The sequence below is a fragment of the Mustela nigripes genome, chromosome 13, assembly GCF_022355385.1.
Source record: "Mustela nigripes isolate SB6536 chromosome 13, MUSNIG.SB6536, whole genome shotgun sequence".
NCBI classification, from domain to species: domain Eukaryota; kingdom Metazoa; phylum Chordata; class Mammalia; order Carnivora; family Mustelidae; genus Mustela; species Mustela nigripes.
Window position 1 is genome coordinate 74,765,774 of NC_081569.1, and position 72,089 is coordinate 74,837,862.

The following is a 72,089-nucleotide window of genomic DNA, read 5'->3' on the forward strand; positions in this document are numbered from 1 at the left end:
GGGGAAAAGTTCTCAGTTTTTCCTCATTGAGAATGATACTTGCTCTGGGTTTTTCATAGATGGCTTTTATGATATTGAGGTATGTACCCTTGATGCCTACACTGTGAAGAGTTTTGATCAAGAAAGGATGCTATACTTTGTCAAATGCTTTTTCTGCATCTATTGAGAGCATCATATGGTTCTTGTTATTTCTTTTATTAATGTATTATATCATATTGATTAGTTTGTGGATGTTGAACCAACCCTGCAGCCCAGGAATAAATCCCATTTGGTCATGCCAAATAATCCTTTTAATGTGTTGTTGGAACCTATTAGCTAGTATTTTGGTGAGAATATTTGCATCCAAATTTATCAAGGATATTGGTCTGTAATTCTCCTTTTTGATGGGGTCTTTGTCTGGTTTTGGAATCAAGATAATGAGTTTGGAAGTTTTCCTTCCGTTTCTATTTTTTTGGAACAGTTTCAGAAGAATAGGTATTAATTCTTCTTTAAGTGTTTGGTAGAATTCCCTGGGAAGCCATCTGGCGCTGGGCTCTTGTTTGCTGGGAGACTTTTGATGACTACTTCAATCTCTTACTGGTTAAAGGTCTGTTCAGGTTTTTCAGTTCTTCCAGGTTCAATTTTGGTCATTTATATGTCTCTAGGAATGCATCCATTTCTTCCAGATTGTCAAATTTGCTGGTTGTATAGTTACTTATAATATGTTCTTATAATTCTTTGTATTTCTTTGGTGTTGGTTGTGATCTCTCCTCTTTCATTCATGAGTTTATTAGTTTGGGTCCTTTCTCTTTTGGAGAAGTCTGGGCAGGGGTTTATCAATCTTATTAATTCTTTCAAAGAACCAGCTTCTGGTTTCGTTGATTTTTTTCTACTATTCTTTTGGTTTCCTGCTCTAATCTTTATTATTTCTCTTCTGCTGCTGGGTTTAGGCTTTCTTTGCTGTTCTTTCTCCAGATCCTTTAGGTATAGGGTTAGATTGTGTAGTTGAGACCTTTCTTGTTTCTTGAGAAAGGCTTGTATCATTGTATAATTTCCTTTCAGGACTGCCTTTGCTCTATCCTGTATATTTTGAACAGTTGTGTTTCCATTTTCATTTGTTTCCATGAACTTTTTCAATTCTTTAATTTCCTGGTTGACCCAGTCATTCTTTAGAAGGATGCTTTTTAGCCTCCATGTATTTGAGTTCTTTCCAACTTTCTTCTTGTGATTGAGTTCTAGTTTGAGAGCATTGTGATCTGAAAATATGCAAGGAATAATCCCAGTCTTTGGTACCAGTCGAGACCTGATTTGTGACCCAGGATGTGATCTATTCTGGAGAATGTTCCATGTGCACTAGAGAAGACTGTGTATTCTGTTGCTTTGGGATGGAATGTTCTGAATATAAATGGTGCAGTGTGTCATTTAAAGCTTTTATTTCCTTGTTAATCTTTCGCTTAAATGATCTGCCCATTTCAGTGAGGGGGGTGTTAAAATCCCCTACTATTATTGTATTGTTGTTGATGTGTTTCTTTGATTTTGTTATTAATTCGTTGATATAATTGGTTGCTCCCATGTTAGGGGCATAGATATTTAAAATTGTTAGATCTTCTTGCTGGACAGACCCTTTGAGTATGATATAGTGTCCTTCCTCATCTCTTATTGTAGTCTTTGGCTTAAAATCTAATTTATCTGATATAAGGACTGCCACCCCAGTTTTCTTATGATGTCCATTAGCATGGTAAATTGTTTTCCACCCCCTCACTGCAAATCTGGAGGTGCCTTTGGGTCTAAGATGAGTTTCTTGTAGATAGTATATCAATGGGTCTTGGTTTTTTGTCCATTCTGATACCCTGTGTCTTTTGATTGGGACATTTAGCCCATTTACATTCAGGATAACTATTGAAAGATATGAATTTAGTGCCACTGTATTGCCTGTAGCGTGGCTGTTACTGTATATTGTCTGTTCCTTTGTGGTCTATTACTTTTAGGCTCTCTCTTTGCTTAGAGGACCCTTTCAATATTTCCTATAGGGTTGGTTTGTTGTTTGCAAATTCTTTTAATTTTTGTTTGTCCTGGAAGCTTTTCATCTTTCCTTCTGTTTTCAATGAGAGCCTAGCTTGATATAGTATTCTTGGCTGCATGTTTTTCTCATTTAGTGCTCTGAATATATATATCATGCCAGTCCTTCCTGGCCTGCCAGGTCTCTGCATATAAGTGTGCTGTCAGTCTAATATTTTGGCCATTGTATGTTATGAACATGTTGTCCTGAGCTGCTTTCAGGATTTTCTCTTTGTCACTGAGACCTGTAAATTTTACTATTAGATGATGGGGTGTGGACCTATTTTTATTGATTTTGATGGGGTTTCTCTGTGCCTCCTGGATTTTGATGCTTGTGCCCTTTGCCATACTAGGGAAATTCTCTATTATAATTTGCTCCAATATACTTTCTGCCCCTCTCTCTTTTTATTCTTCTTCTGGGATCCCAATTATTCTAATATTGTTTCATCTTAGTCTGTCACTTATCTCTCAAATTCTTCCCTTGTGGTCTAGTAGTTGTTTATTTTTTTTCTTTCTTTTGCTTGGCTTCTTTATTCTCTGTCATCTGGTCTTCTATATCACTAATTCTCTCTTCTACCTCATTTATTCTAGCAGTAGGAGCCTCCATTTTTTATTGTACCACATTAATAGCTTTTTTGATTTCAACTTGGTTAGATTTTAATTCTTTTAATTCTTTTATATCTCTAGAAAAGGATTCTCTAGTATATTCCATGCTTTTTTTGTATATACACACACACACACACATGCACATGACTATATAACTATATATGTATATATGACTATATAGTCATATATATGACTATATGAATATGTGTGTGTGTATGTATATATATATGAGAAAGAGAGAGAGAGAGAGACTGGTAAATAGACCAGAGTCCCCACTTGATATTGGGTGTATTCTGTCTCTTAGAAGAAACTATCTCCCAAAATTTTAAAGAAAGAAAAACTTATATATGTACGAAAATAAGGGTAAACACAAAGAAGTGATGGGATATGACTGTTAAGATGAAAAATAAAAGATTCTGAAAAAGGAATTGATGGTTGGAAAAAAAAGGAAAAAAAAGGAGAGAATGTGATCAGGCTGGAGCTAGATTTAGACTCTATTTTTATCTATTAGAAGAAATTATATCCCAATTTTAAAGAAAAAAATCTATATACATACAAAAATAATGTTAAATACAATGAAGGGATAAAATATGACTGTAACAATGAAGATTAAAAATTTTAAAAAGGTATTGATAAAATAGTTAAAAATGTTAAAATAGGAATGAGGAAAATTAAAAAATAGAATAAGAAAAAATAATATAAAAATATTTAATTTTGCAAGACTAAAGGATCACAGGGAAAAGGTCATGAATTCTGTGCTGCTTTCCCCTAACTTTGGAGTTCTACAGTTCTCATTGATCAGTGAACTTGGTCTTGGCTGGATGTTCTTGCTGATCATCTGGGGGAGGGGCCTGTTGCAGTGATTCTCAAATGTCTTTGCCCAAGGTGCAATTGTACCACCCTTGCCAGGGGCAAGGCTAAGTTACCTCCTTGGGTTTGCTCTCCGTGGCTCTTATTCCCTGAACACTTTCTGTAGAGCCTTGGAGTATGGGAATGAAGATGGTGGCCTCCCAGTCTCTGGCCAGGAGTAGCTGAGAGCTCAGGGCCCCACTCCTCAGTGTGCCCTCAGAGAAAAGAAGTCAGTCCCTCCCATCTCCCTGGTCTCCGGGTGCACTCTGTGCTCACATGTCTTGTGACTGAACATTTCTATCTCTGGTCACGGCCCCTTTTGGACTCTCCAAACCCAGCAGATTCCTGCCACATGCTTCTTCACTACTCCTCCCAGAGGAGGAAGTTCTGTCTCCCCAGATCTGCCACCTGTGGGATACCTGCTTGAAGAGCAGTGGCTTGACTTTGCCTTGGATCATGGTTAAGGTAACCCTGAGCTGAGAGCCCACTGCTCAGCTCCCTCTCTGTAGCTGGCTTCCCCACTCCGATACCTGTTAGCTCTGCTGCACTCAGACAGCCCTGGTCTTTCTGTGACCCACGGGTCCTGAGACCACACTGTCCCCACAAGGGCTCCACCCCAGGATTGGCATCTGGAGCAATGTCCCTCAGTGGAGCAGACTTCTGAAAGTTCTGATTTTATCCTTTGCTGCTTTCTTACTTGCTGAGAGCCGGTCCCTCCCCCTGTGGTCTATCTTCCTGTTGCTTCAGATTCACTTCTCCACAGGTCCTACCTTCCCAAAAGTCATTAATTTCCTGTCCCTAGAATTGCTTCTCTTCTTCTCTTCTATCACCTGTTGAGTTTATAGGTGTTCAGAATGGTTTGATAACTATCTAGCTGAACTCCTGGGACCTAATGCTATTTCAGTTTCCTAGTCCTCTGCCATCTTGCTTCCTCCTAGTGTCTTCTATATGTAGTATCATGTCATCTGCAAATAGTGACAGTGTTACTTCTTCCTTTCCAATTTGGATTTTTTTTCTCTTTTTTTCTTACCTTCTTGCTATAGCTAAGATTTCCAATATATTTAGAATAAAAGTGGTTAGAGTGGGCAATCTTGCCTTGTTCCTGACCTTAGAAAGCTTCAGAGTTTTAGCAGTGAGTATGATGTTGTGGATATGTCATATATGACCTTTATTATGTTGAGGTACATTCCTTCTCTACTCACTTTGTTGAGAGTTTTTTTTTTAATCATAAATAGATATTGACTTTTTTTGTCAAATGCTTTTTCTGTATCTATTAAAATGATCATATAATTTTTATCTTTGGTTTTGTAAATGTGCTTTGGTTTGTAGATGTTGAATTTTTCTTACTTGATCATAGTGACCCTTTTAATATATTTTTGAATTTGGCTTGCTAATATATTGAGGATTTTTATATCTATGTTCTTCAGGAATATTGGCCTATAATTTTCTTTTTTATAGTGTATTTATAGTGTACTTTTCTGGTTTTGGTATTAAGGTAATGCTGGCCTCATAAAATGGGTTTGGAAGCGTTCCTTTCTCTTCAATGTTTTGGAATAATTTGAGAAGAGTGGGTACTATATCTTTAAATGTTTGGTAGAATTCACCTGTGAAGCTGTCAGTCCTAGACTTTAGTATTAGGAGTTTTTAAATTACTGATTCAATTTCATTACTTGTAATCTGCCTATTCACATTTTCAATTTCTTTGATTCAGCCTTGGAATGTTGTGTCTCCCTAGAAATTTATCCCTTCTAGGTTTTTTGGTGTATAATTATTTATAGTAGTCTCTTTGATCCATTTTATATCTGTGTTGTCAGTTATAACTTTTCCTCTTTCATTTCTGATTTTATTTATTTGGACTCTCTCTTTGATGATTTGACTATAGGTTCACTGACTTTTATAAAAAAATCTTTTCAAATGAATCAGCTCTTAGTTTTATTGATATATATATATATACTTTTTTTTCCTATTTTATATAACTCCATTTTCATCCTGATTATTTCCTTCCTTATACTAACTCTGGACTTTATTTGTTCTTTTTCTAGTTCTTTAAGGTATAAAGTTAGATTGCTTATATGGGATTTATCTTGTTTCTTGAAGTTGGCCTGTATTGCTATGAACTTCTCTCTTAGAATGGCTTGCTGTATCCCATAGAATTTGAAGTGTTGTGTTTCCATTTCATTTACCTCAATTTATTTTTTAATTTCCTCTTTCATTTCTTTGTTGAATTATTGATTGTTCATTGGCATTAGGTACTATTATTTTGGGTACTTAAATATTTATTTATTTATTCATTTATTCCATTAAAAAATATTTTTAGAAAGGGAGGAGAGGGAGGGGCAGAGAGAATCCCAAGCAGGTTCCATGGCCAACATAGAGCCCTAATGCTCTGTGCTTCCTGGACCTGGATATCTGTTTTCTTCCCCAGATTGGGAAAGTTTTCAGCCATTGTATCTTCAAATAAGTTTTCTGACGCTCTTTATCTCTTCTTCTTGGGCCCCTGTAGTGGGAAGTTAGTATGCTTAATGTCCTAGAGGTCCTTTAAACTATCCTCATGTTTTAAATTCTGTTGTTCTAATTGGGTGATTTACACCATTCTGTGCTCCAGATTGCTGGTCCATTCTTGTCATCTAATGCTTGTATTCCCTGGTGTGTATTTTTCATTTTAGTTATTGTATTCTTTAACTCTGATGTGTTCTTTCATATATATTCTAACTCTTTGCTGAAGTTATCACTGTCTTTCTTTAGTCTTTTGAATTCAGTAAGCATCTTGATGACTATTACTTTGAATCTTTATTAGGCAAATTTCTTACCTCAATTTCATTAGTTTTATTTATTTATTTTTCTTAGTGGGGTTTTAGCTTGTGTTTCTTTTGGAACACGTTCCTCTGTTTCATTTTGTTTGACTGTCTCTGTATGTTTCTATGAATTACCTCTGCTGGGCTTAATGGCGTAGCCTTGTGTACAAGTGTCCTCTGTGTAGACAGTGTGCCTGGAAGCTTTGCTAGGTGCCTGGCTGCAGCTGGAGAGGGCACAGATGTGGGGGGAGCATGCTAGATTTATTGTTTTGGGGCCAAACTTTGTCTGGGACTAGAGTGGACAAGGTCTCGGGAGTTCTGCAATACATTAAATGTGATCACCTTGACAGGATAGCTAGAGCTGAAGCACGTGTAGGCCAGGCATTTCTGGGGTATGTTTCATCAGGAATGTCTTAGTAGGACAGTAAGAGCTAGTGAATGTGATATCCCAGGGTTCTGGGGTATGCTGCATTGAAGACACATTGTAGGACAGTTGGAGCTAAAGCGAGCATGGGCAGAGTTCCCTAAGCACTCTGCACTGAGGCCACTCAGTGGGACAGCTGGCATTGAAATGGGCATGGGCTGGGGTGTCCTATGGTTCTTCACATTGAGCCCATCCGGGTGGGATCGCCAGAGCTATGGCCAGGGGTTTCCCAGGGCCACGTTGGAGTCAACTCTGCTCTTTTATGTTTTATCCTTTGCACAGAAAGTGTGGCAAATCTATTTTTAAAATTCTTTGCCCTAAGGTTTCTAGCTTAGATTCCACCATGTAAGTGTCCTGTGATACTTTGAGGATAGATGGTGCAGAAGCTTTTTACTACTCTGGAGATGAGGGTGGTGTGGGACTTTGGCAGATAACAGAAGTGATAAAGGGAAAAGATTTATATCTGGGAAAATGCCTCTGTTTGCCTACTAGATTACTGGTTTAATATAAAGGATTTAAGTTGGGAATAGGCAGATTAAAGAGATGCACAAAGCACTGTAAATGGGAAAATAGTAGCTCATATGAGGTTCTTATTATGTAGACTCAATAGATCAAATCATTTGGCCCTTGGTGATCAAACTCCATCTTCAGACCCTCTCCCCTTCCTACAGGTCAGAAGCAGGGCAGAAGTTTGCAACCCTCTAATCACATGGTTTGTTCCTCTGGCTTATGGGCTTTCCAAAGTTCATCTCTATAACATAAATTCAGATGTGGTTGGGAGTGGCTTGTTACTACTAATAGAAGATACCTTTATTACTCTTATTAGAAAATTCCAAGGGTTTTAGGAACTCTGTGCCAGGAAGTATAAAAGTATAATGAAGACCAAATGTATATTTCTTCTTATATTACCATTACATGCACCTGGTTCTCCTGTGAATCATCCATCTCAAGGACACAGGAAGATGAAACTATCATGACAGTTTTCAGTCATCCTTACAATGCCCAGATTTCTTAAAAACTTGCAGTGATTGCCTTTGACATTTGATCTCTTGGGACTCCTAATTGTGTTTTGAAGGTAACTAATTTCCTGTATTAGATTACTTCCTGCTTAGTGTTTCTAGAAATTAGTAAGAGAAGTACCTTTTCCCCTAACTGATCCAGGAAAGGGACTCCTTCAGTAATTTACTTTCCCTGAAATTCGCATTTTATGATTTACATATATATAAAACTGCAAATAATGATTTGACAACATATCCTTTTTTTTCTCAAGTACATATGCATTGTTTATGGAAACTGAACAGATAGGTCTGAAAGAAAATCTCCAAAATATCAGAGAGATAATACCTTATATCCGCTCTGTGACCACAATGCAACTAGGTTAGAAATTGATAGTAAAAATATTTGAAAAAAGATTTTAGCTACATATTTAAAATCTCTTTCCAAATAAATATGGGTCCAAGAGAAAAACCATAATAGAAATTAGAAAGTAATCAGTGGTGATGAATAAGCTATATATCAAAGTATGTAAGATGAAGTTAAAGCATTACCGTGTTGGGGGTCACCAAGATGACCTTCTGTTTCAATAATTAGAAGGATTCACAAGACTCAGCATATAGTTGTACTTACAGCTATGATTTATTATAACAGAGTTGTACCAAGTATAATCAGCAAAGTTGGGGCAGGAGAAATCAAGAGCAAGTTTCCAAGTACCTTTTCTTAGAGGAATGACATAGGACATGCTTAATTCACCCAGCAAAGACTTTTGACAATGCATATAAAATGTTGCCCATCAGGGAATCTCATTTGAGACCCAGTGACCAGGGTTTTTGTTATGAACTGGTTATATAGGTAACCCTTGCCTGGCAGGCTTCCAAATAATGAAAGCAAACTGTTCAGCATAAACCATATTGTTGGTACAGTTTAGGCACAGTGAGACACTCTTACCATTTAAAGATGGGAACCCTCCCAAAATACAAGTTCTTATATACCAGCCAAGGCCCAGCCTTTTAAGAGCCATTTCAAAAGATAGCAGACAAGCTTGCTATGGTATATTTTTTCTACATTTACTTTAAATGTGGGAAAATATATCACTTTAAATGCTTCTGTTACAAATCATCCAGAAGAAGAAATCAGAATAGTGGTAGAATTAACCTCAGGAAAATACATAAGTAAAACAATTAAAAAGATAGAGATTAGTAAAATAGCAGAACTATAATAGAACCAACCAAACTAAAACTTGATTCCATGAAAAGAGTATAAGATAAAAATTAATTGGAAAGAATGAAAAAAAGGTGGTGGGGAGAATAAATAAACATTAATAAAAATGAAAGTGTAATGTTACTACAGATAGACTACTTAAAGGATAATAATATTATAAGAGTAATCTTATATGAGTAAATTGTGAGAGAATAAAGATTTCTTGACATTCCTATCAAAAGAGCTGTGTCTGTTGTCCTTAATTCTGGATAGGTTCTCTGATAATTTGACCAACTGAATATGGAGAACCATGCTGTTCTCCTTATATCAGACTCAGAGTTTAGGAGACTGGCAGCTTCCATTTCCTGTTTCTTGGAACTCTCATGTTTGGAGCCAATCCATCTTGCTTTATTGAATCCAGGCAATTCTGTGAGATACCCACATGAAGAATAAGGGAGGCATCAGTCCAACAGTCCCAACTCAGGCCCCAGCAGAGAACTTAGCAGCCATGTGAGTGAGCCATCTTGGAAGTGAACCATTTAGCTTCAGTTAGCCTCCCCAGATAGTGCCATGTGAACAAGCCATCCAACTAAACCCTACCCAAATTGGAGATTAGCAAGCATAATAAATTACTGTGTTGTTTTAATCCACTTGGTTTGGGATGGTTTGTTTCACAGCAGTTATGGAAGACTACATAAAGAACTCAATGAAATTGACAATTACATAGAAAAAATATAATTTTCCAAAATTTACTGAAGAGAAAGTAGAAAGACAGACTAGTCCCAATGTTATTAAATCAGAAGTTAAAATTTTGCCATAAAGAGCAAATAAAATCCTGATAGTTATACAGATGCCCTCCACCAAATAGTAGGCATATGATTCCTATTTTATACAAACTCTCCTAGAGAATAGAATTTTTTGTTACTTATTATAGTAGGTCAGTGTGACTTTGAAACTAAGCCAAACTCACTATGAAAAACAGAAGTTTTTCTGAGTTTGCCTGGGTGACTCAGTGGGTTAAGTGCCTTCCGCTTAGTTTATAATCCCAGGATCCTTGCTCAGCAGGGAGCCTGCTTCTCTGCCTTTCCTTGCCACTCTGGCTGCATGTGCTCGCTAGCTCACTCTTTCTTTCTCTCTCTCTGACAAATAAATAAATAAATAAAATCTTAAAAAGAAGAAAAGGAAAAACAAAAATCGTAGAAAAATGCCTCTCATGATCATAGATATAATATTTCCAAGGAAAATATGTACAAACAACAAAATATATTAAAATGTTAGTAAACCATGACCAAGTTTTATTTATCCCAGAAATGAAAGAATGGTTTAGATAAAATCTAGAAATATCATTTACCGTATTAATATATATTAAAGCGAATGTCAACTTGCTCGATCTCAAGCAAAACAAAAACTTTGAAAATTATTCAGCGTCTATTAAAAAACAACAACAAAAAACAAACAAAAAAGCCCCAGAAAACCAGGGAAAAGAGGATTTCTTTAACCTGAGAAAGGATATTTGTAAGATTTCATGATTTGTCTTAATACTAAAAACTTTACTATACTTATTTAAATATAATTGGTGCATTTGGGATCACAATTATATATTTTTTCTGTCTTGTAATTGCTTTTATGAATAATTTCCTTCACTAATTTGAATTCTTTATCATCTATGAAGTCTCTATAATTTGCATATTTCTCTGGCACTTTCTAAACCTTCAAACTTATTTTTTGTTAACAGCTTAGATGTATCTTAGAAATCTACTTCAAAAATTCTTCATTTTTTTAAAGGAAATTTCCTACAAACTTTAGAATTAGATTGCCCAGTTCAACAAAAATAAAACCACCTTTGTTGTTATTGGGGTCTAAAAGAGGAAAAACTGATACTTTTATGACATTGAGTCCTCCTATCAAAGAATATAGCCTGCTTCTTTATTTCGTTACTTTTTTTTTTCCTCAGAGGCAACGTAAAATTTTCTTCATACAAGCACACCTCATTTTACTATTCTTTACTGCACTTGGCAGCTATTACTTGTTTTCCTCACAAATTGGAGAAATTTGTGGTAACCGTGTGTTGAGCAAGTCTATTGTGCCCTTTTTTCCAACAGCATTGGCTCACTTCCTGTCCCTAAGTCATATTCTGGTAATTCTCTCCATATCTTAAACTTTTTCATTATTATTATTTTTATCATGATGACCTATGATCAGTGATTTTTAATGTTATTATTTTAATTATTTTGGGGGCATCACAAACCATGCCCGTGTAAGACAGCAAACTTGATAAATGTTGTGTGTGTGCTCATTGCTCCAACAATATTGAAATTAGGCCAGTTAATAACCCTGCAATGCCCTCTAGGTGTTCAAGTGAAAGGAGAGTCTCACATCTCTCACTTTAAATCAAACGTTAGAAATGATTAAGTTTAGTGAGGAAGGCATGTCAAAAGCTGAGGTAAGCTGAAAGCTATGCCTCTCGTGCTGAATGGTTACCAAGTTGTGAATGCAAAGGGAAAGATCTTAAAGGAAATTTAAAGTGCTACTCCGGTGAGCACATAAGTAAGACAAACCCCAAAACCAGCTATTGCTGACATGAGGAAAATATTAATGGTCTGAACAGAAGATCAAACCAGCCACAACAATCCCATAAGCCAAAGCCTAAGCTAGGAAAAGGCCCTAACTCTCCTTAATTCTGTGAAGGCTGAAAGAGGTGAGGAAGCTCCAAAAAGAAAAGTCTGAAGCTAGCAGGTGGGTTCATGAGGTCAGAGGAAAGAAGCCATCTCCCTAACATAAATGTGCACAGTGAAGCAGCAAGTACTCATACGGAAACTGCAGCAATTTATCCGGAAGATTTAACCAAGATAATGAATGAAGGTGGCTTCACTAAACCACATAGTTTTTCTTCCTTTTTTTTTTTTTTTTTTAAAGAGTCTATTTATTTATTTGATAAAAACAAAAGAGGGAACACAAGCAGGTGGAGTGGGGAAGAGTGGGAGAGAGAAAAGCAGGCTTCCTGCTGAGAGCCCAATGCGGGGCTCAATCCCAGGACCCCGGAATCATGACCTGAGCTGAAGGCAGACACTTAATGACTGAGATTCCCAGGTGCCCCTAAACCACAGATTTTCAATGTAGACAAAACAGTCTTCTATTCCAAGAAGATAACATCTAGGACTTTCACAGCTAGAGGAGAAAAACCAATGCCTGCTTCAAGCTTCAGGAGACAGACTGACTCTCTTGCTGGGGGCTAATGCAGCTGGTAACTTAAAAATTGAAGCCAGTGCTCATTTACTGTCCCCAGAATCCTAGGGCTCTTAAGAATTATGCTAAATCTGTTCACCTCTGCTGTATAAATGGAACAACAAAGCTGGATGACAGCATATCTATATATCAGGTGGTTTACTGAATATTTTAAGCTCATGGCTGAGACCAATTGCTCAGGAAAAAAAAAAAAAAAAAAAGAGATTCCTTTCAAATATTATCACTAATTGACAGTGTGCCTGGTCACCCAAGAGCTCTGATGGTGGGGTGCCTGGGTGGCTCGGTGGGTTAAAGCCTCTCCATTCGAGCCCCACATGGGTCTCTCTGCTCAGTGGGGAGCCTGCTCCGCCACCCCCACCCCCGCTGCCTGCCTCTCTGCCTACTTGTGATCTCTGTCTGTCAAATAAATAAATAAAATCTTAAAAAAAAAAGCTCTGATGGTGATGTAAAACAAGGTTAATGTTGTTTTCAGTCTCGTTAACACTGTATCTATTCCATGGTTCATGGATCACGGGGTAATTTTGACTTTTAAGTTTTATTATTTAAGAAATACATTTTATAAGGCTATAGCTGCCACAGGCAGCTGGTTCTTTGATCTGGGCAAAGTACATTGAAAACGTTCTGGAAAGGATTCACCATTCTGGATGCCATTAAGAACAGTCGTCATATTTTTTTATTTTTATTTTTTTACATTCAATTTTTTAAAAATTTTTATTTTTCCATTAACATACAATGTGTTATTTGTTTCAGAGGTACAGGTCTGTGAATCATCAGTCTTACACATTTCATAGCACTCATGGTAGCACATACCTTCCTTCATGTCCATCACCCAGCCATGCCATCCCTCCCACCCTCCTCCCCTCCACGAACCCTCAGTTTGTGTCCTGAGATTAAGAGTTTCTTACGGCTTTTCTCCCTTCCTGGTCCCATCTTGTTTCATTCTTCCTTCCCTTACCCCCACAACCCCTCCTCCCTACCTCTCAAGTTCTTCATATCAGAGAGATCATGTGATAATTGTCTTTCTATGATTGGCTTATTTCACCCAGCATAATACCCTGTAGTTCCATCCTTGTTGTTGCAAATGGCAAGATTTCTTTTGATGGCTGCATAGTATTCCACTGTATATGTATATCCACACCTTCTTTATCCATTCATCTGTTGATGGATATCTAGGCTCTTTCCATAGTTTGGCTATTAAGAACATTACTTATGTCAACAAAATATCAACATTAACATGAGTCTAGAAGAAGTCCGTTCCAACCCTCTTGGATGACTTTGAAGGGTTCAGCTTCTGTGGAGGAAGTAACTAAAGATATGGTAGAAGTCGTAAGATAATTAGAGGTGGAGCCTGAAGATGTGGCTCAATGGCTGCAATCTCCTGATAGAACTTGAACAGATGAAGAGTTGCTTTTTCTGGGTGAGCAAAGAAACTGGTTTCTTGAGATGGAATCTACTCCTGATAAAGATGCTGTAAAGATTGCTGGAATGACAACAAAGAATTTAGAATATGACATAAACTTAGTTGATAGGGCAGCACCAGGGTTTGGGAGGATGGAATCCAATTTTGAAAGACATTCTGTGGGTAAAATGCTATCAAACAGCATCACATGCTAGAGAGAAATTGTTTGTGAAAGGAAAAGTCAATTGATGCAGCAAACTTCATTCTTGTCTTATTTTAAGAACTTGATGCAGCCACTGCCCTGATCAGTCAGCAGCCATCAAGACTCCTACCTAGACCCTCCACGAATAAAAAGATTACAATTCATTGAAAGCTCAGAGGAGGACTAGGATTTTTTAACAGTAAAATATTTTGTAATGAAGATATGTACTTTTTTAGATGTCATACTATTGCACACGGAATAGAGTACAGTATAGTATACACATAACTTTTATATGCACTAAGAAACAAAAAAAAAAAATCATTTGACTCACTTTATTGTGGTTTAGAAGCAAACCCACAATGTCTTTTTTTTTTTTTTTAATTTTATTTATTTATTTGTAAGAGAGAGAGAGTGAGAGCGAGCACAGGCAGACAGAGTGGAAGGCAGAGTCAGAGGGAGAAGCAGGCTCCCTGCGGAGCAAGGAGCCCGATGTGGGACTCGATCCCAGGACGCTGGGATCATGACCTGAGCCGAAGGCAGCTGCTTAACCAACTGAGCCACCCAGGCGTCCCGCACAATGTCTTTGAGGTATGCCTGTATATGTAACGCCCTTTGTGAGGGCAAAATTCTCTGATATTCAATCTATTTCCAGTTTTTGTGATCCACTGCACTTAAACTGGTAGAGAAAATGTACAGTTAGGTATAGGTATGTGTCTACAAATAAATATAAACTGGGGCACCTGAATGGGTCAGTCAGTTAAGCATCTGTTTTCAGTTCAGGTCATGATCCCAGGATCCTGGGATCGAGCCCCACATGGGGCTCTTTGCTCATGCTCACTGTCTCTCTGTCAAATAAATAGAGACTTTTAAAAAATAAATAAGTATATACTTAGATTAAACAGAAGATTTGCATAAATCAACACGCTTCTCTCATTTAAACTACATAAATTCATCAATTATTTTTACCTTTACTTTTACATTTTTGAGTGTCATTACGAATGGGTGGCTTTTTCCAAACCCAGCCCATTCCAGCCAATTGGAATCTTCATTTTCCTTTTGATGCTAATGTTGTTCTACTTGGCTGCTGCAGAACCCTTCAGACACTCCTTTGTGTCTTCAGCCCTGGTTCATGCATTTATAAAGCATCCTTGTTTTCTAGCAGCAACATTTTCCTGGCCTATCTTGATCTTTTCCCTGCCCCAAAGAGCAGGGTTGCTTCTAATGAAAGTATTATCAGGATCGAAATCTAAATGCTAGAGGAACAAAGCAGCTTGGTTCACATGGATATTTTGTAAGTGATATAACTCCCTTGGCTGAACACTTAATGAGGAACCATGAAATACCTTTCTTTTTAAAAGTTTTTTTTTTTTTTTTTTTTTTTATTATATAACGATAAATATTTTTTTTTTTAAAATTTTTTTTTTTTTTTTTTTTTTGTAGTCTATAACGATACATAGTTTAGTATTGTTAAATCCTGTTACTTTCAATTCTAATAAAAGAACATTTATATTGCTATTTATATCTTAGGTCCTCATGCAGGTTGGTGTTAGGCTGCCTTCTGTAATGTTGTTCACCAAGACTTTGCATTACATTGACCACAATAAGGCAATAAAGTGAAAGTAAATTTAAATAACTACTACAAAAAAGAGGGATACAGTTATGGTTTATCTTACTGGTAAGACTATATACCTTAAAAAATCTAGTGAAGAAAACTAGTGGATTTAATATGGAAATTTGACAGGGTAGTTAGAAATAAGGTAAATATGCAGAAATTATTAGCTTCATCTTCACTGGCAGTAATAAGCTAGAAACAGAGTTGGAGAAATAATCCATTTCTAATAGAGACAAACTGTGTGATAAAAGATTCCAAGAAAACTATTAAGCTACATTACAGAACATGATTAAAAAAAAAAGATCTGAATAAAATGAAAAGATATGGGATGTAATTATAAATAGTGACTTAAGTTTGTGGGTTGTTTTTCTCATCTTTGGATTGTATGTGATAAAGTTTAAAATGAACATTTATATGAATGTTCCTATGAAAGAATATATAGTTGAGTATAGCTAAATATACACAAAAACGAATAGGTGTGGATTCCTTGCTAGATATTAAGTCCTACTATGCTCATACTGTACTAATTGTATGTTATTGCCCTGATGATATATGACAGCTTAGCCATCAGTGCCTTATAACAACAAGCATTTCTTCTCATTTGTCTGTGGGTTGTCTGGGATGGCTTTACTTCATGCTTTGTAGTGGTGAGACTGGAATCCAGGTTTTAAATTGGTTTCAGCTCTACTCCATATGTCTTCCCATCCCTAGACCCTGTGGGACATGTTCTTCTCATGGTGATTCACAGAAGGACAAAAGGCTTGCCTGAAACTAGCACACTTTGATTTCGGCCCATCTTCTATTAATCAAAGCACATCACACAGCCAGGTCCAACATCAGTGGGACGTAGGAAATGTGCTATACCCACTCCAGTGTGCTATGGGATCACATGGCAAGAGAGTGGAGAATTGAATAAAACATACTGCCTCCGGTCACTATAGTAAAACCAGTATAGTACTAGCTTAGCTTTCCAGTCATCATGCAAACTTAATATACTACAAATTTAGACAATCAGTTTGGTAGGAAGATGATGGTCCAGGGTATAAATGGCTCTGGCCCAAATGGTTAACCATTTGATTAATGGTAATGAATTTAATTAATGTGAAAGAAACACATTTGATTCCCAATTTCACACTATATTCAAAGCAATTTTAGCAACATTATAATATAAATGATAAAAAAATTAAGATTATATTTAAAGAAATTTAGGGAATTGGGGGTAGAACTTGTAAAATAAAAAGTAAACTGCACCATTAAGAGAAATATAGCCATATTTAACTCTATAAAATTTGAATATTTTTCTGTGTAGCAAAAGCCAAATCAGTAAACATTTTGGGAAAATATTTTCAAAGTATATGGCAATAGTTTATGTTAAATATAACATAGACAAAATTCTTAAAATTGATAGTAAATGAAAGATCCAGTAGGAAAATAAACACAAGTCATACATAAACAGGCATTTCAGAAAAGAGCGAATTCAAATCATAAATATATGAAAATAAACCGAGCCCCTCCATACCAAATTTTCAGAAAAATCACAGTAAATTAAAATTGAAAACTTGCTTTATGCTCACCATATGGGCAAAAATTACAAAATGAATGATAACACCTGTTGTCAGATATCATAGAAAAAAACAATTTTCAGATTTTAATGGTAGAAATATGCATTGTTGGGGGCTCTTGTGGAAATCAATTGGGCAGTAGTTATTAAACTTAAAAACTCATCTTCCAACTAGAAATACTGTACAATGAGAATTCTATAGAAATAAAAGCAAAAATACATAAACATGTATGTAAATTGCTATTTTTTAGGGGAGTGTTATTAATAGATAAAAACTGGACATCTGATAAAGGTCAATAAGTAGGAGATTACACGAATCATGGTATATTTTTACAATATTATTGTCGTAGCACAATTGTAAAGAATTATTTTTACACCTATGAGTAATCAAGAATTATATGTACTATGAAGAAGTGGGTGCAGAAGGAGAGAGGACCTGGAAGGGAAGTAAGCAAGCAGACACAGTGGGAATCAGTGGGAGTTTGACTGAGAGTGATCTCATAGTACTTAGGATACAACATACTATTTAAGAGGCATGATATTTTGTAATTTTCCCTGGGTTTATTATAACATGGTAAACTAGTCACCAATAACAGCTGGGAAATTCATTCTGAATCCACTTATGTGACTTTGAACTCTTGGAGCTTTATGTAGTTGCCAACACGCTTGCCATAGGCTTAGTCCTTCTAGGTTCTTTGAGGCCCTGGGACGTGCGGCAGGAGCAGAGATCAAAGAGCTGCCAAGAGTGTGCAGCAGTTTCTCAGTAGTTCAACCAATGCTTGTATCTGGGATTGACAATCTTATTCTCCTTAAAAGTAATGCAAGGAAAATTATAGGATTTAAAACTGAGCGCAGCTGCTTTATTTTACTGAGGAAGCATCTGGAGTCCACAGGTTACATGTAATTTATGTTCACCTCCTTAGTGGCAGATCCTGTCTCTGCTTTGACTCTGTATTTATGATCCTTTGGTCAAATTTTCAACTTTTTTTGTTTTGTTTTGTTTCCCTTATTTTGAACTTCATTTGTTTCTCAGAATTAATTACCTTCTCTTTCAAAGTAGCTACAAATGGTTACAATTTATTGAGTAGCTGTTATATTTCAGATTCTTCCCATATGTTGCCATTAATCCTTGCACCAACACTCTAAATCTGGATAATATTGTAACTTATTGATGAAAATAGCCATAGAAAGATGCATAATTTGCTCAGGATCCCAGAGCTAGGAAATGGCACAGAGGGGATCTGAACTGATGACAAGGCCTTCTGTTCTTTCCACTTGAGCACCCTGCTTTCAACATATTCCCTGCCCCCAGTTCTAGTTCCTTTCTCTTTGGGGTGATGATGCCTGTTTTTTCTTTTAAAGCAGTAATTTTCAGCCTATGTGACGGTGGGGAATATTTCTAACAGCAAACATTTTCTCAGACTAATATCTGATAGTAGCTGTGTTCTAGTATTTATAATTACTGAGAAAATAGCTAATGACAATAAACTTGTATGAATTCAATAAAACAATGTATCTTTTAAATTAATTCATATTTGATTAATCTTATTGTACCTACAGATATTTGCAAAGAGTAGCGAACATAAATATATGCAGGCATATTATCTCATCATTTGAAAATGCCTAGGCTATATATGGATTTGAATATACATGTTTTTAAGATTTTATTTATTTAAACAAAATTTTTTGGAAGATTTTATTTATTTATTTATTTGTCAGCGAGAGAGAGATCATAAGTAGGCAGAGAGGCAGGCAGAGGGAGAATCAGGCAGCCCAATGCAGGACTCGATCCCAGGACCCTAAGATCATGACCCGAGCCGAAGGCGGTGGCTTAACTGACTGAGCCACCCAGGCGTCCCTTTATTTATTTTAGGAAGAGAGCATGCACAGGCAGAAGGCCAGGGGCATAGAGGAGGAGGGGGAGAGATGAGCAGACTCCACTAAGAGCAAAGCCTGACTTGGGGCTCAATCTCTTGATTCTGAGATCATGACCTCAGCCAAAACCAAGAGTGGGTTGCTCAACCGACTGACCCATCCAGGCATCTCTGGATTTGAATACTTCTAACAACAGTTTATGGGCTTCCTGAGAATCCACAATTCTGAGTGGAAGGCTATGCTCTGTAATACGTCAGCATCTGCTTTTTCTACTCTCTAAAGTTATCAGCCTCCACTTTGCACTGGATGGCTCTTATCTTTATTGATCTTTGACTTATTAGTTCAGTTACCAACTTCCTTTTGCATTCAATGCATGATTAGTGGCCTGATAAGATAAGTGGTCCACTCAAGATGTTAAAACAAGGTGATATTGGACCCAGTGTGTTGCTCATAAGCACTTCTTGGTCCTAGAGCAACTAGAGGCTGAGTACAGACTCTCCTTTCTTCTTTACCTCCCAGATTTGAGGCGACATTAAAACTTTCTTCTACCTACCCAGCCTCTTGGCAGTTCATTTCAGAAGTGTCTTCTCCTTGTGTCACTGGTCCCTGACTTGTTCACCTGGTTGATGCTATCTATCTATTTACTATTATCACTCTGACCAGTTCAGTTCTAACATAAAGGGGTCTTTTAATTGCGTAATCTATGATCTACACCAGTGTCTCTTGTTGGTTTAAACAGGTGTCATTTAAGCAGAAGCAGGAAGTGGTAGGGAGTTCTAATCTAGTGTTCATTAATCTTTGATATGGAGCCATACTTCCTGTTTTTCTGATCTATAATTTTAATTCAAGTGATGACTTATTAAATTGATCTACAATTTTTAGACTTTGAGTCACAGAATATTCCTAGAGGGATCCATTCATATAAGAAGACACCATGTCCGGAACTTCTGAACGCAGGTACCACCAACTTTACCACCTGTACCATTATATGTCAGTCTGGTTTAACTCACTGTACTAAAATTCTGTTCTTGGCCTTTTCTAACTGAGTTCCAGAAGCCGACATATTTTACCTCTTTTCTCACTAGCCAACAAACACACATTTTACTTGCCTTGCCTTTTCTAGTCTTCTCTAGGTGCTGGCTTTTAGTGTTCTAACATCTATTCACTTACCAGGAATGTTGTGCTATTTTATATTAAACCTCCATTCTACTTGCCCACACTATGAATGAAATTGGCCATAATCCTAGAAAATTATGTTTAGTATCATAATTGAGATCACAGCTCTGTAGGGCAGAAGTTGTCAACAGTGGGTGAGAGTAAAATTTTTCCCAGCTATAGTTTATATGGGTCAATGGGAGGACACTGATGGATACTGAATTCTTAAGAGACTTGGGTCAGAACTGAGGAACTGACTATGTTATAATTAATAAATCCAGAGTGGGTCAAGAAGAGACAAAGCCAAGTATGAACCAGCAATAAAAATTCAGGTTGTCAGATCCAAGGGGTCAGATAAAGTAAGTGACATTTAGATATAAAATCAGAGTCTAAAGGGAAACCAAGATAGTATATGAATGGAGACTGTAACTGATTAAGCTCATGTGGGAAGAAGGACTTTTTCAGAGCCCAATTAGTAGACAGTATAGCACCTCCAGTGGTCATGGATGGATGTGTATACACAGTACTTAAGAATATACTAGGAAATGCCAGTCTTCCTACCTAGTTTTGTCTGCCCATCATTACCTGCCTACCAACTTAGTGCGTGGATTCAATGCCAGGCACCATAGTAGGCCTTGCTGTGAGTGAACAGCAGTGCTTTCCTGTGAATGTTGAAGTATGTTTTCAATGCCATAATAAGCAATATATTATCTATACCTCATCACACCTCTCTGTGGTAGTGTGTGTGTGTGTATGTATCTATATCTATACCTATATATATAATAAAAGCAAGTTTTCCAAAATAGTACTTAGCATTTTTACAAGAAATTCTTTGATATATCTAATGTTTTTCCTTTTAGAAATTCTGATGGTGATTTAACAAACGGTTTCAATATCTAAAAGTGTGAAACAATCTGTAGTTTAAAAAACACTACTGTAGACAGGATCTATGAAAGAAATAATAAGCTATACTTCCTTGAAATTAAAAGTTTCTCTGTGAAAGATAATATCAAGAGAATTAGAAGATAAGCCACAGTCTTCAATATTTTGAAAATATTTGCAAAAGACATACCGGATAAAGGACTCTTACCCAAAATATATGAAGAACTCAAAAAATTCAACAAGAAAATAAACAACCCAATTAAAAAAAATGGTTTAAAATCTTCAAAAACTCACCCAAGAGCATATGCAGATGGCAAATAAGTAGATGAAAAGACTCTCTACATCCTATATCCTCAGGGAGATGCAAATCAAAACAACGAGACACCACTATACACCCTCTCAAATGGTCAAAATCTGGAATACTGATATCGAATCCTGACATAGATATGCAACAAAAGAAACTCTCAAACATGGCTCATGGAAATGTAGAACAGCACAGCTACTCTGTAAGACAGTTTGGCAGTTTCTTACAAAACCAAACAGACTGTTACCACGCAATCCAGCAGTTGCTTTCCTTGGCATTTACTCAAGGGCGTTGAAAACTTGTGTCCACAGAGGTGGTGGTGGGGGGGGGGACTACAGATAGATGTTTCTAGCAGCTTTATAAATAATTGCCAAAACATGGAAGCAATCATGATGTCCTTCTGTAGATAAATGGGTAATCCATAGTATGTCCATACAATGGAATATTACTCAGTACTAAAAGGAAATGAGCTATCAAGCCACGAAAAGACATGGGAGAACCTTAAGTGTATTTTGTTACGTAAAAACAGCCAGTCTGAGAAGGCTGCTAACTGTATGATTTCAACTTTATGACGTTTTGGAAAAGGAAAAACTAGAGAGAGAACAAGATCAGTGGTTGCTAGGGTGGGATGAGGGAGAGATGAATAGGCAGATCACAGAGGATTTTTTAGGATAGTAAAAATACTCTTTATGATATTATAATGATGGATATGTGTTATTATACACTTGTCCAAACCCATAGAATGTATAATCCTGAGAGCAAACCTTATGGTTTAATCTGGATATTATGGACTTTGGATGAAATGTTAGTGCAGGTGTATCCTTGATAAAAAAAATTTACCATTCTGGTGGGGAATATTTTTTTTGAAAAATTGTTTCAGTCATTACAAATTTTTTGTTTGTTCATCAACTTGTAGCTCATACAGACTATCCAATTTCTAGCTGATTAATGTCTCTCATTACTAAAGTTTAGAATTTGAGAGCACTGGGGGCTTGGGTGGCTCATTCGGTTAAGTGTCTACCTGCAATTTAGGTTAGGATCCCAGAGTCCTGGGATTGAGTCCCACCTCAGGCTCTGCTTAACGGGGAGCCTGCTTCTCCCTCTTTCTCTGCTGCTACCCTTGCTTGTGCTCTCCCCACCCCCATCAAATAAATAAGTAAAGTCTTGATAAAATGTGAGAGCACATTCCTTTTTTAAAAATAACTCTAAGTCAAATTTTTTATCACTTTGATTTTTATTATTAAAGTATAGTTGACATACAGTGTTATATTAATTTCAGGTGTGCAACATAGTGATCTGACAATTCTGTACATTACTCACTGCACACTGAGTATGGTCACCATCTGTCAACATACGTTATAATGTTATTGACTATATTTCCTATGTTTCACTTTTCATCTCTGTTCCTTATTTATTTTTCAACTGGAAGTTTGTACCTCTTAATCACCTTTAGTTATTTTGCACATTCCCCTAACCCACTTCCCTCTGACAACTATCAGTTTGTCCTCTAAATATATAAGTCCGTTTCTGTTTATTTTTTTAGATTCCACATATAGAAATCATGTGGTATTTGTCTTTCTCCATCTGATTTATTTCACTTAGCACAATACCCTCTATGTCAATTCAGGTTGTCACAAATAGCAAAATTTCATTCTTTTTATGATGAGTAATATTCCATTACATCCATTCATCTGTCAGTGGACCTTTAAGTTGCCTCTATGTCTTGACTATTGGAAATAATGTCTCAATGACTACATATTAGTGTTTCTTTTCTTGAGGTAAATGCCCAGGGGTGGAAGTACTGGATTGTAGGATACTTCAATTATTATTTTTTAGAGGACCCCAATACAAATTTACATTTCCATTGACAGTGTGTGAGGGTTCCCTTTTTTCAGCATGCTTAGAAATACTTATTAATTCTTGCCTTTCTGCTACTAGCCATTCTGCAGGTATAAGGTGATAACTCATTTTGATTTTGATTTGCATTTTCCTGATGATTAGTGATTTTTAGCATCTTTTCACATGTCTCCTGGCTATCTGTATGTCTCCTTTGGAAAAATGTTTATCCAGGTCCTCTACCCGGTGTTTTAATAGGATTATTTTCCCTCAGTGTTGATTCTGTATGTGTGTGTGTGTGTGTGTGTGTGTATTTTACATATTTTGAATATTAACTCCTTATTGGATATGTCATTTGCAAATACCTTCTCCCATTCAGTAGGTTGCCCTTTTGGATGGCTGATGGTTTCTTTGCTGTGAAAAAGCTTTGTATTTTGGTGTAGTCCTAGTGTGTATTTTTGCTTTTGTTTCCCTTACCTAAGAAGAAATAACTGTACACATGTTGCTTACGCTGATTTCCAAGAGATTACCATCTGTTTTCTTTTAGGAATTTTGTGGCTTCAGGTCTCATGGTAAAGGTCTTCAATCTATTTTGAGTTCATTTTTTGTATATGGTATAAGAAAGTGGTCCAGTTTCATTCTTTTGAACGTTAGCTGTCCAGTTTCCCAACACCATTTATTGAAGAGACTGTCTTTTCCCCATTGTAATTCTTGCCTCCTCAACTGTGTGGGTTTATTTTCTGGTTCTTTATCCTGTTTCATGGATCTATGTGTCTGTTTTTATGCTGGGACCATACTGTTTAGAATACATTAGCTTTGTAGTGTATCTTGAAATCTGGGAGTGTGCTATATCCAGCTGTTCTTTCTCAGGATTGCTTTGGCTATTGGGGATCTTTGTTTCCATAGAAACTTTAAGATTATTTTATCTAGTTCTATGAAAAATGCTATTGGTATTTTGATAAGGATTGCACTGGATCTGTAGATTGCTTTGGATAGAACAGACACTTTAAGAGGACTAATTTTTCTAATCCTTAAGTATGGTATATCCTTTCATTTGTTTGGGTTATCATCAATTTCTTTTATTAATATCTTATAATTTTCAGACTATAGGTCTTTCACCTCCTTGGTTAAATTTATTCCCAGTATTTTTTGCTGTGGTTGCAATTATAGGTAGATTGCTTTTTATATTTCTTTTTCTGCTACTTCATTATTAGATATTGATAGAAATAGAATGGATTTCTGTATATTAATTGTGCATCTTGAAACTTTACTGCATTCATTTATTCTAAAGGTTAATTGGTGGAGTATTTAAGATTTTCTATATACAGCTGCAAGTAGTCACAGTTTTACTTCTATACCAATTTGGAGAATTTTTATTTTTTTCTTCTGTGATTGCTGTGCCTAGAACCTCTAGTCCGATGTTAAAGAAAAGTGATGAAAGTGGACATTTTTATCTTGTTCTGATCTGAGAGGAAAACATTTTAGTTTTTTACCATTGAGAAGGATGTAGTAATGACTATATCACATATATCCTTTATTATGTTGAGGTATGTTTCCTACAAACCTACTTTATTGAGAGTTTTTATTATTAATGTTGCATTTTGTCAAATGTTTTTTTAAGCACCTATTGAAATAATCATATGGTTTTTATCTTTCCTCTTGTTAAAGTGATGTATCATATTGATTAATTTGCAAATATTAAACCATGCTTGTGTCTTATTCAACTTGCTCATAGTAATAATTGTTTTAATGTATTGTTGAATTCAGTTTGCTAATATTTTGGATTTTTGCATTTGCATGTTTATCAGGGATTATGGCCTTTAATTTTCATTCTTTTTTTTTTTTGAAGTGCTTTTATCTAATTTTGATATCAGGTTAATGCCTTATAGAATAAATGAGGAAATTTTCCTTCCCCTTCTATTGTTTGGTATAGTTTGAGGAGAATAGGTATTACTCTTTTTAAAATATTGGTAGAATTCAACTGTGAAGCCCTCTGGTCCTGAACTTTTGTTTGTTGGGAGTTTTTTGACTACCAATTCAATTTCACTACTAATAATTAATCTATTCAGTTTTATATTTCTTCCTGTTTCATTTTCGTACAATTGTGTTTCTAGCAGCTTATCCAGTTGTTCTAGGTTGTTCAGATTGTTGACATATAATTTTTCATAGTAGTCACTTTTAATCCTTTCCATGGTGTTTCTCTGGTGTCATTGTTATTTTTTCTATTTCATTTCTGATTTTTTAAAAGTACCCTTTTTTCTTAATGAGTCTAGCTAAAGGTTTATCAATTTTATTTATGTTTTCAAATAATGAGTTTTTAACCTCATTTTTCCTTTCTAATTTTTTAGTCTTTATTTCTGCTGTAGTCTTTATTATTATCTTCCTTCTACTAACTTTAGGCCTTGTTTATTCTTTTCTATTTCCTTTAAGTTTAGACTATTTGGGGTTTTTCTTGTTTCTTGAGATAGACCTACATCACTCTAAACTTCTCTCTTCAAACTGCTTTTGCTGCTTCCCAAAGATTTTGGACCATTATGTTTCCATTTTCATTCATCTCTATGTATTTTTTGATTTCTTCTTTGACTTGTTCATTGACCCTTGGTTGTATGGCATAATTTTTAGCTTCCATGTGTTTGTGTTTTTTCAGTTTTTTTTTCTTGTAATTCTAATTTTATACCATTGTGGTTGGAAAAAATACTAAGTAAGATTTCAGTCTTTTTAAATTAATTGATGCTTGTTTTGTGGCCTAAAATGTGATCTAGCCTAGATAATGTTCCACCTGCACTTGAAATGAATGTGTATTCTGATGGTTTTGGATGGAATGTTCTATATATATATCTGTTAAGTCCATTTGGTCTAATGTGTTGTTCCCAGCCACTGCTTCCTTATTTTCTGTCTGGATGCTCTATCCACTGATATAAGCAGAGTGTTAAAGTCCCTTAATATTATTGTCAACTTCTTCCTTCCTATATGTTAATACTTGCTTTCAATAGTTAGGTGATCCTATGGTTGTTGCATTGATATTTACAATTGTTATATCCTCTGGTTGGATAGATTCTTTTATCATAATGTAATACCGTTGGCTCTTGTTACTGCTTTTTTTTTAAGTCAATTTTTTGTGATGTAAGTATGCTACCCTAGCCTCCCCCACACCCCGACTTTATTTGCATGGAATAGCTTATTTGATCCCTTCACTTTTAATCTGTATGTGTTTTTAGGTTTGAAGTAAGTCTCCTCTAGGCTGCATGTAGATAGCTCTTGTTTTTTAACCATTCAGTCACCCTGTGTTTTTCAGTTGGCACCTTTAGTCCTTCTCTTGCTCTCTTTGTCTGTGGTTTGTTGGCTTCTATTAATGTTACACTTTGATTTTTTTTCTGTTTGTGTGTCTTTATGATAGTTCTGATTTGTGGTTATCATGGGGTTTATATATAACATTCTATGTGTATAGTAGTATAACTTGTAGTACTAATTTGATGGTTGCTAAAGTTTGAACACATTCCAAGAAGACATTTTTATTCCATGTTCCATATTATATGAAGTCATATGTTACATGCTTCTATTTTGTATATCCTTTGACTATATTTTGTAGATAGAATTGATTTTACTACTTTTGTGCTTAACCTCCATACTGTTTCTTTTTTTTTTTTAAGATTTTATTTATTTATTTGACAGAGATCACAAGTAGACGGAGAGGCAGGCAGAGAGAGAGAGGGGAAACAGGCTCCCTGTTGAGCAGGCAGCCTGATGTGAGCCCAGGACCCTGGGATCACAACCTGATCTGAAGGCAGAGGTTTTAACCCACTGAGCCACCCAGGCGCCCCTCCATACTGGGTTTTTAAGTGATTAACCTACTACCATAATTATATATTTGCCTTTACTAGTGAATACTTTTCCTTTTGTAATTTCCTTGCTTCTTGTTACAGCATTTTTTTCCACTTAAAGAATTTCCTTTAACATTTTTTAAGGTTTGTTTAGTGGTGATGAACTCTTTTTTTGTTTGGCAAACTTTTCATTTCTCCTCATATTCTGAATGATAACCTTTTCAGGTAGGGTATTTTTGGTTGTAGATTATTTTCCTTTTCATCACATTGAATACATCACATCAGTTCCTGCTAAAAAAATCAGCTAATAGCCCAATGGAGTTTCCCTTTTATATAAATGTTTGCTTTTCTCTTGTTGTTTTCAAGATTCTCCTCATCTTTAATTTTTGCCATTTAATTAGGAGTCTTGGTATGGACTTCCTATGTTTATCTTTTTTTGATGGCCTCCATGTTTTATTTTTAGCTATTATTTATTCAAATAAATTATCTGCTGCCTTCTGTCTTCTCCTTTTGGGATCATTATAAGGGAAATGTTATTATACTCTATGGTGCCACGGAGATTTCTTAACCTATTCTCATTTTTTTTTAAATATTTTATTTATTTATTTATTTGACAGAGATCACAAGTAGGCAGAGAGGCAGAGAGAGAGGAGGAAGCAGGCTCCCCATGAAGCAGAGAGCCCGATGCGGAGCTCGATCCCAGGACCCTGGATCATGACCTGAGCCGAAGGCAGAGGCCTTAACTCACTGAGCCACCCAGGTGCCCCCTATTCTCATTTTTTATTGTGTTTTCTCTTTTTCTATGAGGCTTGGTTACTTTACATTACCCTTTTTGTTTGCTGATCCATTCTTTTGCATCTTCTAGTTTGCTGTTAATACCCTCTAGTTTATATTTCATTTCAGTTGTTGTATTTTTCTACTCTGATTATTTTTTATATTTTCTATCTCTTTGAAGTTCTCACTGCCTCATCTACTCTTTTGTTAAGTGCAGTGAGTATTTTTAAGTCCACTATTTTGAATTCTTTATCAGGCATGTTGCTCATTTCTATTTTGTTTTGATCTTTTTCTGTAATTTTTGTTTTGTCTTGTTTTTATTGTTTTATTTGGGACATATTCCTCTGTTTCTGGGTTTTATCTAACTCTGTGTGTGTGTTTCTGTGTTTTAGGTAGGTCAGCTATGTATCCTAGTCTTAAAAGTAGTGGCCTAGTATAGAAGAGGTCCTGTGGTACCCTGTAAAGCAATCCCTTCTGGTCACCAAAGTAAGGTGCTGGTAAGTGACCTTGAAATAGGGGAAGGATATGGATATATGGGGGCTGTGGATATATGGGAAATCTCTGTATCTTTATTTTATTGTAAAACTAAAACTATCTTAAAAGTAATCTTTCCAGAGGTCTGATAGTAGTGCTTTAATGAATACTAATGCTGAGGCCCCACATGGATATGAAGACAAAAGCACTCTAGTGATCCTAGTATAAAATGAGTGTTGAAATCCCTGCATATATAGAATAAAAGTACAGTAAAAAGTATTTATTTTAAAATAAATCAGGAATTAAAAAATAGTGTATAATTTACTGGACTAAAGGAAATACATTTGTACAAAAGAAAACTATTTTCTTATCATTTTCCCCACAAATACTGCTTCTGGAACTTCTTTATTATTTTTTTTCTTGGAATTTCTGTCATGGTTCAAATCTGAAGATTTTATTTTCTTTGGTGACTTATGCTTTTAAATTTTAAGGTGGAACCTTATCTGTTCAGCTTTCAATGATTACAAATATTCTAAAGATGTCTTCTAAGCTACTGTCACAACATTAAAATTATAAATTTAACTTGTAATGATCAACTTTAAAACAAATGACTGTCACAACTTTAGGTATTCTAGGAAAATTAAGCAAACCTTCCACAATTACTCTAGGGTATATTCCCTTCTTTAACTTCCATTGACAGTCTCTTTTGTTGGTGAAGAAATGGCCAGAACATTGATGAAGAATTATCTAACATCTGGTTAAATAATTGCTTAAGGAATGTTAATTGATGGAGTTATCAATTCAAGCAAAATTTTCATATTTCACTAGAAAGATTTATAGTTGTCCTAGTCAGAGTAACTTATTCCCAGTTAATTTATTGATCAAAGATATAGATGATATGCTAATTAAAGTATTAGATGAGACAGAACTGGCAATAATTTTTAAAGTTTTGAATAACATAGTATTTCAAGTGTGAGCAGTGGATATAAAGCTTAACAGTGATAAAGTCATTGGTTTAACCGATGAAAAGCCTCACTACAGAATTTGATTTCACTGCTGGTTATGCTATAACAGGTAGTGGCAAGATATAACTCCTGTTGTAACACCTAAGAAAAGGAAAATCATAAAATGCATTTTATCAGTACTCTGTACTTTATCCAAGTACTGATAAAATTTATATTTCCACAGACATAGGAGAACTTTAGAAGAAAAACAAGTAAACTAAAATTCTACCAATGTATAAGATTTCCTTGGCAAATTTAGCTCACAAGGTATTATCTTCCATGGGATATTTACCTTGTCCAGAGATGGGCTGAGGATGTGGTTACCATAGGGAGGAACATTCAACCAGGGGAAATAGAAACCAGCAGAGGTTTTGATGGTTGTAAGCTGATGTGAAAGACTGAAATCTAGAGGAAACCCAAACTCCTAGGATGCTTTTTCTCTGAGGCATTTGAATGACTGGGTAACTGGGACACTGGGGGGCTGGATTAGAGAGAGTAAGAGCCCCCACACACTCATGGTACTTTAAAAGAAAAGCCCCATCTAGAGGGCGAGGTCTGCAACAATATAGAGATGACAAAACTCCTCCTGGAGACACTTGAAACTAGAGGTAGAATGATTTTAATTAAAGCTAAACTCCAGCTTTTTATTCAATTTTAATTGAAATATAGTGGATATACAATATTATATTAATTTCGAGTGTACCACATAGTGATTTGACGTTTATATACATTACAAAATGCTTACGGTGAGAAAAGTAATTAATATTGATTATCACACAATGTTATCAAATATTTCTTACTATTTTTCCTATGCTGTACTTCACATTTCTATGACTTACTTATTTTATAACTGGAAGTTTATATCTCTTGATACCTTTCACCTATGTCACCCATCCCTATAGCCCCATTCCCTCTGGCAATCAGTGGTTTGTCCTCTGAATTTATGAGTCTTTTCCTATTTTGTTTGTTCATTTCTTTTTTTCAGATTCCACATCTGAGTGAAATTATATAAAATTTATCTTTGTCTGACATTACACTTAGAATGCTACCCTCTATGTATGTCTGTGTTGCTGCAAATGGAATGATTTCATTCTTATTTATGGCTGAGAAATATTCGTGTGTGTGTGTGTGTTTAAAATGTGTATATATTCACAATATATTATCTACCCATGAATGAACACTTAGATTGCCTCCATATCTTGCTAATAATCTTCAGTGAATGTAGGTGTTATATATCTTTTCAAATTAATGTTTTGTTTTCTTCAGATGAATACCCAGCAGTGGAATTGTTGGAGTATGGTATTTCTATTTTTAATTTTTTGAGGAACTTCCATATCTTTTTCCATATTGGCTGTACCAACTTACATTCCCAAGAAGAGCACACAAGAATTCCTTTTTCTCCACATCCTTGCTAACATTATTATTTCTTGTCCTTTTGATACCAGTTATTCTGACTCAGGTGATACTTCATTATGGTTTTGATTTGCATCCCTCTGATGATTAGTAATGTTGAGCATTTTTTTAAAAATTATTTTTATTTGACAGAGATCACAAGTAGGCAAAGAGGCAGAGAGAGAGGGGAAGGCAAGCAGGCTCTCCACTGAGCAGAGAGTCTGATGCGGGGCTTGATCCCAGGACCCTGGGATCATGACCCGAGCTGAAGGCAGAGGCTTTAACCCACTGAGCCACCCAGGTGCCCCGAGCACTTTTTCCCCCCCATGTGTCTGTTGGCTATTTGTAGGTTTCCTTTGGAATAATGTCTATTCAGGTCCTCTGCCCATTTATCAGTTGGACTTTGTGTGCATATGTGTGTGTGCATTGAGTTCTAAGTTTTTAGATATTTTGGATAATATCTAATAATATATCCACTCATTTGCAAATATGTGTGCATATGTGTGTGTGCATTGAGTTCTAAGTTTTTAGATATTTTGGATAATATCTAATAATATATCCACTCATTTGCAAATATCTTCTCTCATTCAGTAGGTTTCCTTTTTGTTTTCCAATGTTTTCTTTTACTGTGCAATATCTTTTTAGTTTGATGTTGTCCCAATTACATAGTTTTGCTTTTGTTGCCCTTGCCCAAGGAGACAGATCACAAAAATATTCTTAAGACCAATATCCAGTAGTATAATTGCCTATATTTTTGCTTAGGAGTTTTAGGATTTCAGGTCTTACATTTAGGTCTAATACATTTTGAGTTTGTTTTTGTATGTGATATGAGAAAGTGGTTGAGTTTCAGGCTCTTGTACGTAGCTGCCCAGTATTCCTAATACCACTCACTAAAGAAACTGTCTTTTTCCCATGATATATTCTTGCCTCCCTTGCCATAGATCAATTCACTATGCAAGCATGGGTTTATTTCTGGGTTCTCTATCCTGTTCTATTGATCTATGTGTGTCTTTTCTAGTAGAACTGCACTGTTTTGATTACTACAGCTTTGTAGTAGAGTTTGAAATCTGGGAGTGTGATACATCCAGCTTTGTTCCTTTTTCTCAAGAGTGCTTGGCTATACAAATTTTAGGATTGTTATAGTTATGTCAATGATGCTATGTTATTTTGATAGGGATTACACAGAATTCATAGATTACTTTGGGCAGTGTGAGCATTTAACAATATCAATTCTTCCAACCCATAAGCATGGTGGTTCCCCCCCTGCCATTTATTGTGTCATCATGAATTTCCTTTATCAAATGTCTTATAGTTTTGAAAGTAGAGAACTTTCACCCCTTTGGCTTAATTTATTCCTAGGTATTTTATTATTTTTGCTGCAATTGTAAATGAGATTGTTCCTTAATTTCTCTTTCTAATATTTTGTTATTAGTGTATAGAAATGCAATAGATTTCTGCATATTTTTTTTATCCTACAACTTTACTGGATTTATTAATTCTAATAGGTTTTTGGTAGAGTCTTTAGCGTTTTCTATGTATAGTATTATGTCATCTGTAAATAGTGACAGTTTTACTTCTTTCTTACCAATTCGGATGACTATTATTTCTTTTTCTTGTGTGTTCTTACGTGATTGCTGTGGCTAGGACTTCCAGGACTATGCTGAATAAGAGTGACGAGAGTGGCCAAACTTTACTTTTCCTGATCTTAGAGGAAAAGCTTTCACCTTTCACTGCTAAGTAAGCTAACTGATGGGTTTTTCACACAAGCCTTTATTATGTTGAGGTATGTCTCCCTTTCAACCCACGTTGAAAGTTTTTATCACGAATGACTGAATTTTTAACATTCTGTGCCTATTGAGATGGTTATATGATTTTTATCTCTGATTTTGTAAATGTGATATATCATGTTGATTGATTTGCAGATGTTGAATCCTCCTTGCATCCCTAGAATAAATCCCACTTGATTATGATGAATGATCCTTTTAATGTATTAAACTGGGTTTGCTAATTTTGTGATTTTTGCATCAGTGTTCATCAGGGAAATTGGCTTTTAATTCTCTTATTGTAGTGTTTTTGTCTGCTCTTAGTATCAGGATAATGCTGGCTTGGCGAGATGAATTTGGAAGTGTTCCTTCCTTATTTTATTTTATTTTATTGGTAATAGTTGATGATAGGTACTTTGAATGTTTGGTAGAATTTATCTGTGAAACCATTGGTTTTAGAACTTTGTTAATAGTTTTTTGATTACTAATTTCATTACTAGTAATAGGTCTGTTCATGTTTTCTGCTTTCTAATTCAGTCTTGGAAGATAGAGTGTTTCTAGGAATTTATCCTTTTCTTTTAGGTTATTCACTTTTTTTGGTATAAATTGTGTCCTCTTACAATCCTTGGTATTTCTGTGGTGTCAGTTTTAACTTTCATTTCTTATTTGAGTACTCTGTCATTTTTTCTTGATTAGTCTACCTAAAGGTTCATCAAATTTATCTTTTCAAAACAAGTTTTTTGTTTCATTAATTTTTTTCTATTTTTTTTTTTCAGTCTTAATTTTATTTATTTTCACTATTTTTTCTTTCCTTTCTTCTACTAACTTTAGGCTTTCCTTTTCTTGTTCCATTAGGTGTAAGATAAGATTATTTATCATGTTTTTTCTTGTTTCCTGATTAGCCCGTATTGCTATAAACTTCTCTCTTAGAACTGCTTGTGCTCTGTCCCAAAGAACTTGGAACATTGTATTACTCTCGTCATTTTGTCTCAAGGTATTTTTTGATTTTCTGTTTGATTTCTTTATTGACTCATTGGTTGTTAATAGCATGCTGCTTAGTTTCAAGTTTCTTGTAATTGATTTATTTCTAGTTTTGGAACATTGTAGTAGGAAAATATGCTTGATAAGATTTCAATCTACATAACTTTATTTATAAATTTATTGAGACTTTTTTGTGGTTTAGAATGTGATCTATTCTAGAGAATATTTCTTAGCCATAAATAAGAATGTTCTATATATACTTGAAAAGAATATGTATTTTGTTTAGGCTGGAATGTTCTATATATCTATTAAGTAAATCTGATCTAATGTTTCCTTATTCATTTTGTGTCTGGATAATGTATTCATTGGTGAAAGTAGGGTGTTAAGTTCCCCTAATATTATTGTATTGTTGTCATCCTCTTCCTTAATATCTGTTAATATTTGCTTTGTAGTGCTTCTATTTTGGGTGCATAGATACTTACAACTATTATATTCTCATATTGGATTGACCTTTTATCATTATGTAATGCCCTTCTTTGTCTCTGGTTATAGTCTTTGTTTTAAAATGTATTTTTTCTGATATGAATATTGCTACCTCAGCTTTTCTTTTCCACTTGATGTTACTATCTTTTTTCCCATCACTTCAGTCTGTATGTATTCTTGTAGGCAGCATGCAGATTGGTCTTATTTAATTATCTATTCATTCACACCATGTCTTTTGATTATTTAATCCATTTACATTTGAAGTAAATATTGATAGGCGTATACTTACTGCATTTTGTTAAGTGTTTTCTAGTTGTTTTTGTAGTTCTCAGTTCCCCTTTTCTCTTGTTCTCTTTCTGTGTGATCAGATAATTTTTTGTACCTATTTTAGGTTTTTGGTTTGTGGTACCAAAGTTTACATATAACACCCCATGTGTATAGCAGTCTATTTTTTTTTTTAACTTTACACAGATTTTTATTACACGGAGGTTGTCACATATTTGGATGCTTCTCTACTTTGTACACAATTATTCTTGCTCTCCACAGAAAGGCTGGCTGAGAGGTCTGGCTACAGTTGATGTGGGCACACTGGTGGGTAACATTAGCATTCAGGGTGGCTGGCTATAAGTGCCAGTTGTCACTGTTGGAGGCATGAGAATGTGCAGAGGTGCCCCTTCTCCAGAAGAACCTCCTGTTGGAGGGAGGTACCTGCCTAGGCAAGCAGGTTTGATGGGGAATGCCAGGGTGAGGTAAACAGTACTAACAATGTAGATAAGAAGTGTCAGAACTGGTGCCTGTCGGCATTGGGCCATCTAGGCTGAAGGACAGAAAGAAAAATGGCTTCCACCTGAGTCTGTTCCCTGATAAATTTCCTACCAATCCCTGACCCTCTGTCATATGCCCTACAATTACTCAGTAAATCTTAACCTATGGGCCAAATGCTTTTCAAACTGCCTCTGTGCTGGTTCTGAGGAAGTAAGGAAGTTCTTATCTGTAGATAAGAACAGAATCTCTATTTCCTATAGGACTCAGGCTCTCCTGGAAGTAAGCCTGATTTTTTAGTTTTTTCTTTATTGAAGCATAGTTGACACATAGTTACATTGACTTCAGGTGTACAACAGTGATTCAACTAATTTACTCATCATTACTATGTTTACCACAAGTGTTGCTACCAGCTGTTACCATACAACACTATTACAACCTGATTGACTGTATTACCTGTGCTGTACATTTCATACCCATGACTTACTTATTCCATAACAGGAAGCCTTACCTCTTACTCCCCTTCACCTACTTTGCCCAATTCCCCTCCAACCCTGCACTCTGGTGACCACCAGTTACTTCTTTGGATTTATGGATCTGTTTCCACTTTGTTTGTTCATTCTTTTTTTAAAGATTCTACATAAAGCTCCAATAATATCCGTTTATCATTGTCTGACTTATTTCACTTAGCATCATACCCTTTAGGTCCATCCATGTTAGCACAAGTGGCAGTATTTCATTTTTTATGGCTGATCAATATTTTGTCACACACACACATATCCCACATCCTCTGTCCATTCATCTATTGATGGATACTTAGGGTTGCTTCCATATCATGGCTATTGTAAATAATGCTACAGTAAACATAGGGGTGGATATATCTTTTCAAATTAGTAGGGTTTTTTGGGGGGGAGGGGTAAATACCCAGTGGAGGAATTACTAGATTGTCTAGCGTTTTTAATTTTTTGAGTAATTTCTCTACTGTTCTCCACAGTGGCTGTACCAATTTACATTCTCACTAACAGTGAGTAAGGGTTCCTCTTTCTCTATATTTTTGCCAACACTTGTTTTCTCTTAATTTTTTTTTTTGAATATTTAAGATTTTATTTATTTATTTGACAGAGAGAAATCACAAGTAGACGGAGAGGCAGGCGTGTGCGTGCTAGAGAGAGAGAGAGAGAAGGAAGCAGGCTCCCCGCTGAGCAGAGAGCCCGATGCGGGACTCAATCCCAGGACCCTGAGATCACGACCCGAGCCGAAGGCAGTGGCCTAACCCACCGAGCCACCCAGGCGTCCCATTTTCTCTTAATTGTTGATACTAGCCATTCTGACTTGTGTGAAGTGGTATCTCATTGTAGTATTGATTTGCATTTCTCTGACAATTAGCAATATTGAGCATGTGTCTACTGACTACCTGTATGTCTTCTTTGGAAAAAATGTCTAGTCAGGTCTTCTGCTCACTTTTTAATTTTTAAGTATTGGATACAGTCTTTGTACATTTTGGATATTAACCCTTTATTGGTTATATCATTTGCAACTATCCTCTCCCACTCAGTAGGTTGCCTTATTGTTTTATTGTTGGGTTCCTTTGCTGTGAAAAGCTCTTTATTTTGATGTAGTCCCAATAATTTATTTTCGTTCTTGTTTTCCTGGCCTGAGGAAAGCTATCCATAAAAATGTTACTAAAGATGGTATCTAAGAGATCACTACCTATGTTTTCTTTTAGGAGTGTTCTGGTTTCAGGTTTCACATTTAGGTCTTTGTTTTCAGTTTATTTTTCTGTATAGTATAAGTGGTTCAGTCTCACTCTTTTGCAGGTAGCTGTCCAGTTTTTCCAAAACCATTTGTTAAAGACTGTCTTTTCCCCATTGTATATTCTTGGCTCTTTTGTCACAGATTAATCGACCATATAGGTATGGGTTTATTTCTGGGCTATCCCGTTCCATTAATCCGTGGATATGTTTTTGTGCAAGTACCATACTGTTTTGATAATTATAACTTTGTAGTGGATCCTGAAATCTGGGATTGTGATATGTCCAGCTTTGCTGTTATTTCTCAGAGTGTTTTGGTTATTAAGGGTTCTTTGTATTTCCATAGATACTTCAGGATTATTTGTTCTAGTTCTATGAAAAATGTTATTGGTATTTTGATAGAGATTATAGTGAATCTTTAGATAGCCTTGGGTAGTCTGAACATTTTAACAATATTCTTCTGTCCATGATTTGTGTTGTCTTCAATTTCTTTCACCAATGTTATAAAAAATTTCAGAGTATAGGTCTTTCACCTCTGTGGTTAAGTTTATTTCTGGGTATTTTATTCTTGTTGCAATTGAAAATGGAGTTGTTTTTCTAATCCTCTTTCTGCTACTTCATTGTTAGTGTAGAAATGCAGCAGATTTCTGTATGTTATTTTGTATTCTGTAAATTTACTGAATTCTTTATTACTTTAAATAGTTTTTCAGGGGTGTTTTCAGGGTTTTCTATATATGGAATCATGTTGTCTGCAAATAGTGAAAATTTTATTTCTTCCTTACCAATTTATTTCTCTTTTTCGTGTTAGTGTTGTGGTTAGGTCTTCCAGTACTGTGTTGAATAAAAGTGGAAAGAGTGGACATCCTTTTCTTGTTTTTGGCCTTAAAGGAAACGCTCTTAGTTTTTGACCACTGAGTATGATGTGAATTTTTCATATATGGCCTTAATTATATTGAGGTGTGTTCCCTTTGAACATACTTTGTTGAGAGTTTTTATCACGAATAGCTTTTGAATTTTTTAAAATGCTTTTTCTGCATCTATTCAGATGATCATGTGATTTTTATTCCTCATTTCTTAATGTGATGTATCATATTGAGTGGTTTGGTTGCTGAAGTTTGAACACATTATAACATAACTTTTTTACCCACCCTATAGTTGTATTTTACATCTTTTATTTATAGTTTATCCTAGTTATGGACTTTTTCACTTTATGCAACTCCCTTTAACGCTTCTTATAAGGTCGTTTTAGTGGTGATGACCTCTCTTAATTTTTCTTTGGGAAACTACCTGGCAAAGTTATCTTTCAGAATAGAAGGAGAGGTAGAGTATTCTTGGGGTAGGAATTTTTCTGTCAGCATTTTGAATATGGTCTATAAAATGTCTGCTGAAAAATTAGATGGACTCATGGGGTTTCTCTTGTATGTAACTTTTGCTTCTCTCGTTGCTTTTAAAATTCTTTCATCTTTAACTTTTGACATTTTAGTTATTATGTGTCTTTGGTGTGGACCTCTTGGGGTCATCTTGTTTAAAACTTTCTGTGCTTCTTGAAACTGGATGTCTGTTTCCTTCTCCAGGTTAAGAAAGCTATCAGCTATTTATTCAAATAAGTTTTCTAATCCCTTCTTTTTTCCTTTCATGACCCCTATAATGCAAATGTTTGCTTGCTTCATGTTGTCCAAGAGATACCTTAAACTATCTTCATTTAAAAAAATTCTTTTTCTTTTTGTTGGTCAGCTTGGTTCTTTCCATTACTCTTTCAGATCCCTGATCCATTCTTCTGAATCCTCTTATCTAGTGTATTTTTAAATTTCAGTTATTGTGTTCTTTAAATTTGGTCTTTTTTGTGTGTTTTATATCTCAAAGTTGTCATTTAGTTTTTCCATTCTTGTCTCAAGTTTAGTAAGTATTTTATGATTATTAAACGCTATCAGGTGTATTGCTTATCTCTTTTATTTAGATCTTGGTCACAGATTTTATCTTCTATCATATGGAGCATATTCCTCTATCTACTTTACTTGGCTTTCTGTGTTTTTCTATGAATTAGGCAGAACTGCTCTGCTCTTCTTAACTTGAATGTTCTTGTGTATGGTCATTTCCAGTGTAGACTGTGCCTGGTGAAGAGGCTGGCTGCCTGGGTCTGCGTAGTATGAACAGGGTCCCAGGGAACTCCTTGCTGAGACTGCCTTGGTGGAATGGCTAGAGCTGTCCCAGGGCTCTCTGCACTGAGGGTGCTCTTGCAGGAAAGCTGAGGTGGGTACAAGCTGGGAGGACCTGGGACTTTCGGCCAAGAGGGTGCCCTGGGGCATTCCACACAAGTACTCCCCTGGGGATCTCCAAACAGGGTGTCCTGGCATAACAGCTGAAGCTGAAGTTGATATGAGCAGAGGTATCCCAGGGTGCTTAGCACAGGGATGCACTGGTGCGGTAATTGGGGCCAAGACAAACATGGGCTTGGGTCTTCCAGAGCACTTTGTCCTGGAGGTCCCTTAGCAAGCTATCTGAAGCCAAAGTGGTGAGCCTGGAGTGCTTTGAGTTACTCTGTGTCTGTGTCAACTTGGCATGATGGCTAGAGCTATGGTGAGTGCTGACCAGGTGTGTCTAGTGTGCTGTGCTAAGAGTGCTAAGTTCATAGAGACAGTAGGCTGGCTAGGGCCCTGGATGCTGTCCCTGTTTATGCTATCAGTGGAGGAGGAACTCTGGCAACCTGGAGTGAGTTTCAGCAGCTCCTCTGTGGCAAAGTTCTAAGGCTAGTTCCTTTATAGGGTAGTTGTATTTTTAAATAACAGCTACCCCCCCCCCCCATTCAGGGCTGATGTGGGCTACAGGTCTGGTGCTTACTGAGATGACCGGCCAGACAAAGCACCTGGAACACTGCCCTTGTGTTCACTATGAAGGTGGAGGGTAGACTAAGCCATATGCTCACCAGCCCTTTTGACCTGGGTAGAGTTTAAACAGCTCTCCTGTCATTGCGTGTACTAAGGCTGGATATTTTATTTCTTAGTCTTTTAAACCATGACTTTTTTTTCTATGCCCTAGCATAAATGAATCTGCTTATGGTTCCTCAGTACTATTCCTCTCCACTGCAGTTTGCAGCATTGGTGATGGGTGGTGGTGGTGGGGGGTTCCTTTTGTTGCCAGGTCTCCTCTCTTTTGTAATTCTCTGTGTGGTCTCTCTCTCTTATGCAGAAGCAAGTTTAGTCAGCCCTCAGCCTTTCTTCAGAAAAAAATTGTATAAAGATGCATAGATTTGTTATATCTGTGGAGAAGGTTAGTTCATGGTCTTCCTACATCACCATAAACCCTGATGATTTTCAAAGCTACTTGTTATTGGTCCTCTTTTTCTTGGCATAGATTCCCACTTCAGAGGTTCCCAATGTGGAGCTTGAATCCCTCATTCCTCAGGGGGACTTTTTATACTTATGATATCCCATCTGCTAGTGGGTTTCCACTAGATACTTTTTAAACTGCTATTTTTTTCACTGGATCTCAGGGTTAGCAATATTGCATGTGAGGCCTCCAAGAGGTGAATCTCAGTTTCCTTTAGCACTTTGGAGCCCCTAGACATCAGGCCCCTTTGTTTTCTAAGCCAGATATTCTGAAGACTTAGCTCTCTAATATAGTCTTGGGGACTGGGTTGCCTGTGTAGGGCCTCCTCTGGGAGAAGCCCCTGTCTGGTGAGATCCCTCCCTATCACATCAGGGATGGTGTGTTTTTTTGTTTTTGTGAGACCATGTCTCAGCCTCTTTTATCCATTTGATGTGGCCCTTTTGTTGTGGAGATTTTTTTTTCTTTATTTTCAGCGTAACAGTATTCATTATTTTTGCACCACACCCAGTGCTCCATACAATCCGTGCCCTCTATAATACCCACCACCTGGTACCCCAACCTCCCACCCCCCTGTCACTTAAACCCCTCAGATTGTTTTTCAGAGTACATAGTCTCTAATGGTTCACCTCCCCTTCCAATTTCCCCCAACTCCTCTCTAAATCCCCATGTCCTCCATGCTATTTGTTATGCTCCACAAATAGTTGTGGAGATTTTTTTTCAGAGGAAAATGATCCGTTTGTAGCTGGAGATTTGGTGTGTCAGTGGGAGGGGATGAGTTCAGAATCTTTCTATAAACCCAGCTTTGCCTAAGCTCAATTTTTTTCTTTACTTTTCTTTTTTTTTAAAGATTTTATTTATTTGACAGACAGAGATCACAAGTAGACAGAGAGGCAGGCAGAGAGAGAGAGGGAAGCAGGCTCCCTGCTGAGCAGAGAGCCAGATGCAGGACTCGATCCCAGGACCCTGGGATCATGACCCGAACTGAAGGCAGCAACATAACCCACTGAGCCACCCAGGCGCCCCACCTAAGCTCAATTTCTATTAGGATAGTTAAGATTAGCCTCTCAACTCATCTGCTCAGAACAGGAAAGGGTTTACCTTTCCTGGAAAAGGTAAACCACTTTTCTTTTTTTAAAATATTTTATTTATTTATTTGTCAGGGAGCTTCAGGCAGAGGGAAAAGCAGGCTCCCCACTGAGCAAGGATTCTGGGATCATTACATGAGCTGAAGGCAGACACTTAACTGACTGAGCTACCCAGGCTTCCCAGGATCAGTTTTAGACTTTTTTTTTTTTAAATACGTATGATGTCTACTACGTAATATAAGAATTAAAAGAATTATGAAGAGGCAAGAAAGTGTATCTCATAATTTAGGAAAATATCAATAAAAGCAGATACACATATATTCTCATACTTGATTGACAAAGAAATAGAAGAAAAGATTGACAAAAAGGCAAATATTTTATAACTAAAATATTTAAGATTTTAAATGTGTTTCAACATTAGCTTGAATAAGACAAAAGACCTGCTTATGGAACCCAAGGGCAGATCAATAAAAGAAATTGAAGCACAAAGAGAAAACAACAAAACATATGGGATATAATACAGGGATACAGACAAGTGGTTTAATAGGTTTATAACTGGAATACCAAAAAAAAAAAAAAGATGAGCTACAGCATGGCACAGAAGCAATATTTTGAAAGGTAACTAAGATGTTTCTAAAATAGATACAAGACACGAATCCACATATTCAAGAATCACAAAAAACAGAGCGCCAAATACAAAGAAAACTGCTAAGCACAAGTAGTGGAAGGTGATGTGCAGTTCACACTTCATCAGCCAGAACTGGTCAAATGACCACACATCAAAGCAAGTGTTTAAGAAAGGAAAGGATGATAAAATACAGGTGACAACAATGAACCTCCACGTGCATTTTACTGTACACTTTAATCTCACTGAATCTGTCCCTTTCAGAATCTTTTTTATAGCCACCTATATTTGATTTGTGTGTTTAGGAATTAAATATGAATTTGGTAAATTTCAAAAAGATGAATTGTTGTAGCCTTTACTTTTCAAGCACTTGTCTTCTGCTAGGTCATTGAGGTATTCAGTCAGTCATTGCCAGTATCCTTGGACTCACCTTCTCCCCTTTCTGAATTTTCTATGGTGCTGCCATTTGGAAATAGTGAAGTAAAAGGCTATGCCAGTATTGCTAGTTACTATATATTACTTCAATTATTTGTCACCTATTAATTGTCATGCTCTGGGTTAGGTTCCAGAGACAAAGTTATTGTGAATTTTATGTTATTTGGGAGGGAAACAATTTAAAAAATAAATAAAAAATATATTATTGGGTAATAAGCTTGGAAGGGAAAATGGAGGGTTGTGGTTTAAAAATGGAAGCCATGGAAACATCACTAAGAAGGTGACATCTGAAGGTAGTAGGGAGTAAACAAGAAGCTTTTTGAGGAGAAAAAAAAATTGAGGTTGCAGAGATGGCAGGTAGAAAATCCCTACAGTAGGTACATGTGTGTTTGATGTGTTAAAAAAAGAATAAATCAGCAAATGTGACAGTAGGGGAAGGAACAGGATGTGCTGGAAAACAGGGGGTATTAGAAGTGAGGTCAGAGAGACAATGCAAGCCAGGCACTGAGGCTGGGGTTGGTGAGGCTGGTGTGATATTGAAATTACTGGTTTTTTTCTCCGGGTTATATTGGAACCCATTAAAAGGTTTAATACAGGTGACATAATCTGAATTAAATTTTAACAAGATTACTCTGACTTATGTGGAAACTAGATTGAAAAGGAACCAAAACAGAAGTGGATTCAAAAGGTAGGAAACAATTGAAATAATGAACAAGAGTGGTGGTATGGACAAAGTAGGAATAGTGGACATTGACAATGTTGATTTCCTTCAATATTTGAAGATTGTGGTAATGAATGTGCTTATAGAGATAGGTGTGGGTATGAGAGAAAGAAGGAATTGTGTAACTCTAAGGTTTTGGGCTGAATAATTAAAATGAGGAAACACCATGAGGAATAAGGAAGAGATTGGAAACTTAGTCTTGGGTTTGTTAATTCAGGCGTCTGAGAGGCAGTTGGATACAGGAGTTTGAATATGTGTGTGTGTGGTAGGGGGTGGCTTTTAAGAAATACTGAAAGCAGTTCTTCAGGTTTCATAAAAGAATGCTAATGAGTAACATGAAAACATACACTGGGAACTAGAATCAAATTCAGAATACTTGAATATTGTAAAATGATGGTGTATTAACTACTCAACTAATATAGCTTAGCCACTAATATAAAGGTCAAAGGACAAAACATTAAAAATAACTACAGCTATAATAATTTGTTAATGGACACAATATCAAAAGTAAATTGTGACATTAAAAACAATCAGGGAAAGTAAAAGGCTAGTTTTTTTTTTTTTTTTAATGAGAGGGACACTAAGTTATCAATGTCAAATAGATTATTATAAGATGTTTTATATAAACCTCATGGTAACCATAAAGCAAAACCCTACAGTTGATACACAAACCATACACAAAATCATCAATTCACACAAGAAGATGCAAGAGAGGAAGAAATGAACAAGAGAATTACAAGGAAGTGACCAGAAAACAATAAGATAGCATTAATAAGGCCTAACCTATCAATAATTAATTTTAAAGTAAATAGATTAAATTCTACAATCAAAAGGCAGAGTGGCTGAATGGTTAAAAGACAGGATGCAACTATATGATACCTATAAGAGACATAAAAAGATATTATATGCAAATGGAAAACAAAAGAGAGCAAGGGTGAATAATATATTTATATCAGACCCAATAGATGTTAAATAAAAAAAAAAAATCTAACAAGAGACAAAGAAGGTCACCATATCATGGTAAAGAGATTAATTTACAAGAGGATATAATAATCATAAAAATATATGCACCCAACATCAGAGCACCTAAATATATTAAGGAAATACACATAGATATAAAGGGAGAAATTGACGATTATACGATAATAGGGAACTTTAATACCCCACTTGCAATAATGGATAGATCATTCAGACAAAATCAATAAGGAAAGTTGGACTTGAAATATACTTTAGACCAAATGGACCTAAGCTCTATAGAGAACATTCCATTCAACAGCAGAATACACATTCTTCTCATGTGCACATGGTACACTCTCTAGGACAGAGCATATACTAAGTCATAAAATCTTACCAAGTGTCTTTTCTGACCACCATTATCTGAAGGAAGAAAATAGAAAATTCACAAATATGTAGAAATTAAACAAGACATTCCTGGAAACTATATCTTGACAACAGTCTCAGCAGCATTTTTTTGGATAGGACACCAAAGCCCAAGCAAAGGAAGTGAAATGAGCCAATTGGGAGTACTTCAAATTAAAAAGTTCTGTAGAACAAAAGAATCAGAAAAATGAAAAGGTAACCTATAGAAAGGGAGAAAATGTAACCTATAGAATGGGAGAAAATATCTTCAAATCATATGGTTGATAAGGAGTTGATATCCAAAATACAGAAAGAACTCATGAGCATCAATAGCAAATCAAATAACAAACCCACAGAAGATACACAAATGACCAGCAGGTTCATGAGAAGGTGCTGAACATTACTAATCATGAAGAAAATGCAAATCAAAACCCCAATGAAATACTACTTCATATCTGTTAGAATGGGTAGTATCAAAAAGACAAGAAGCAACAAGTGTTGGGTAAAGATGTGGGGGAAAGGGAGCCTTTATGCAAGTGTCCATTGACAGAGGAATGGATAAAGAAAATGTAATTATATGTAGACACAGACACACATACAGATAGATATGATAAACATAATGGAAAGCCATTTGGCCATAAAGAAGGAAATTGTGCTATTTGCAACAACATAGATGGACCTTAGGGCATTATGCTCAATGAAATAAGTCATAGAAAGACATATCTTTTTGTTGTTGGAAACAATGGAGTATATAATACAGTACTATCAACTATACTCACCATGTTTTACATTAGATTCTCAGGCCTTACTCATTTTATAGTTGCAAGTTTGTACACTTTTACCAATCTCTCCCTTTTTCTCCTACCTCCCCACTCCCTGGAAATAACTTTTCTACTCTATTTCTCTGAATTTGACTTTTTTGGTTTTAGATTCCACATATAAGTGAGGCCATAAGGTATATTACTCATAGAAATAGAATGGTGGTTGCCAGGGGTTGGAGGAAATAGGAGATGTTAATCGAAGGGTATTAACTTAAGTTATAAGTTCTGGGGAACTTATATGGCATGATGTTCATAGTCACAGTACTGTATTATATACCCAGTTGCTGGGAGAGTAGATTTTCAGTGTACTCACCACACATACAATTAGGTAAGGTGTTAATCTTATTGAGGGAATCTTTTTACAATATATACATATATGAAATCATCACATCGTATACCTTAAACTTATAATTGAAATAGAACACTATATATCTCAATAAAGAGGGGTGGGAGGGAGGAAGCAGATTAGAGAAAAGGAATTAAAAAGAGAGTATGTTGTGAAGAAAGTGCTTCAAATAAAAGGGAGTAGTCAACTCTGGCATAGGTTGCTGATAATGCAGGTAGAATAAGGACTAAAAATTAATTAGTAGCTTTAACCACCTGGATGTCATTGGCCATCAAAGAAGGACAGCCATCATGGATGTGCTGCTTATGCATTGTTCAAAGGTGCCCATCTGATAAATTGAGTGGTTGTAAAATACTCCTGTGCTGTGCTCCATCCACATGGAGGGCACAGATATTTACAATTCATGATCCAGAGGGGCACATTTTCTAATTTGTATAGACCTAGTGTTTGCTAGCTGAGACCCTATTGACAAAATCAGTGTCTGGGCCACTTCCTTTTTGGAGCAGATTCCTTTGGAGAGAAGGAAAGGGGAGGAGCTGGAGACACCGAATACCTTCACAGTAGCCAATAAACTAGAAGAAAAAGGGGTTGATACCTGGAGGGAAATAGGGAATCAAAAATTTTATTTTTACTATTTTGAAAATGGGAGCTTTACCATTTTGTCAAAAGACTGATAGGGAAGATTCAGTACAGAGGGATTCTGTGTGCTTTCTTCATACTGGTGGATTTAAAAAAAAAAAAAAAGGTTAAACTTCTCTTGGGCTATATACTTGTTGTTCACTGCTTATAAGTAGAAAATGCCCAGCACAAAGGAGGCAGTTACTACTTGTTGAATATTAATCAGATTTTGAACCCATAGCCTCTGATTTCCTATCCTGAACCTTCAAGGGTTGGGCAGTACTTCTTCATCATGCAGATCTAGGTACTTAGCAGCAATTTATTTGGACTGCTTTTGTAGGATGCATTTATTCACAAGACCAATAATCTCCCTGCATGTTTTCCCATATCTGTATGTGACTTAAGTCGTGCCAAACCTCGTGCTAAGTATTCAGTATAATCAAGACTTTGTACATTCAAAAGCCACTTGATTATGTGAGTTGGATGAACATTTATCATCCTGCCAAATAATTCATTCAATAAATTTAAATTTAAAATTTGTTTTAAATGCTGAGTTTTACTGATTATAAGATAATATATGCTTGTGATGGAAAATGTAGAAAATGCAGAAAAGTAGAAGAAAAACAGTTTACCCAATCCCAGTATCAACAGATAATTGCTTTTGATCAATTAGGTACATTTTCTCCTGTCCCATAATATAAGTGCATGGTTCTGGAAGTCCCTGCACTAATCGTAATAACAATTAAATTGCTTATGCACATACTAGATGCATTATCTCATTTAAACTTCACAACCAACCTGTGAAGAAGGCATTAGCAATGTAGCATTTTACAAATGAGGCTCTGAGACTGAGCCATTTTCCCAAGGCTGTAAGTGCAGCCATATTAAAGCCCTTTAATTCACCCCTCTGATTTCAAGTGCTATTAAATCTAATTTTCTCTCAGATTGGTAAAGGTCCATTCTGCTTTTAAGTGTCTGTCATGTACCCTTTAACAATTAAACATTCTTCTTGAAAGCCTTCATTGATTGAGTCCCCTTGAAGACTCTGGGACTTCTTTGCCCCTGCTCTCTGATCTAAGCAGCCTGCTTTGTAAACATAAAGTTATTTCATGAGCCTGTTCTTTTTAAAAATCCTCAAGCTCCAAAAAAAAAAAAAAAAAAAAAAAAAAAAAAAAAGGTTTATTTGATTTTTTTTTTTTTGTTACTTTCACAGAATCTAGTAAAAATTCTTGATACAATGGAGGTGATGAATAAAAATGCCAACTGGTAAGTCCTTCCATACCTGTAGCCTAATCTTTATCCTACATTTTGGGTTTGTTTACTCTGTCTGGTATTGGGGGTCAGCAGGGGGTGAGATGAGAGAATAGTTGAGGACCTTCTTTTCTGTCTAATAACCTCTTCTAAGGTTTTCTTGGGGGAAAAGAAACAGCATTCTGATGGCAGAAGGCAGAGGTAGAAGACTGATGTGAGACAGGGTTTAGGTATTTACTGCACTGTGTGGATAATGACAGTGGTCAGTTCTTAACAGGAATAGTGGTTCCCACATGGGAGCATTGTTAAGCTTATTTGCTATAAGTGATCCCTGCTGTGTTAAAGGGGGAAATAAATATCCTAGTTTTATTTTATTTTTGCTACAGAAGAGAGAATAATTTCTTGAGATACCTAGCTTTTTTAGCGGCCTGCCAAAGTTACTATTACCATCATTTGTTACAGTGACTTTAAAAAACAAAACAAAAAATTCTTTAATTCACTGTGTCTGTTTCAGAACCTATTTTAACATTAAGTCATGCCTCTTTGCTGATCTTTTGACTGCTGCTGTGTTGGCATTAGCTTTGCTATTTATGATTCTGCATACTTATTATGACTCTCACATGTTCTTTATTTCAGTACAAAAATATATTTAACCTGTCCTAAAAAACTTTCTTATAACCAATCCTTCTGTAGTTGTTTCTGCCTATGTCTTAAATCTTGATGACCAAATCCAGAATTGTAGAAGGGAATTCCCTTCTATTCCATGGAAATGAAATATTCTTTATTCCTTTTCAGGTTTCCAGGAGGAAAATAATCAATTTGGGGGAAATATTTATCTGTAGTTCATGAAAGGGACCACTGTTTATTTGTACTTCATGTGAGAATGCTAGAGCACTTCCTGTCCCATTTTGTATATACTTTGGCCACCTCTAGTCATGATTATGTGAGAGATCCTACATATTTGTCTTCTTAAGGATAAAGGCTAGAGTTCAAAGTTGGGCTCTACAGCTACTAGCTTGGACTTCTTTTGTAAAGAGAATGGAAAAAAACACAAGTTCATGTTTTGTGCTTTCTTGGATTTCATATAGAGCCCTTTTCTTTTCCCCCAGAGAAAGTAGACCAAGCCATCAACATTGTAGCCTCTGTCTTGGTCCACTTTCTCTACCTCAACCTTTTATTCTCAAGAAAAATTATTAGATATTATATTAAGTTCTACCCTCTCCTGTCATGCTTGTCACCCCTAAAATGTGATATATATTCTTATTTCACATGATTTTATGAGCCCAGATATATGTCAGGCCACTAGTTCTCAGCCAGATTTATTTCTTTCCTCACAAAGGGAACTTGGCAATGGCTGGAAGCATTTTTGATTGCCATGACTGAGGTGGTAGAAAGTACTACATCATGGCAGAAGACAGGGATGCTACTCAATATCCAACATTACACTGGAGAGTCCCCATAACAAAGAACTGTCTGGTCTAAAATGCCCAGTTTGAGATATCCTCCTGCACAGGGCCCTGAATATAGAAGTTGTATAAAGCATGACATTTAAGGTAAAAACATCTTATAGGTGCCATAGCATAAAACAAGACTGGTTAGGGTACAATGGGTATAAAATGAGTTATACTAGGGCTGGAGTGGGTAGGCATGTCAAATTTTTTGACAAGATAAAGCTTTCAAACTTGAAAAATGGGAACTTCTCTTGTTATGTAGGAATGCAGTGAAGTATAAGTAGTCAAGAAGTGAATGAAGCAAAATCTGGAGTGCAAACCAACATATCAAATTTAAAGAAGACTATCAGGTAAAAATATGGGATGAGCACCTATCAAAAATCCTATATGGAGAGCTTCACACAAAATTCTAATCACTGGTCTTTTTTTTTTTCCTAGAAAAATACTTAGAAGCAATGTGAGGAGAGATATCTGAATTCCGTATTTGGACACCAGAACCAGGCAGGCAATTAGGAAACTGTTTTACCAAACTGGTAAGAAATGATGGGGCTTAAGGGAAATTGTCTTGGACTGTGAGCTAATGGGATTCCCTGGTGACCATTCAGGAATATGACAATTGGGGGTGCCTGGGTGGCCCAGAGGGTTAAGCCTCTGCCTTCGGCTGGGTTTATGATCCCAGGGTCATGGGATCGAGTCCCACATCGGGCTCTCTGCTCAGTGGGGAGCCTGCTTCCCTCTGTTTCTCTCTGCCTATTTGTGATCCTCTCTGTCAAATAAATAAATAAAATCTAAAAAAAAAAAAAAAGAATATGACAATTGTCTTTTTTTTTCCCCTTCACAGACTATGCGGGTGGCATGTGAGGTCGGTCATTACAGGTTAAATTAACTAGATCATTTTCCTTTGGGTCACAGAAACATTTACTAGAAGAAGATTGTAAAGCAAGTCATGTAAGATTGTTCTTTGCCTATCATATTCTAGGTGTACTTCCTAGTTTCTGGCAAATAGGTTAAGTGAATAATGGTATCATTCAACAAGGAAGTGAACATAAGCAAGGAGCAGATTTTTGAGGTGTGGTAACATGTTCACTAGGATTTCTGTGGAAGGTTTAGGAAGAGAGACTCTTTACCATTTAGGAACAGACTGTCAATGATAGTTTCAGTAAGAATAGTGGAAAACTCTAGGATCCAGAAGATTCAGAATTGCTATGGAGAAGCCTGGCAAACAACAAGAAAGGAGCTGTGTCAAGGAATTTAACAAAAAGCTATCTTTTAGCCACTGTTGACTTCAGGGAAGTAGATTTTGGGTGGGATGGATTATCACCCTTTTTTTAATACATGTCTATTTAAATTTTCACAATGAGTATGTATTATTACAAAACAGTCTTATTTTACTAGAGTATAATTTACATACAATAAAATATACTCTAACTGAATAGATTAATGCTCTTTAATGAATATTTTCACCTGTGTAATCAAAATATAAAATATTCCGCCATCCTAGAAAATTTGTGAGCCATTGCAATCAAGACTGCAGCATCAACTTCTGCCTGAGTTTACAGCTTGCTGACCTGCCTACAGTTTTCACCAGCCGGCTCCCATACTGTGGGAGCCAATTCTTAAAAAACAAAAACTCTTTAGATGAGTTTGTCTTTTCAACCTTGTTATTAGTTACATAAAAAGATGGTTATGCTTGATGAATTAACACTTTCATCATTAAGAAATGTTCCTCCTCTTAAAATATTTTTTGTTCTGAATTCTAATTAGTTTATTAATATGCCCACTCTGAACTTTTTAGTTTGTATGCCATATCTTTTTTTTTTTTTTTTAAATCTAACAATCTCTGCAGGGCAGTCCTAAATGATGGCTTAAAAAGATTCGGGGCGCCTGGGTGGCTCAGTGGGTTAAAGCCTCTGCCTTCGGCTCAGGTCATGATCTCAGGGTCTTGGGATCGAGCCCCGCATCGGGCTCTCTGCTCAGTGGGGAGCCTGCTTCCTCTTCTCTCTCTCTGCCTACTTGTGACCTCTGTCTGTCAAATAAATAAATTAATAAAATCTTTAAAAAAAAAAAAAGATTCACAGACCTGTACCCCTGGGGATAAAAATATATGTTTATAAAAAATAATAAAAAAAAGATTCCTAAACTTACCTCCTTCCATAGATAACAATGAATCTATACCTACATACAGAACAACTACTAAACACCCACCCTCACCATGAGGGATATCATCAAGGAGCCTATGCACAGACTTGCCCACCCCAAGGCACGGTAAAAATCTGTAACAATAGTGGTTTAAAGGACAACTAGACAGAGGAAGATGGTGGAATAGGAGAATCCTGAGCTCAGGTCCTCTAGCAGCCACATCAAGATCACAGCTACATCTGTGAGACTAAGTCTGAAATGACCTGAAGACAGGCAGAACAGACCTTCCAGAGGCATTTATAGAGAACAAGTCATATCTTAAAGGGTAAGAAGGGCAGAGACATAGTTGGGAGCCAAATCTCTGGATGGGACTGATTGCAAATGGGAGGGACATTACAAGTTGAGAAGAGTAAGAAGATCAGACCACACACTAGGCACTGGGGACCTGCACTGGGAAGACCAGTACCTATCACATTTGGCTTTGGAAACCAGCAGAACTAAATGGGAGAGCTGGAGGGTGAAATGAAGCTCAGTTCCTACACTTAAATATCCAGTGTACTAAATAATTCAACCTGAGATCCAGCACAGAAAGCAGAGTCTGAAAAGTTCCCGGGGTATACATGAAAGAGATTTATGGAATACTCTTAGAATGCAAGCAGGAGTGGCAAAGATCTGCAGGAGATTCCTCTGGAAACAAAAGTGCAAGGTAGAGCCATTTCCCTTCCTCTCTCCAGGCCTACATAGCCATATACTTGTGGGAACCAGTGCCAACACTTTCCACCTACCTTGCAGGCACCACAGTTGCTACCCTGACTTTCCCTTGTGGACCTGGGTATCTAACCTGCCTGCCTCCACAGGCATCCCTCCAAAGTGGCTCCTGCTCCACCACAGCTGGTAGGCAGCCCAGGCTTGGACCAGTGCCACTCCAAAGCAACTCTTGCCCTGGGGAAAGGGGCAAATAAGTCCCCACATCAGTGCACCTGCAGCCTGCCCTCTTAGCTGGTTATGCAGGGAGCAAGCCCACACTTTTGTATGCTTGCAGCTGTGGCAGCACACCAAAGAGCTTGTGGCTGCCACCAGCCTCTTAACAGTATGGGGAACAAACCCCTGCCCAGTGTACCCAAGGAAGGAAAGGGGTCATTGTAGCCAGCTGGGCTTGATGAAATAGGGGCTCTGACACAACACAGCTCACAGCATAAGGGACACTTCTGCTATGTGACCAGGGAGATTTCATTATAGGGCACCACAAGATCTTTTCTATACAAGATCACTTCTTTGCAGATAGGCCATATTGCTGACCTACATAATACATAGAAACAGAGACAAAATGAGTAGACAGAGGAATATATCCCAGATGAAAGAATAAGACATAATTACACAAAAGCTAAAAGAAATTGAAGTGAGCAATATGCCTCATAAAGAATTCAAAGTAATCATCATAAAGATATTCACCAGCCCTGAGAGCAAAAATGGATGAACTCAGTCTGAACTTTAACAAAGGGATACAAAATATAAAAAAGAACCAGTCAAAGCTGAAGAATTCAATAACTAAAATAAAATATCCAGGGTGCCTGGGTGGCTCAGTCAGTTGAGCATCTGCCTCTGCCTCAGGTCATGATCCCACAGTCCTGGGATCAGGTTCCCTGCTCAGTGGGGAGTCTGCCTCTACTCCTTCATCTGCCTCTCTCCCAACTCAGGTGCGCACTCTCTCTCTCTCTGTCAAATAAATATTTTAAAAATGAAATAAAATTTAAAAACCCACTAGAGAATCAATAGCAGATTATAGGATGTAGAAGAATGAATCAGCCATCTGGAAGACAGGATAATGGAAAGCAACCAAGTTGAAAAGCAATAATAATAATAATAATAGCTTCAGTGACCTCGTGACCTCATCAAGCATAACATTTGCATTATAGGGATCCCAGAAAAAGAGGGAGGGGGGGGCAGAAAACCTCCCTAAGCTTGGCAAGAAAACAGATATCCAGGGCCAGGATACAGAGAGCTCTTAACAAAATGAATACAAGGAGAGCCATACTAAGACACACAATAATTAAAATATTAAGAGTAATGATAAAGAATTTTTAAAGCAGTGAGAGAAAGACTATAGTGACATAGAGGGAAACCGTGTAATTCTCTCAGGTAATTTTTCAGCAGAATCATTGAAGGCTAGAAGGGAATAGCATGATATATTCATACTTCTGAATAGAAAAACCTACAATCAAGAATATTCTGCCAGGTATTCTATTCAGAATATAGGAGGTATAAAGAGTTTCCCAGATAAGCAAAAACTAAAGCACGTCACCACTAAGCCAGTCTTATAAGAAATAAGGGACTTCTTTAAGTGGGGGGAAATAAACCGATCATAACTAAAAATTAGAAATTAGGAGACAAAAACAAATTTTAATGGTAAAGAGAAACATATAGTAAAGGTAGTAGATTAATCAATTATAAAGCCAGTATGGAGGTTAAACACAAAAATAGTGAAGTCAGTTATATCTAAAAAAAATAAGTCAAGGGATACACAAAATATATAAAATATGATGTATACATAAAATATTGAAGTGGGAATAAAAATTTAATAAACTATCATATGCATAGGGTGTTAATCAAAATGTGTAACAGGAGCGCCTGGATGGCTCAGTTGGTTAAGCAACTGATGTTAGCTCAGATCATGATCCCATGGTCCTGGGACGGGGCCCCATGTCAGGCTCCTTGTTCAACAGAGAGTCTGAATCTCCCTCTGCCCCTCCCCTTCCCTTTGCTCATGCTCCATCTCTCTCTGTCTCTCAGTTTCTATCAAATAAATAAATAAAATCTTAAAAAAAAAAAAAAAAAGAAAACCCAGAATGTGTAACAGATACACAGAAAATAAAAACAAAGGAATCTAAGCATAACACTAAAGAAAGCCATCAAACCACAAGGGAAGAGAGCTAGAGCAAGGAACTGAAGAACTATAAAAACTGTAAAATGAGTAACAGAGTGGCAATAAGTTACATACCTATCAATAATTACTTTAAGCATAAATGGACTAAATGCTTTAATCCAGTGATGTAGGGTGACTGTATGGTGAGGAGAACACCCATCTTTATGCAGCTTACAAGAAACTCTCTACAGATCAAAATAAATATACAGTCTGAAAGTAAAGGGTGGAAAAATATATTCCATTCAAATAGAGGCAAAAACAAAAAGCTGGGGTAGCAATTCTTATTTCAGACAAAAAATATTTTAAAACAAATACTGTAGCAAGAAACAGAGAAGCACATTATATATTGATAAAAGGATCCAATCCAACAAAAGAATGTAGAAAATCAATAAGGTAACAGTGGCTTTGAATAGCACATTAGACCAGATTGACTGAACAGATAAGCAGAATAGTGAGATAGCCTCTCTGTTCAAGTGCACATGGAACATTCTTTAGGGTAGGAGAGTTAGGCCACAAAACAAGTCTTAATAAATTTAAGCTGACTGAAATCATATCAAGCATCTTTTCTGACCACACTGCTGTGAAATTATATATCAGTTACAAGAATTGGACAAAACATAAGTAGATGGAGACTAAACCACATGCTATTGAACAACCAACGGATCAATGAAAAAAATTAAAAAGGAAATAAAAAATTACCCTGAGACAAATGAAAATGAAAACCGAATTCCAAAAATCTATGAAATGCAGTAAAAACAGTTCGGAGAGATAAGTTTATGGTAATAGAGATCAACTTCAAGAAATAAGAAAAATCCCAAATAATGTAACTTTACAGCTTAAAAAACTAGAAAAAGAAAAAGCATAGCCCAATGTTAGAAGAAGAAAAGAAACAATACAGATGAGAATGGAAATAAATAAAAAGAGAAATTTAAAAAATAAGTACAAAAGATCAATGAATCTTCAGTCTAATGAAATCTTGCCATTTGCGACAACATGGATGGAACTAGAGCGTATCATGCTTAGCGAAATAAGTCAAGCAGAGAAAGACAACTATCATATGATCTCCCTGATATGAGGAAGTGGTGATGCAACATGGGGGCTTAAGTGGGTAGGAGAAGAATAAATGAAACAAGATGGGATTGGGAGGGAGACAAACCATAAGTGACTCTTAATCTCACAAAACAAACTGAGGGTTGCTGGGGGGAGGGGATTTGGGAGAAGGGGGTGGGATTATGGACATTGGGGAGGGTATGTGCTTTGGTGAGTGCTGTGAAGTGTGTAAACCTGGTGATTCACAGACCTGTACTCCTGGGGATAAAAATATATGTTTATAAAAAATAAAAAATTCTATTAAAATAAATAAATAAATAAATAAATAAACAAATGGTGTCTAGGTGGCTCAGGTCATGATCCCAGGGTCCTGGGATTGAGCCCCACATGGGGAAATCCCTGCTCAGTGGTGAGCCTCCTTCTCCCTCTACCTGTGCCTTCCACTCCCCCTTCTTGTGCTTTCTCTCTGTCAAATAAGTAAATAAAATCTTAAAAAAAAAAAAAGATAAAAAAATTCGATAAACTTGCAACCAAACTCAAGATGAGATGAATAAAATAAAAAACAAAGAAGAAATAATAACTGACATGACAGAAATATAAAAGAATATTATGAAACATTCTACAAATGTAGAATATTTATTCTGCAAATTATTCTACAAATGTAGAATATTATGAAACAAATATTATGAAATTAGACAACCTACAAGAAATGGATCAATTCCTAGAAACATACAATCTTCTAAAAATGAATCAGGGAGGGAGAATAGAAAATTAGAGCAAGCTGATTACTAGTAATGAAATTGAATAATCACACTCCTAACAAACTATAGTCCAGAGCTAGATGGCTTCACAGGTGATTTCTAGCAAATATTTAAAGAAGAGTTAGTGCCGGTTCTCCTCAAATTATTAAAAAAAAAAAAAAAAGAAAGAAAGAAAAGAAAAGGAAGGAAAGCCTTCACATTTATTTTATGAGACCAGAAATACCCTGACACCAATATCACACACACACACACACACACACACGTGCGTGCGCGCGTGAAAGAAAGAGCAAAGAAAACTACAGGTTGACACCACTAATGAACATAGATGCAAAAATCCTCAATAAAGTACAAGCAAACCAAATTCAACAATACATTTAAAAAATTACCACAATTAAGAGGGATTTTTTTCCAGGGATACCAACATGGTTCAATATTTACAAATCAATGTGGTACATCACATTAACAAGAGGAAAGATTGAAAAACATTTAATCATCTCAACAGATGCAGACAAAGCATTTAACTAAATTCGTCATCCATTCATGATAAAAAAAAAAAATCTCAACAAATTTGGCTTAAGGGGAACACACCTCAACATGATAAAGGCCATACATGAAAAAATTCACAGCTAACATAGTAGTTCACGGTGAGAAACAACAAGAGTTTTTCCTCTAAGATCAGGAAAAAGGCAGGATCTCTTTTCTTGTACTTTTATTCAAAATAGTACTGGAAGTTTATAGTAAAGTTGTCACTATTTGCAGATAACATGATAGCATAAATAGAAAACTTTAGAGACTCTACCAATAAATTATGAGAATAAATGATTGAATAAAATTATAGGGCATAAAAATTAATGTACCAAAATCTGTTTTGTTTCTATACACTAATAAGTAGTGGAACGAGAAATTAAGAAAACCACTCCATTTATAATTGTGCTGAAAAGAATTTAAAGACCTAGAAAAAATGTAGGAAGTTAAAAGACCTATATTCTAAAAATTATAAGACATTGATGAAAGAAATTAAAAATGACACAAATGGAAAAGACAGAAGAATGATTAAAATGTCCTGATTACCTAAAGCAGTTTGTAGATTCAATGCAATCCCTATCAAAATATTACTAACATATTCCATAGAAATATAACATACAACCCAAACATTTGGCAGAACCACAAAAGAACATGAATAGCCAAAGCAATCTTGAGAAAGAACAAAGCTACAGGTATCACAATCTCATATTTCAAGATATACTACAAACCTATAGTAATCAAAACAGTATGCCACTGGCACAGCCACAGACATACAGATCATGCAACAAGATGGAAAGCCCAGAAGTAAATCCTCACCTATATTGTCAATTAATCTATGATAAAAGAGACAAGAAAACAAAATAAGGAAAAGACAGTCTTTCAATAAATTGTATTGGGAAAACTGGACCACTTTCTTACACCAAAAATAAACTAAAAACTGATTAAATACCTACATGTGAGACATGAAACCATACAATTCCTAAAAGAAAACATAACAATAATCTCTTGGACATTGTCCTTAGTAACATATTTCTGGTTATGTCTTCTCAGGCAAGGGAAATAAAAGAAATATAAGCTACTGGGATTACATCAAAATAAGCCTTTGCACAGCAAAGGAAACCATCAACAAAACAAAAAGGCAATTTACTGAATGAGAATAGATATTTGCAAATGTTATATCCAATAAGTGGTTAATATCCAAAATAAATAAAGAATTTATACACCTCAATGGCAAAAACAAAAAAGGAAAACAAAAACAAACAAACAAAAAACCCGAAAATACTGATTAAAAATGGGTTTAGAACCTCAAAAGACATTTTTCCAAAGAAAATCTACAGGTGGCCAACAGATACATAAAAAGATATTCAACACCACGATCATCAAGGAAATACAAATCAAAATCACAATGACATATCACCCAATATCCAACAGGATGTCTAGAATCAAAAAGACAAGAAATAACAAGTATTGGCAAGGATGTAGAGAAAAGGGAACCCTCAGTGAACTGCTGGGGGAATGTAAATAAGTACAGTTATTGTAGAAAACAGTATGGAGGTTTCTCAAAAATTAAAAATAGAAATGCCATGTGATCCAATAATTCCATTATTGGGTATTTACCCAAAGAAAATGAAAACACCACTTTTAAATGCATCCTTATGCTTATTGCAACATTTATAGTGGCAAAGATATGAAAACAATTTAAGTGTTCACTGATAGAGAAATCAATAAAGAAGACACACACATACACACATAATGTAATATTATTCAACCAAAAAAAGGAATGAAATCTTGTCATTCATGACAATGGGGATGGACCTAGAGGGTATTATGCTATGTGAAATAAGTCAGAAAAAGACAAATACCATAAAATTTAACTTGAAACAGATTCTTAGAGCCAACTGGTGATTGTCAAATGAGAGAAGGTGGGGGGAATGGGCAAAATAGATTAAGGAGATTAAAAGATATAAACTTGCAGTTTTAAAATAAAGCAGTCACAAAAATATAAAGTACAGCATAGGGAATATAGTCAATAACAACATTGTATAGTGGCAGAGAGTAACTATACTTACTGCAGTAAACATTAGGTAATATATAGAATTGCTGATACAATATGGTATATATGTGAAACTAACATTGTATGTCAATTATGTTTAATTAAAAAAATTAAAAAAGATTACAATTAAAAAATAAAAAAGGATTACAATTCAAAAATAAGTAAATAAATGAAAAACTAGAGTGTAAGTGAAGGAAATCCATTTGCTAACTCTAGAGTATCCATCAAACTGGAAGGAAACGCCTACAAGTCTTTCTTGAATCACAGGTGCTGGCAAGCTCAGTTTTTTTTTTTTACATTCCTATTCTACATTGATAATGTGGATTAGAATATGGTTCAGGAGGTTTAGCTGGCATACCAGCACCATTCCAGGGAGCCACACCAGCTCTAGCTGTTTTCTCCAAGACAGCTCTTACAGTCTGCCCTGGGTCCTATGCCCACAACAGTTCCAGCACCAGCCATCCCCCACCAGAGTGGCCCCAGCACTGAATGTACTGGGACACCTTCTCCACCCTGGATCACACCTGCTCTAACTTCATGTGTCCCATCAAAGTTGCCCTGGAACTGAGGTCCCAGCCTGCAGCCACTCCTGTTGCATCCATCCCAGCAAAACTGCCAGGGACATGCAATTACAGAGGGGGTGTTTCTGCAGAAGACCAACCTTCAAGGCCAGGAGAAGTAACTATTCTGCCCAATTCATAGACAAACACAAAGTCAAACAAAAAGAGGAGATAGAGGAATATGTTCCAAGCAAAAGATAAGATAAAAGTTCAGAAAAAAGAACCCTAATGAAATGGACATAAGCAATTTATCTGATACAGAGTTCAAAGTCATGAATAAAAAGATGCTCATTGAACTCAGAAGAAGAATGGAGAAAGACACTGAGAGACTCAATAAACAGTTAAAATACCAAGAGAGAACAAATCAGAGCCGAAAAATAGAATAACTGAAATGGAAAATATGCTAAAAGGAATCAAGGGCAGAGTATATGATACAGAAGAATGGATCAGTGATCTAGAAGACAGTGTAGGAAAGCACCCAATTTGAACAGCAGAAAGAAAAAGAAATTTTAAAAAAATTAGAATATTTTAAGGAACTTCCAAGACAACATCAATCATACTAACATTTGCATTATTAGAGTCCTAAAAGAAGAAGAGCAAGGAAAGGGCAGAAAACTTATTTGAAGATACCACGGCTGAAAACTTTCTTTACTGGGGAAGAAAACACATTCAGGTCCAGGAATTCAGTGTCCCAAACATGACAAACCCAAAGACATCCTCATCAAGACACAATCTACATGGCAAAAAGTAAAAATAGAGAATCTTAAAAGTAACAAGGGACTATTCAGTCACACACAAGTGAACCTCCATAAGCCTATGAGCTGATTTTTCATCAGAAATTTGGCAGGCCAGAAGAGAGTGGCAGGATATGTTTCAAATGTTCAAAGAGGAAAATTTAGAGAAACATGGTTTCCCAGACAGGCAAAACCTAAAAGAATTCATTATCACTAAACTAGCCTTGCAAGAAGTGCTAAAGGGTCTTATTCAAGTAGAGATGAAAAAGCTGTAACTAGAAATTAGAGACTACCTATTACTAGTAAAAGCAAATATATATGGTAAAGGCAATGGGTCAGCCACTTAAAGGCTAGTATGTATGTTAAAAGACAAAAATCATAAAATCAGCTATCATTATAGTAAGTAGTTAAGGGGTACACAAAATTTAAAAATATAAAAGAAGACATTAAAAACATAAAACATATGGGGGGATAAAACTGTAGTGTTCTGAAAATGCTTTGGAACCTAAGTCACCATCAGCTTCAAATGGACTGTTACATAAATAGGTTGATATATATGAACCTCATAGTAATCACAAAATAAAATTCCAAGACAGACAGACAGACAGACACACACACATAAATAAAGACAACCAAAACAAAACAGTAAAGAAAATCATTAAAGTTCTAGTCTAAGATAGCAATGTAGGAAGACCCTGAATTCATCTCCACAGTCACACCAAATCTACACTTGTTTACAAAGCAATTCCTTCTGGGGAACTGCAGGCTGACCAAAGCAGCTTCTGCACAACGGAAAATAGACCACATGGAGAATGGCAATAGAGTAGAGACATGTTAACAAATGAATCCACTACCCCAATGCTGCCACCTTCAGTGGAAAGGATAGTATTGAGGTACGCTGAGCAGATTCATTTGCCCCATAGCACAGAGGGTGGGGGGGAAGCTAGTTTAAAAGAGACACTAGAATGGAAAAGATCCAGCCTTAGAACTCTCACCAAATAATGGGGGAGCTGCTGGAATGTTTTCCAGGTCAGAGAGGCTGCCAAGCAGTAGTTTTTGTTCCCACTCTGCTCTGATAGCATAGACAGGACCAGAGTTCCAGGAATTATACCTGGCCTCCAGCCTCAGTAAGCACTGGTTCCCCAGCCCACATCAGCCCTGGACATCTTAGAGCATGGGGCAGAGGGGTTGGGGTAGGGAGACTGCAATTTAAAAAAAAAAAAAAAAACTTTAAAATATGAAGGAACTAGCTCCAGAACCCTGCCAAATGGTGAGAGAACTGCTGGAGCTCTCACTGGGTCTGAGGCACTGGTGAGCACCAGGTTTATATTTCTTTTCTACCTTGATAACATGGGTGGAAAAGAAGTCCTGGTGCTATGACCGGCCTACCACATCAGGGAGCCCTGGGCCCCTAGCCATCCCTGTAAAGTGGCCCTAGCATGGCACACACTGGTGCTCAGTGCTCACTATAGCTCTCATCATCATGCCAAGATGACAGAGGTGCACTGCTTAAGGCTTACATCAGTTTAGCTCCAGGCAGCTTGCTAGGATACCCCCAGTGCAGAGCATTCTGGGCCCATCCAACTAATACCTACTTAGCTCAAGCCACTTAGCTAAGGCATCCTGCCTACGATCCACTTGCTTCTCCAAAGGTCCCCCAGGACGCCATGCCTTTCATACTCTTCAGTTTCAGGTATCCTCCCAGGGCACCTTCTACATGAAGAGCATTAGGACTTTCCTGGCCTTGTACCCACTTTAGTTACAGCTATATTGCCAGGGTGCCGCCTATGCCAAGCATCCCAGGACTTGCTGGCCCAAATCCACCTCATCTTCAACCATCCCACCAAGATGCTGTCTGCATACAGAGACCCAGAACCCCCTACTTATACCTACTTCAGCTTTAGCTGGGTACCTTGCCAGGGTACCTTCTGCACAGGGAGACCTGGGGCTGTTCCAGCCCATACCCACTTCAGCTTTGGTCATTTAACTAGAGAAGCCCCAGCACAGAGCAGGACAGGACCCCCAGTCCATGCTACATACAGCTCCAGTCAACCAGCCAGCCAAAGTCACCAGACACAAAGTTTACACAGGGAATGACCATATCCAAGAGCACTCCTTCAAGTTTAGCTGTTCTGCCTAATTCATAGAAACTAGTACAGTAAGTCAAGCAAAATGAAGAGACAGAAGAACACGATACAGATGAAAGAACAAGACGAAAACCCAGGAAAAGAAGTAAATGAAATAGAGATAAGCAATAAACCTGATAAAGAATTTAAAGTAATGGCCATAAAGATGCTCACCAAACTTGAGGTAAGAGTAGAACTCAGTAAAAACATTAAGAGATAGAACATAAAAAAAAAACCAATCGAAGTTGAAAAATACAATAATAGATGGATGCCTGGGTGGCTCAGTCAGTTAAGCATCTGCCTTCAGCTCAGGTCAGGTCAGGCAGTAAATACATACTTATCAATAATTATTTAAATGTAGGTGGTCTAAGTATTCCAATCAAAAGACTTCAGTGGCAGAATGGATTAAAAAAAAAAAAAAAAGATTCATTATGCCCATGATAGGCTTGTTTCAGACCTGAAGACAGACTGAAAACAAAAGGATGAAAAAGATATACCATGCAAATAGAAGAAAAAAAATCTGGGGTGACAATACTTATATCAGACAATATAGACTTTAAAACAAAGGCTATAATAATAATAAAAAAGGACAATTACATAATGATAAATCAACCCAAGACAGGGATATAACAACTGTAAATATCTATGCACCCAACATTAGAGCACCTAAATATATAGAGCAAATATTAACAGACAAAAAGGGAAAAATTGAAAAATTGATAGTAATACAGTAATAGTAACACCCCATTTACATCAATGGATAGATCATCTAGGCAGAAAGCTCAGAAGGAAATACTCTTTGAATGACACATTAGACCATATGGACTTCACAGATCTATACAGAACATTTTATCATAAAACAAAATGCACATTCTTTTGCAGTGCCCATGGAATAGTTTCCAGGATATATCACATAGTAGGCCCCAAAACATGTCTCAATAAATTGAATCTTGTATTTTTGTATTTTTTTGCAACCACATAATATTAAACTTAAAATCAATCCCAAGTGGGGAGAAAAAACTAGAAAAAACACAAACATGTAGAGACTAAGTAACATGCTACTAAACAGCTAACTGGTGAATTAAAAGATCAAAGGAAAAAAAAAATAATGTGGAGACAAATGAAACTGAAAACAGAATGGTCCAAAAATCTTTGGGATGTAGCAGAAACATTCTAAGAGGGAAATTTACACAGCAATAAAGTTCTACCTCAAGAAATAAGAAAAACCTCAGGTAAATAATCTAACTTTACACCTTAAGTAACTAGAAAAAGAATAAACATCTAGGGATAGTAGAAGAAGGCAGTAATGAAGGTTAGAGCAGAAATAAACAGAGATTAAAAAACAAAACAAAGCAAAAACAGTAGAAAATATCAATGAAACCAAGAGCTGGTCTTTGGGGAAAAAAAATGGATAACCTTTAGCTAGACTCATCAAGAAAAAAAGGAGATAGGACACAAATAAATAAAATCCAAAATGAAAGAGAAGTAACAACAGATACCACAGATATACAAACAATTAGAATAAATGAAAAATTACATGCCAAAAAATAGGATGATCTAGAACAAAAGGAACATACAGTCTTCCAAAATATAAAGAAGAAATAGAAAATTTGAGCAGACCAATTACTGGTAACAAGATTGAATTTGTAACAAAAAAAAACAACAACAACAACAACAAAACAAAAAACCTCCCAAGAAACAAAAGTCCAAGACCAGATGGATTATTCAGAAGTGAATTCTACCAAAATTTAAAGAAGGAAGAGTTAATACTTGTTTCCCTCAAACTATTCAAAAAAAATTAGTAGAGGAAAGAAAAGTTTCAAACGACTTCTCTAAGATCAGCATTATCTTGATACCAAAACCACACAAAGGCAGTACAAAGAAAACTATATACACAGATACAAAACTCATGAACAAAATTTTAGAAAAGCACATTTAGCAATACATTAAAAGGATCATTCACCATTAGAAAATGGGGTTATTTTGGGAATGCAAGGGTTGGTGAATATTTGTAAATCAATCAATGTAACACATTAACAAAGTAAAAGATAAAATCATATGATCATCTGGTTGTTTTTGTACTTCTCTATTCCTTTCTTCTTCTCTTGGTCTCTTCCCCTGTGGTTTAATGGTATTTTTAAAATTGAAGTATAATTGACATGCAGTATTACTTTCGTTTCAACTATATTACAGTAGTTTCAGTAACTACAACATAGTTATTTGGCAACTGTTATGCTCAACACATGAAAGATACCAACAGATCCAAAAAAAGCATTTGAAAAAATTCAACATCCATTCATATAAACTCTCAAAAAATTGGGTTTAGAGGGAATATAACTCAACATAATAAAGGTAATATATTTAAAAGCCTACAGCTGGGGTCCCTGGGTAGCTCAGTGGGTTAAAGCCTCTGCCTTCGGCTCAGGTCATGATCCTAGGGTCCTGGGATCGAGCCTTGCATTGGGCTCTCTGCTCAGCAGGGAGCCTGCTTCCCCTCCTCTCGCTCTCTCTCTGCCTGCCTTTCTGCCTACTTGTGATCTTAAAAAAAAAACAAAACCAAACCCTACAGCTAACATCAATGGGGAAAAACTAAGAGCTTTTCCCTCTAGATCAGGAGCAAGACAAGGATGTTCTCTCTCACCACTTTTAATTAACATAGTAGTAGAAGTTCAGGCAATAGCAATCAATCAAGAAATAAAAGGCACCCAAATTTATATACTTGCAGATAACATAGTATCTATAGAAAACCTTAAAGATTCTACTAAATTCATTGATTCTAACAGTTTTTGGTGAAGCTCAGGATAGAAAATACACAGAAATGGTTGTGTTTCTATATGTTAATAACAAAGTAGCAGAAAGAAGATTCAGAAACAATTCCATTATCAATTGTACCAAGAATAAAATAAATATAAAATGCCCAGGAATAAACATAATCAAGGAGGTGAAAGACATGTACTCTGAAAACTTCAAAATAATGGTGCAATAAATTGAAGACAAAACAAATGGAAAGATACTCTATGCTTATGGATTGGAAAAATTAATATGGTTAAATTGCCCACATTACCCAAAGCAATCTATAGATTTGACTGCCATTCCTATCAAAATACCAATAGCATTCTTCACAGAACTAGAACAAATAATTCTAAAGTTTCCATGGAAACACAAAGAACCCCTAATAACGAAAACACTCTTGAGAAAGAACAACAAAGCTGGGGGTATCACAAGCCCAGATTTCAAGATATACTAGAAACTTATAGTAATCAAAACAGTATGGTGCTGGCACAACCACAGACATACAGATCTTGTTATAAAAATAGACCTATAGATCAACGGAAATGGACAGAGAGCTCAGAAAGAAATGCACACTTAACATGGTCAATTTACAACATGTAGGCAAGAATATACAATGGGGAAAAGTGTCGCTCTTGCCAGCAAGAACGACCAGGAGACCTCAGCGAAGCAAGCTTTATTTCTGGGTAGCTGCTGGGATCCCTCTCTCCCCACCCCTGTGCATGTCTATATATACCAAGGTTGCACAACCAATCACTCGCAGCCACATAGATACAAAATCCTAAGTTCCGCCTACTGGCTCGCATCCAGCCGCCATCTTAATGGCGTGTTTACTTTCCGGCACCGAAAAAGTCGTGAGGCGCCCGGGGGGCCCCCTTGCGGGCCCAGCCGGAGCAGCTCCGCACCGTCGCCACCCCGCGGCGGCAACAGCTTGAGGCAACAAGCGGGCATGGTGGAGCCCAGAAGCATCACCGCGCATGCGCTACAAGCCGCTCGGGGGGACAGAAAATATGCCCTCTTTAATAGATGGTGCTGGAAACATGTGACAGCTACACGCTGAAGAATGAAACTGGACCACTTTCTCACACTATACATGAAAATAAACTCAAAATAATTTAAAGACTTAAATGTGAGACATGAAACCATAAAACTCCTAGAAGAAAACATAGGCAATAATTTCTTTGACATAGGCTATAACAATGTTTCTCTGGATATGTTTCCTCAGACAAGGGGAACAAAAGCAAAAATAAACAATTGGGATTATACCAAAGTGAAGTTTTGCTTAGGAAAGGAAAGCACCAACAAAATAAAAGGCACACAACAGAATCAGATAAGTTATTTTCAAAAGATATATCACATAAGGAGTTAATACCCAATATATATAAAGAATTTATACAACTCGACACCTAAAACCAAATAATCCAATTAAAAACTGGACAGAGGATAGACATTTTTCCAAAGAAGACATACAGATAGCCAGCAAATACATGAAAAGATGCTCAACACCACTGATCATCAGGGAAATGCAAATCAAAACCATGAGGTATTACATAACACCAATCAGAATGTCTAGAATCAAAAAGATAAGAAATAACAAATATTGGCAAGGATGTGGAGAAAACAGAGCCCTTGTGCACTGTTGGTGGGCATGTAAATTGGTGTAGACACTGTGGAAAACAATATGAAGGCTCCTCCAAAAATGAAAAATTTAAATAACACACAATCCAGTAATTTCACTACTGGGTATTTACCCAAAGAAAATGAGAACATTAATTTGAACAGATATAAGCACCCCTATGTTTATCAAGGCATTATTTACAATAACTAAGATATGAAAGCTACTGGAATATCCATTGACAGATGAATGGCTAGAGAAGTAAAATACACACAAACCCACACCATGGAATATTACTCAACCCTAAAAGAGGATGAGATCTTGTCCTTTGAACAACATGGATGTACCTAGAGGGTATTATGTCAAGTAAATTAAGTCAGAGAAATACAAACACCATATGATTTCACTTATATGTGGAATCTAAAAAGCAAATAAAACAGAAATAGACTCAGGGCGCCTGGGTGGCTTAGTGGGTTAAAGCCTCTGCCTTCCGCTCAGGTCATGATCCCAGAGCCCCGGATTGGGCTCTCTGCATAGCAGGGAGCCTGCTTCCCCTCTTCTCTTCTCTCTCTGCCTGCCTCTCTGCCTACTTGTGATCTCTGTCTGTTATAAATAAATGAAATCTTAAAAAAAAACAAACAAACAGAAATAGACTCATAGATACAGAGAGAGCAAACTGGCAGTTTCCAGAGGGGAGGGAAGCAGGGAGATGGGTAAAAGAGAGTGCAAGATACAGGTTTCTATTAGGAAATGAGTAAATCATGGGGTAAAAGTCACAGTAAAGGGAGTATATTCAATGGTATTTTAGTAGCACTGTATGGTGACTGATGGTATCTTTCATGTGGTGAGCATAACAGTTGCCAAATAACTATGTTGTAGTTACTGAAATTACTGTAATGTAGTTGAAACAAAAGTAACACTACATATCAATTATATTCAATTAAAAAAAATCATCAAACCACAAGGGAAGAGACAAAGAGAAGAAGAAAGGAATAGAGAAGTACAAAAACAATGAGAAAATCACAAAATAACAGTAAGTATGCACCTATCAATAATTATTTTAAATGTAAATGGTATAAATGCTCTAATCAAAAGGTAGAAGTTCATAGAATGGATAAAAAAGTCACACCTGTCTATATGATTTCTATAAGAGACTCATCTCAGACCTAACAACATGCAGAATGAAAGTGAAATAATGGGAAAAAAATGTTAAATGCAAATGAAAATGAAAAGAAAGCTAGAGCAGCAATACTCATATCAGAAGAAATAGACTTTGAAAGAAAGACAGTAACAGAAAGTAGGACATTATATAATGATAGAAGTGTCCATCCAAAAAGAATGTAAATTTATAAATATTTATTTGCAAATATTTATTTATTTATAAATATTTATGCACCCAACCTAGGTGGGGTATATCATGAATATTAACTGATGCAAGGGGAGAAATTGACAATAATACAATAATAGCAGAGGATTTTAATGCCACACTTATTCAATGGATAGATCACCTGGGCAGAAAATCAAAAAAATATTGGACCACACATAGACCAGATTGACTTAACAGATACAGATGATTTCATCCCAAAACTGTAGAGAAAACGTTCTTGTTCTTTTCAAGTACACATGCAACATTTTCCAAGATAAATCACAGGTTAGGCAACAAATTATTTCATATATATATTAAACATGTCAACAAATTTAAGAAGATTAAAATTATATCAAGCATGTCTTTTCTGACAACAATGGTATGAAACTAAATCAGTTATAAGAATTGGACAAAACACAGGTATGTGGAGAATAACATGCTATTAGACAACCAATGGGTCAAGAAAGAAATCAAAGAGGAAATAAAAGAAAATACCTGAAACAAGTGAAAATGGAAACTCATGTTCCAAAATCTGTGGAATGCAGCAAAAGCAGTTCCAGGGGGGAAGTTCATAGTGATATTGGCTAACCTCAATAAACAAAGAAAATCCCAAGTAAACAATCGAACTTTATACTTTAAGGAACTAGGAAAACAAAACTGAAAGTACAAAGAGGGAAACAATATAGATGAAAATGGAAATGGAGACTAACAGAACAGATGATCCATGAAACTAAAATCTTGTTCTTTGACAAGATAAACAAAATCGATAAACCTCTAGTTGGATACATCAAGAAAAAAAGAAGAGGGCCCAAATAAAATTAAGAGGCAGCAACTGGGGGTGCCTGGATGACTCAGTTGGTTAGGCAACTGCCTTTGGCTCAGGTCATGATGCCAGGGTCCTGGGATCAAACCCCATGTCGGGCTCCTTGCTTGGCAAGGTGCCTGCTTCTCCCTCTCCCTCTGCCTGCTGCTCTGCCAGCTTGTGTTCTCTCTCACTCTCTGTCAAAAAAAAAAAAAAAAAGAGGCAGCAACTGACAATAAGGAATACAAAGTTTCTTAAGAGAATATAATGCACAATTATACATCAACGAGTTCGAAAACCTAGAAAAAATGAATAAATTCCTGGTAACACACAACCTTCCAGGACTGTGTCATGAAGAAATAGAAAATCTTAATGGATAGACTACAAGTAATGAAATTGAATCTGTAATAAATTCCAAAAAACTGAAGTCCAATATGACAGATTCATAGGTGAATTCTAACAAACATTTAAAGAAGAGTTAATACCTACCCTTTTAAAATTATTCCAAGAAACTGAAGTGGAAGAAATACTTCCAAACTCATTTTACAAGGCCAGCATTATCCTGATGCCAAAACCAGACAAAAATATGACAGAAAAAAAGAATTAAGAGGCCAATATCTTTGTTAAACACATATACAAAATCCTCACCAAATGTTAGTAAACAGAATTCAACAATACATTAAAGGTATCATACACTACAATCAAGTGAGATTTATTCCAGGAATGCAAGGATGGTTCAACAAATCAACAATAATTTGCAAATCATTCAATGTTATACACCATGTTAACAAAGAATATAAATAATTTGATATTAATAAAGAAAAATCATTTGACTATATTCAGCATCCATTTATAATAAAAAAAAACTTTCAATACAATAGGTATAGGAAAAAATGTACCTCTACGTAATAAAGGTCATGTATGACAAAATTACAGCTAACATCATATTCAACATTGAAAAGATGAAAACTTTTCCTCTAATACCAGGAATAAGACAAGGCTATCCCCTCTCTTCACTTTTATTCAACATAGTACAGGAAGTCCCAGCTGCAGCAATTAGGAAAGAAAAAGAAATAAAAGGGCATTCAAATTGGAAAGGAAAAATAAAATTTTCATTGTTTGCAGATGATATGATACTATATATAGAAAACTCTGAAGACTCCACGAAAAAAGTCTATTAGAATAAATGAATTTAAAAAAAGAATAAGTGAATTCAGTGAAGTTACATGATACAAAATTAACATACAGAAATCGCTTGCATTTCTATTCAATAATAATGACCTATCAGAGAAATTAAGAGAACATTCTCCTTACAATGGTATCAAAAAGAATGAAACACTCAGGAATGAGTTCAAAGACCTGTGCTCTAAAAACTAGGAAATACCGAGGGAAGAAGTTGAAGACAACACAAATAAATGAAAGATATTCTGTGCTCCTGGATTAGAAGAATTAATATTGTGAGATGTCCATACTATCCAAACCAATCTAGAGATTCAGTGTAACCTCCATCAAAACACCAATTTTTTTTTCACAGAACTAGAATAACTCTAAAATTTGCATGAAACCACAAAAGAATAGCCAAAGCAATCTTAAGAAAGCATAATGTCAGCTCCATTATGCTTCCTGATTCTAAATTATACTATAAATTAAAATAGTATAGTACTGACACACACACAAAGAAGACACATAGATGGATGAAATAGAATAGGGAGTCCAAAAATAAATCCACACTTACATGGTCAATTAATCTATGACATAGGAGGCAAAAATATACAATGCAGAAAAGACCTAATAAATGGTGTTGGGAAAACTGGACAAGTACATGCAAGACAATAACAATCACAAACCAAAAAATTGGACCACTGTCTTATGCCATATACAAAAAAAAAAAAATCAAAATGGGTTAAAGAATTGAAGACATGAAACCAAAAACCCCTAGAAGAAAATATAAGCAGTAATATCTTTGATGTCCGTTTTAGCACATTTTTTTTTTTTGACCAGACTCCTCAGACAAGGGCAACAAAAGCTAAAACAAATGGAATTTCATCAAACTAAAAAGCTTTTAGAATTTATAGCACATAATTTTAACTCATCACAGATTACCTTCATGTAGTGTTACACAACTTTTCATTCAGTGTAAGATCCTAATGGTAGTATATTTCAACTTCTCCCCTTAAGCCTCAATGCTACTTTCATCAAGATGAATTTTTTCACGTCTTGTCTAAATAGTCAATTATCTTTTAACAACACTTAATTAAAAGTAAATCTTATAAATTTGCCAGTCTTATTATTTCCAATCTTTTCATTCTTTGTGTAGGCCCATATGTCCTTCTGGTATCATTTTACTTCTGCCTGAAGACTCTTTTTTTTTTTTTTAATTGAGGTATAGTTAACATACAATAATGCAATGTTCTATTAGTCTCAGGCCTTTAAAATTTTTTTTTTTTAAATAGTTTTCTGGTGATAGGGGCACCTGGGTGGCTCAGTGGGCCAAGTCTCTGCCTTCAGCTTGGGTCATGATTTCAGGATCCTGGGATTGAGCCCTACATAGGGCTCTTTGCCCAGCAGGGAGCCTGTTTCCCTTTCTCTCCTCTGCCTCCTCTCTGCCTACTTGTGATCTCTGTCAAATAAGTAAATTAAATCTTAAAAAAAAAAAACAGTTCTCTGGTGATAAATTTTCTCAACATTGGTATTTCTTAAAAAAATACTTCACTTTCAGTTTGAAAGATAATTTTGCTGAGTATAGGATTATCAATTATTATTTAATATTAGTTCTTTAAAGTTATTACTCACTTTCTCTTTACTTGTATTGTTTTCAGTTAAAAATTTGCTATCATCTATTTCTAGGTTTTTCTTCATATAATGTGTCTTCTCCCCCCTGCTGTTATTAAAGTTTGCTATTAAGTACTGGTCTTGAGCTATTTGACTATGATATGTCTTGGTGTAGTTTGTGTTTCTTGTGCTTGAGATTCATTGAGTTTCATGGATATGTGTGTTTACAATTTCCCTCAAAAATGGGAAACAATCAAGTATTATTTCTTTTAGTATTTCTTCCTCTCTCTTTTGGAAATTTTAATCACATATATATTAGGGCACTTGAACATCTCCCATAGCTCATCGTTCATTTTGAATTGGTTATCTGTGTTCTATCAGTCAGTTCTATTGCTATTTGTTCCAGGTCATTAATCTTTCAATCTTCCCTTTTTCAATATCTGATCTTCCATAATACCATTCAGTGTAATTTTTGACTCTGATAGTACAATTTTCATCTATGAGAAGTTTTGTTTGAATCTTTTCCATAACTTTCATATTTCTAATTAACTTTTGAACATACGAAATATCGTTATAATAACCATTCCAATGTTCTCTTTCAATTCTAACATATATATTACTTCTGTGTCTATTTCTTTTGACTGAATATTCTCTTCAGTAGGGGCTGTGTTTCTTTGTTTTGTTTTTGCTTTGTTGTCTTTACATCTTTGCAAAAGTATCCTGCATTGTTTCCTCTATACATTTGGGTGGTTCTTTGCCTACCCCAGGTAGTTAACTCCTATATATGCAACAACTAGAACTCTGATGAATAGCGAAGCATAGCAATGGTCAATTTTAAAGTTCCTTGTTCTTCTTCAGGGGATTGAGAAGACTTTTAAAATAGTTTCTGAGAGGCAGTAATTACAGATATCTTTGATGGTCAGGATGAAGGGCTCAAATTCCACTCCCCATACCGAACATCACTTACATTCACTAATTTGTATTGGGATGGAAGATCTCATGGGAATAAGTAAAAGACTCAGACCTGGATACCAATGAGGTTCCAGGATATACTCACATATGGAGGCCTTTTCAGGAAAGGAAATAGGGCCCCTGAGAGAAATTTAATGATAAAAGAAGACTGAAATAGTGAGCCAACAAAGTAGACCCAAGGGAGAAATGGAATATTGATTTTAGTTTAGCTGGGTGGCTGGTGCCAGAACTCATCTCAATTGTGCCAGAGGGAGGATGGGGTGGGGGGCAGGCAGAGAAAATGGGGAGAATGTAGCTATGTGCACATACAAAATGAAAGAACTGAATGGAGCTCAGACAGCTGTACTGGAATGCAATCTAAGAGAATATAAAAGAAGAGTTAAAAGATTTTTCACCATACTGCCTTGGCCCAGATGAAAGAGTCAAGAGCTACATTGCAATGGTACAGTAGGCAGCTTGGTCAAGTAACACTTTTTCATGTAAATGGATCCCGGGACCATACATTCTACAACAAAGCTATAGCAATGCTCATGGTGTCATTGTCTTGCCAGGTCCAATCATTATTGTGGTGGCAGTAGTGGGCAAAAGCACTGAACAAGACATGGTGACAGCAGCAATGGTGTTAAGGTATAAGGCAATCAGGCACCTAAAAGCAACAGCAAGACCAGATGGCTAGAC